The sequence below is a fragment of the Pyrgilauda ruficollis genome, unplaced genomic scaffold (assembly GCF_017590135.1).
Source record: "Pyrgilauda ruficollis isolate IOZ18807 unplaced genomic scaffold, ASM1759013v1 scaffold10, whole genome shotgun sequence".
NCBI lineage: Eukaryota > Metazoa > Chordata > Aves > Passeriformes > Passeridae > Pyrgilauda > Pyrgilauda ruficollis.
Genome location: NW_024508101.1, coordinates 11,584,289 through 11,654,592, shown reverse-complemented (window position 1 = coordinate 11,654,592; position 70,304 = coordinate 11,584,289). Strand labels below are relative to the sequence as shown.

Below are 70,304 nucleotides of genomic sequence, written 5' to 3'. Positions count from 1 at the left end.
CACACATAGGTATATATGCATCTACAGAGAGAGCTGTTCTCACAGACACACTTTTCCCTTTCTATAAATACACACACATATATGCATATATGCTGTATATGGAGGGCAGAGAGAGTGACCTGCTCATTCACCTCTCTCTGCATTTATTTGGATATGAGTAACTATATTCACCCAGATCGTTCACACTAACACACAATCCCTGTTGCTATATATCCACATACATATCAATACCTAATTCTGTATATTATTACATGTATAATTAGAGATATTCACACACACACTCTGTATCCTTAAAAACACACGCAATGCCCTTTCTCTCCCTGCATGCACATGCACATGTATGTGAAATTGTACATATACATACAGTGAAATTCTGGGTGCTCAGTCTTTCTCTTGCTACACACACACACCCCTAAGTGCCTGTGTACAAATGTGAAGCACACATGCACTATCCACACACAGAGAGCATTCCCCATGTCTCCAGCCACGCACACTTGATTTAAACTTGATTTACTTATATATGTAACAAATTCTTATACATGTAAATGATTGTGTGTGTGTCTATTTTCTACTGTTCTTCCCATTTTTTTCCTTTTTCCCCCAAGAAGGAGAGAAAGACTTACACAGAGCATGGTAAAAAATACCCCCATCACCTCCCTGCCCCTGTAAAGATGCATGTGTGCTATCTGTGTGTGTGTGTGTGAGGCTGTGGTGTCTCCCACCCTCTCTTCTGCCCCCATATGTAATATCTGGGATGCAAATACAGTGTGTGTGTGCATGTATTGATGTGGACATATATTCTCTGTCTGCATGCATGTGTGTATGTAAAACAAGCACAAGGGAGCCAGTCATTCCCTCTCCCAACTCACACACAAATGTTCCCATATCCACCTCTACATCCAATTTATTTAGATATTTATTTACGTGTCTGTATTTCCTTTCATTTTCTTTCTGTCTCGCTCCCCCTCCTCTCTTTCTCAAAGAAATATAAAAATAGCTAAACTAGACATACAGAGCTGCATGTGAATGACCCTTTTATATAAAGATCAGACAGTAATAAAGAAATAATATACAAGTATATAAAAATATTTATATATATCTATAAAATAGACAGAGAGAAGTATATAAATAGTAAGAAAAATCTCTGTGTGTAGACAAAGAGAAAGAAACCCACACCCATAAAATTACAAGCATATATGTATAAAAATTTAAAATGTGTCTGAATGTGTGTGATCATCTCTGTCTCTCCATGTATAGGGGCAGTAACTAATACACAGACATAGACACCTTTGTATATGTGCATATCCATGTAATTAATATTTTAATGTTCTTATATAAATATATAAATAAAGTATATATGGGTGTAGCCATATTTATGTGTGAGATATTTTTTTCCCTTTTCTGAGTATATGTATATGGATATGGATATGTATACATATATGTATATGAAGAAAAAAATGCTTTATGCTACATGTGTGTACATGGGTAAGGCTGCAACCACACGTGTCTCAGACAGGAACCTGTAATGACTCGTGCTGTCTCTGATTCTTGGGAGATCTGCCTGTGTAACACAGCAACTCACACAACTCCGTGTCCTTTGTGCTCTCCTGCTTCCCCTGCTGTTTTGCTCTCCAAGAGATGTGTCCTGGTAAATAAATACATACACACACACGTTCCTGCTGGTGTAAATGTGTTTGGGTGTGCAAACAGCAAACACCCCGTGTTTGCCTGAAAACCCTTGGTGTACCAATAGACACGATATACAAATATACAAAATACAAACCGAGCAGGTGTGTGTTTGTCTCTGTCCCTCCCCCGGGCCCGGCTGTGTCCCACCGGGGCTCCCGGCGCTCCCGGCGCTGGTGGCAGCGCTTCGGCTCCAGGTGCGCGGGGCTGGCAGCAGCGGAGCCCCTGCAGCGGCTGCAGCGCTGGGCTGGCAGCAGGGCTCAGGGCAGGCTGCATGCGGGGCTCAGGCTGCATGCGGGGCTCAGGGCAAGCTGCAGCCGGGGCTCAGGCTGCATGCGGGGCTCAGGCAGGCTGCAGCCCCGGGCAGCCCCAGCCCCACAGCCCGGGCGCCGCTGCCGAGGCAGGCGGGAGCGCTCCGCCCCAGGCCTCGCAGCTCGGCGCCTCCGTGCCGCCTTCCACGTGCCAGCGCCGGCGGCCGGCCCGGAATCCCTTTGACGCTGCTCCCCCCACGCAGCCCCTGCAGCACAGATGTGGTTGTGGGATTCCCCAGCTTTCATACTTGCACAACACAGCTGCCTTCCGAGCCGTTCCAGCTCTGCTGGAGCAGCCGCCGCCCCACGCCTGCCTGCTCTGCCCAGCTTCACCCGCTCCAGCCCCGAGCTGCCTGTAGCTTTCCCTCCCTCATCCAGCCACGCTCCTTCTTTGGGTCCCTTCCTCCTGCCCTGCCAGGACCTGGGCAAAGAGCAAAGCCACGCCTGAGCTCTGCTGCCTCCATGAACCAGCTGAACGCCTCAGCCTCCTCCAGGGCCAGGCTTCCCCTGGGATTCACCCAGCAACAAGTGACCCTTGCACCCACTGTCACTGCAGCAGCAAGAGGTCATCGCAAAAGTAAAAGCCATGAGACTCCAATGGTGCAGGGAGTGGTTTTAAGTGTGTGTGTGTTCCCTGCAGTGATAGTCCGGCCAGCTGGCTTCTCCAGACCACAGTGATTACAGTGATTCACGCAGAACAACAGTCCCCATCTGTGACACCACCACCCCTGAGGGCAACAGCAGGGCACCAATTCCCATGCTGCTTGCCTTCTCTACTGGTTTTTGTACACTTGTGTGTATTCCCACCTGTAAAAACATTGATATGTAGGTGGCAAATGGAATCCTCCCCTCCCCTTAAGCATCCATAACATCCTGTGGCAAGGAGCCCCACAGCTGTCCTACCTCATCTGGAGCACTCTCCCTCTGCCTTGGGCTATTGCCAGTTTATCTGACTGGAAAGACATTAAACACGGGGTTGTTTGAGGGCTCAGCCACAGCCCTTGCAGCCTCAGCTCCACCACCCAAGACCAGGCAGGGGGCTGCAAAGTTCAGACCACCTCCTTTCCCAAAGAACTTCAGGGTTATTGCTCCCCCCTCCCTCAGCTTGGCTTTCTCCACATTCCAGCTGTGTCCACAGAAAACAAATGCAGAGCAACACTTTAAGATGAGCAGAAGGTCCAAGTCTTTCAAAAAGCATGCAGACAGAAGAGTGGTCCCACCAGGACACATTGCAGTTATTTGAGATTCATGTGGACAGCAAAAGCCCAGTCAAGTGAGAAAAGTATGATAGGACAGCACTATAAAATAGGATATGGAGCACAAAAACTGTTAGAAAGCCCTTGAAATAGCTGCCCTCATTTCACTAAACTCTGTTTTCCATCTTCCTCTGGGTACAGTTGTCAGCTCAGCCTTGGTGAGTGCAAGCAGAGGGTCATAGCCAGCATCTAGAAATTAAAGGCTTAACTAAGACTAGGCTGGACCACAGAAAGGCCCTCAACTCACTCCAAGGAAGCCCAGGCCAGCCTTGCTGGTGAGCAGGAAGGGCTGAGCCTGCTCTGCTCACAAAACTCCTCCAAGAGGAAGGCAGCAAGAGAAGACTAGGCTGGACCACAGAAAGGCCCTCAACTCACTCCAAGGAAGCCTGTCCCTTTAACAGCCTGTCCCAAAACACAAAGGCTGTCCAGGACACACACCCAGAACAGGGCTGAAGGACTGTGCTCACTGAGGGATCTGATCCAGCATCATTCCTGCCCCTGCCAGCAGATTCCAGAGAAGCACAGGGGTAACTCTCTAGCAGTGCCCCAGCCACGCAAGCAGGGCTGGCTCACCCCACTCTCAAAAACCAAGCTGGAAGGCACATACTTTATAATAAGGAACAAGCACAAATGTCCTTCAGTTAGCAGGCATTGGCTTGCTGGAATGGTGACTAGACAGAGGAAAGAAAGCATGTTAGTGAAAGAAAAAAAGAGTCAGAAACAGGAGTAAACAAGAAGGTTTGTTCTTGTTAAGTTTATTGGCATCATGTTTGTTTCTTTACATAAGAGCTCAGCCTACGTACTAGAATGTAGACCTCTGGAAAACAGGTAGAAGGGCTCCATTTAAGCAAGCTACAAATGCAAGAACAAATACCAGGAAGAAAGGAAGAGAGGAAAGGGACTAGATTGCCAAGTTTTTCCATACCAAAAATCCAGATTAGCAGTCAGTAAGAAGAAAGGGAAGATTCGTAGTCCAGGTCATTCATCAAGAAACAGCTACCACACCCCAAGTGGGAGAGGAGCTCCTTCCACAGCACAAAGAGCCACACACGGGCTCCTCATGCTCGCTCCAGGATGTCAGGAGTTAAGCAGTAGGGAAGGTGAACAAATGAGGTCATTTCATAGCTGTATTTAATTTTAAATCCAATAATCCAGTGTGCATATCAATGCTGTTATGCAAATCTGAGAATTTAGATACAAGGAAGCCAGACAGATTTTTCCAGAAGATGAAGCCTTTTTGGCCTCAAAACAAGAAGGTTTACATAGTTCATCTCTACTGTACAGAATACTGCCTCTATCTGGACTCTGTGTTGCTAGCACGCCGCAGGTCACAAGTGTCCTCCTCACTTTCTACACAACCTGTGTTTCAGTACTTGAACATGTAATTCAGGAATTTTACACTAATTTATACATTTTTAATTGGTTGCATATATTAACATGTACTATAAGATTTTTCCTAAAGAAGCATTACATAATACATGGATACTGTAAAAAGATCTGATTAGTTAAAAGTAACAAGCATTAACAGAGATACATACAAAACTCAACCTAGTCTGACTGAGTGCTGAGCTTGCAATGAACTATGGGTAATCAGCCTTTCCAATTGCAGCCTTCACAGGGGAAAACACGAGACAGTTAAAAATGTATGTAACTTGTTACACAGATTACCTGTAAACAGTTTCTCTCCATTGGACACCTGGAATTAGATTCAGTTCCAAACATACATAACAGTTTCCATTTTAAACTAAGAGAAAGGTCTGTTACCATGAAGTGTGATGTGGATGGTGTGGGGACCTGAGCTCTGATGTGCAGGACTCAGATGCTCATGAGAGATGGGTGGATTTTGGCAGCTGGAGATGCAATTTTTTTTTTGTAATTTCATTTTAAACACAGAAGAGGGGCTGTGTGTTTGAAGGCCTAAGTGTGATATTTGTTTGTGAAGGACTGTGCTCAACCCCTCCCACTCCCCTCAGCAGCTGCAGCTCTCTGCAGAAGCCTTCGCTCGGTCAGTCTTGTCTAGTTTGATGGGTTCGGGGAATTCATTGTAAAGTTCCACTTCGGTTTCCTAGTGGGAGAGAAGGAGGAGTTAATGCCACGGCTCTGCAGGCAGCTCCCAGCATGCAAGGAGCTGGGGAAGGCTGGGGGTGAGCCCCATGCTGCCCACAGCACGGGGGCAGGGCTGCACACTGGCCCCCTCCCTACCTGTTTAAGTGCATTTCGTGCAATCGTCTGGAAAGCTTGTTCCACATTAATGGCCTCCTTGGCACTGGTTTCAAAGTAGGGGATGTTGTTTTTACTGTAGCACCAGGCTTGTGCCCGTTTTGTGGTGACCTGGGTGGAGAGCAAACAGCATCACTACCTTCTGCTATGCAGGGAGAGGTTTTATTTTCAGGGCAAGGCCAGAGATCCCTCATATCCAACCTGAGCAGCTCTGACCTCATCAAAGCTGCAGCCTTGAAACAGAACGCAGGAGACCACTTCCCATCACCTGACAGCCCCAGGGCAAGGAGAACCATGCCAAAGGGCAGTGAGACCACAGAGCACTGGCTTGCTCCCATAGGAGCTGCTCAGCACATCTGGGGAGGAGAAGCAGCTCCTCTCCTTGCACCTCCCTCCCCAGGAAGCTGCTGCAATCCTTCCACCAGTGGGCAGGAGCATGCTGTGCACAGGGGTCTGACCTCTGCAGGCAGGAGAAACCCTTCTCCGGTGGCAGACAACATCTGAGCCACTCTCAGGCACCTCCCACTCCTGTTTCTCAGGTAACCCTCCTGTGTTTCTACAACGTCTCCCACTCCAGCAGTTTCTTAAGAGGAGGTTAGTAAGTCCCAGTACTTACTTGTCTGTTTTCTAGGTCAATCTTGTTTCCCAGCACAACAAAAGGAAAATTCTCAGGATCCCTTGGACTGGCCTGAATGAGGAATTCATCCCTCCAGCTGTCTAGGGTTTTGAATGTGTTGGGAGCCGTGACATCAAATACGAGCACACAGCAATCTGCTCCCCTGTAGAAGGCAACTCCCAGAGACTGAAATCGTTCTTGGCCTGCTGTATCCCATATCTGGAGCAAAAGACAGGGCAGGTAAGCCAGTTCTACTCTGACACAGTCAGTCTGCAATTAGGGCATTCATTCCAAAACTCCCCACCAGGCATATATAGTCCCCAGCTAGGCAGATAGCAGCACCTGCAGGCTTGGGGATTTCTGTAGGCACTAAGCATCAAGAGCCAGAAACACCTTCTAAAGATAGTTGACCCTTTTTGTGTTCAGCCTCAGCCAGGGACATATCCTTGTCCTAGGCAAGCAGAACTTGGGTATTAGGGTCAGCAGGTGACCTGCCTGCAGTGCTTGGATGCAGCTGGATACCAGCAGAGTCCAAACACTCCTCTGATGGCTGCAGCTTTTGCTGCCTTGCAGTCAGTCTCACCATGGAGAGATAAAAGCTGCAGATACCAGAGACATAAGCAGGCTGGCAGGTTAACACTACATCCACAGGACTTGGGGTGACATGAATGGTTGACCTAGGGAGTCCTTTCAAGTTCTTGAATATTAGGAAAGTGAATCTTTCTAACAAGATCTAGTTTACTGACAGTACCAAATCCATTTTTTAAACAGGGCCTAGCAACACTGCTGTTAGCTAAACCCAGATTAATCTTTGCATTCCCTTGTTCAGCCCATGCTAAAATTTGTAGGGAAGCCCAGAAGCACTTATGTCTAACAGAAGTTCAGTGCAAACAAGACTCACACCCAGTACATTGACCCCTACACCAGTCTGGGCTACACCAGAGCAGATGCTTCCACACAAGTGGGGTGATGGCACCCCTAGCAGCAGGCAGCTCCTTACCTGCATTGTCACTAGCCTGTCATCCACCATCACCTCTTTTGTCAGGAAGTCTGCGCCTATCGTAGCCTTGTACTGGTTACTGAATTTCTTGTTCACATACTGGTTCATGAGCGATGTCTTTCCCACCCTGCACAGGAACACAAAAAAGAAAGACTTGGTAGGCTGTTTCTACAACAATCTTCGCGTTAACCACCCTGAAGAGAACATTCCTATGCCCTTCACTGCCCATAACCTCCTGGCTTTTTAACCAGGGAAAAAGCACCCACCTCTGCTAGTAGGGGCTTGCACACCAAGAGATGCTGAGGCACCAGCTGAGTAAAAGCATTAGCTACCCAAGGATACAAAGGATTACATCCCTGAGAAACCTCACTTCCCCATCACTAATCTGATCCTTGGTAAGGAACAGACATCACATTATGACCATGAAGGCAATTTTGGAAGATGAAGTGCTTCAGAGAAAACCACCACAAACAGTAATCTTCAGCCTCTGCAGGAGGAGGAGGAGGTGGAAAACCAGACAATCTCAGATGACAACAGCTCACAAACACATCTGCTAGGCACCCAGAGGTGGAGATCCTCCCCAGAGAGCAAGCTTAGAGGCTCACATGCCCTCTGTGTGGCTGAGAAACACTCCCTAAATAACAGCTCGCTGGGGACAGCGGTATAAATAAATCTTATGTCATGGGAATCAGGTTACAGCCTGCACAGCAAGTAACCTGTGACAGCAGAGCAGACTCCTTGCTGAGAGCACAGAGCAAAGCCTTTCACTCCAAGGGGCGTGCTCCAGCTAGCCCAGAGAGGCAAAGCAGATGGCTCAGTACAGACTATGTCTCTGACAGAGACAGTTTCAGGAAGTCACCTAAGAATGCTTACTAGTGGTTTTGGGTTTTTTTATTATTTTTTTTAAGTGAAACACTCATTCCAACAACACATGTCCTCCATGCAGAAGGCTATTCCACTCTGCTACTCCAGTGGCCTGCCCACCACATTTTCCCCATTTAATATTGTGGCAGGACCTCAAGCTACTAAACTGCAGGGACACATTCAAGACAGAGGGCAGGGAAGAGTTCTTAGACCTGTGAGCTAACACAGCTATCATGGGCTGTAAAATCTCTCCTCCCAGCACTGCTGATTTCTTACAGTAGGCTCCCACTAGTCAAGAGCACTGCTCTAGCCAGATACAGATTAGCATCTTAAAGGCTCTTCCACTTACCCAGAGTCTCCAAGGATGATGACTTTCAGTAACACTTTCTTCCTAGAAGTCATCTTTCACACTAGAAAGGAAGAACAATCCCATCACAAACCATTACTGTGTCATTCCTCAAGAAAGCAAGCAGCAAGTCTGGAGTCTGAGAAACCTGACTCCCAGCAAGGAGCCAGGGACAGGCAGGGCCCAGCTCTCCTGAAACCAGACTCCAATTCAAGGCTACACTCAGCGCTGACCAGGGTGTCTGCCCACTACCCAGGCTGGGCCATGTCAGACCAGCAGTGGCAATTTAATACCAAGAGGTAGGTGAGCTGAGCACTTGTCATTTACTGTACCAAGACCCTTCAGGATGCCATTTCCAGGCCATTTGGTAGATAACTAGCCTAGGCCATCTCCCTTGACTTGAGGCAGTGCAGTAAATCATACCAGCTCCCAACACAGACTAATAATTCTTACACATGCCACAAAATGAGGGGTAAGCAGGCATGTGTCTAATACCACACTCAAGCTTTTTTGTGCTCTTCAGTAGTTTTCCAGAAAAAATAAGAAAAAAGAAGCAGCATTTCCTCCATCATGAGCTTGGAGAAGTGGTAGCTTTCTCCAGCAGCTGTGCTTTGTGAAAGAACCAAATCCCAAGCTCATGCTGTGGTTGAAGCAGCTGCAACAGCCACACAGGGCAGCTGAATTACAAAGCAAACTGCCACCAGACTGTGGCTTCTCTGAGGGCACAGGAAGCTGACTACTGCCACCTCAGCTTTGGTGTAATAAGGTTACAGTGACAAACCTCAACATTCAGCCCACTGATGGTCATCTACTCCATTAGATGATTACTTGTTTGTTCAGTTGCATCCTGCAAAAACTTCATAGGCAGGAGGCTCTAAACTGGTCACAAATGGTCCATCCAATTAAAGAGAGAGCTGAGCTTCAGAGTTCCACACTCATCTGCTCCCAGGTCTCCTTCAGACCAGTGAGGCAGCTACAAGTTCATCAGCTGCAGCAGGCCTGAATACACTTCTAGATATTCTTTAGCATGGTGAGAGCAAGTACAGGGTGTGTCCAGTGGCTGAGCACACCCCTCCTACCCTGAGGCTCTTCTCCACACCTCTGGGGAGGGGGTGGGCCAGCCACTCTTATGTGCTGGAGCAGATCACAGACACTGTTTTGGACTGACCTGCTCCACAGCACAAGGACTTGGCTTTCCTGAAGGAGCCCTGCAGGTTCAGTACAGCAGGAGGACCCACAAGATGGCTATAGCTGTGCTACTTGACTTCAAAGATCCTTGACAACAGACCTTGGTATTAAGCCCTTATATATGGGCTTGCTTACCCTAAAATTCCCATCCTGCTATACCACATTCATTACAGCACACAACTCCTACTCTTCAGGAGCTATTCCTGATTTTCACAGCTAAGGAGGCCTTTGCTTCTACAACAGGGATTTATGTCTTCAAGCAGCTTGATCCTTATGTGCTTCCTGGGATACACAACAGTCTGAGGTGCTAGATAGCTACACCCATTTCACCTCACACTACTACAGGAGGCTTCAAGCTGTAAAAGCCTCTCACTAGGTGCAGTCCAGTTGCAAAAAGATCTTAATCATCTCAAGTTTTGAGGCTTAGAAGACATGAAGTGTTTTAGCCTTTGCTGTCAGTGAATGCTGCAGAAGCTGAAGGAGGACCCCTGCAACCTAGTAGTTGATGCACCTACAGCTACACTTTTTTTGGACTGCACCCACCTCACAGTCACAGGGTTGTTTAGGCTGGGAAAGGCTCTAGGATCATCCAGTGGGTCCAACCACTAGCCCAGCACTGCCAAGACACCACTAACTCATGTCCCTCAGTGCCACAGCTACATGGCTTTTAAAAACCTCCTGGGACGGTGACTCCACCACTGACCTAGGCAGCCCATTCCGGTGCTTGACAGTGCTTTTAGTGAAGAATTTTTCCTTAATAGCCAGCCCATTCCGGTGCTTGACAGTGCTTTTAGTGAAGAAATTTTCCTTAATATCTAATCTAAACCTCCCTGGCATAACCTGGGGCTGTTTCCTCATCTTGTCACTTGTTACCTGGGAGAAGAGCCCAACCTGGCTTCATCTTAGGTGCTGTAGATCCATGAGCACTGTGGGTGCCCTCCATCCCCTCACCCAGAGCACTGATAAAGATATTAAACAAGACTGGCCCTAGCACTGATCCCAGGGGAACAGCACTGGTGACCAGCTGCCAGCTGGATGTAACTCCATTCCCCACCACTCTCTGGGCTCAGTCATCCAGCCAGTTTTTTACCCAGCAAACAGTGCACTTGTCCAAGCCATGAGCAGCCTGCTTCTTCAGGAGAATGCTGTGGGAAGCAGTGCCAAAGGCTGTACTAAAATCCAGACAGAACACATCCACAACCTTTCACTGATACACTAAGCAGGGTTCTTTGTGATAGGAGACAAGGCTGGTCAAGCAGGACCTGCCTTTCCTAGACCCATGCTCAGTGGGTCTGATCCCTGGTGTCCTGTACATGTTGCATGGTGGCATTCAAGATATCTGCTCCATAACGTCCTCTGGCACCAAGGTCAGACTAACAGGCCTTCCACAGACTCTCCTTCTGACCCTTCTTGTAGATGGACATTTCATTTGCTAACTTCCAGTCCACTGGGACCTCCCCAGGGAGCCACGACTGCTGGATTGAAAGGGGCTCAGGGAGCACTTTCACCAGTTCCCTCAGTACCCATCCACAAAGCCACTGAGTCTTGAGTGTGTGTCTAAGTCATGTAGCAGGCCTTTTCCTCATTCTTCATCAGTACGTTTCCCTCCACAGCTGATAAAGGATGGGGATTCCTCTTAGCTCTCTTTTGTTGCTAATGTATAAAAATACTTTTTACATTTTTTATTGTCTTTTACAGCAGTAGTCAGATTAAGTTCTAGTTAGGCTTTGGCCCTTCTGGGGTTTTTTCCTGCATAACCTTATGAGATCCTTGAGATACACCTAAACAGGACTCAGTGTTGAGGAGACAGCAGCCAGGGGCTGTGGAGTGAGCAGCAGTGACAGGTCACCCACAGGGCTGATGCCACCCTAAGGTGGGTGTTAGCAGATGCCAGAGAGCATGTGGAACACCTCTCTTTTCAGTGGACTGCATTGTTCACTGATCCAGCTGACAGCCCAGCTATGCTCGCCAAGATAGAGCCAGCTGAAAGTTGTCAACAGCACCAACATTTAGCTCTGCTTCTGCTCTTGCCAAGATGCACAGACCCAGAGAGACAGAGACACCATACCTTGTCTCCCCTGTAGCCATGGGTAGAGACCACAGAAACCCCTTCAAGCTTGCACCTCCTGTGTTCACAAATCACATAACAAGCGATACTTTTGCCAGCCAAGCCAGAGACGTGTGCAGCACAAGATGGACTTGTGGAGCAAGAAGCAAGTGAACAGAGCTTTAAAACAGCTTAAAAGACAGCTGTGTACAATGAACTGTCATGAAAAACATCTGCATAGGTTCAGGTCCAGTGCAAGTCACCTGATTTCCTCAGGACAGAGGAAAACAACTCACCCAGAAGTGGCTGTGCCAGAACCCAGCATGCTTCTGGGAACTGCTTCTATTTTCCTCAGAGTGTTTCCAATATCACTTGCTGTAGCTCACTGCCTCCTGGTATATGAAGCAGCTTTGGACAAGCTGGCATTAGTTCTCATGCTTAGAGAGGATTTGCAGAGCCCTAAATTGCAACACTAAATCACAATGCATGCTTATCTCCAAAGTTCAACGTAGCCTGAAGTTCCACTGTGAGGGGAGGGAAAACTGCTCTGTCAAGATTCATTACCTTAGAAGTAACTCAGCTGAGCAGCCACCTGCAGACATAGGAAGTCAGGCTGAGTCAGAGCTGACACTGCCTTCTTGTCATAGCTGACAGGCTAGCCAGCAGTGTGAAGGGCTGTCACTGCCCCATCAACAGCAGGCAGGTGAGACACTCAGCTTCCATCCCAGGTGACGCAACGGATGTGAGCCACAGCACAGGAAGAGCTGCTGCAGCTTCGTATTTGGTGTAGGCCATGAGACAGTGAGGAACTGCAGCCCTGCCAGGGACCAGCAGTGGGCACTGCCCAGTCTCACACCCTTGTTCTGCCAGGCTTGACTGACACTGCCTTGAAGCCCAGCCAGCTGATGGGCCAAGCCCTCTTTAATAATCTTCTATTGCAGGTATAAACAGACCAATGCTTCAGAGTTATTCCTTGCCCAGTACAACAAGGAAACACATCCTCAGGTCCTGTAGAAAATGGTTGAGTTGAGATAGGCCGGGGTCCCACTGACTCAGCACTATTTTGCACTATATAATGCAGCTTGTCTTGCCTTATGGTATTTGACACAATTACTCCAGAGCAGCACCCTGCTGAGACACACACCCATCAGATGGCAGTGTGAGAGCTCATATGGGGCTTGTGTCCAGGGCCAGGAGCACTTCTGAACTAACACTTCCTTTTTCAGAGGTATCACAAAGAAAAACTTGTTTGTTAAGATTTGATTCAAGACTCAGCTCTGTTTCACACTGCATGCAATCTTTTTGAGCAAGGTCATCTGCATGACTGCTCAGAACACAGCCTACAGCAGCACACCCAGCCAGCCCTGCTCAGGAGCCACCAGACACTCCACATCAGCCAAAGGCTGATCATCAGAACCATTCCTCCTCCTGGCTTAACTGATGCCAAAGAAATGACACAGCTGTCTCTAATACAGGAGAGGAAACCTTCCACTCCACTTTTAATGCCTATCTTCTAAGCAAACAAGCCATTAATGATATGCTGACCCTCAAGAAATTAAGCTGGTACAGCACACTCTGTCCCACAACACTGTTATTTCTTTAATGCTCACCTGCAGGAGTAGCAAGGGGAAATTTGCTAACACTGCAAGTATCACTGGTTTAGCTAATCTGAAAGGCAGAGTCAAAACCCATCCTATGAAGCTTCATAGCACTACAGCTCAGATGCAAGAGCAAATAAAGCCTATGCCAAGTCTAATTAGGTTTCCCTTGCTGCTTCAGACTGCATTACAACTGTCCTTTCCCTTGCTATATTAAGACAGCTGCTTTAACTCAAAGCAGAAATGGAGGGTTACGAATTCCTTAGAGATGTTCACGTGTCAAGTCACAATGCAGCATTTTAATATTAATTGGGTTGGTACAAGCAAGGAACAGTAGTAGTTTGCATTGATGGCTCACCAGACCTCAGATCAGCTATGCTTTAACAGAAGCAGGCCTTGCAAAAGGAATATTCTAAGTTGCTCATGGACAGTTTTAGCCTGAAAGCATCCAGCCCTAGGGGACTCTCACCTCCTTGGAAGACAAGGCTCCCTAAGCAGCAGCATATCCATATCAGTTTTGAAGCTGCTGAGCATCTTTACTGTTTCAGCTTTGCTATTGAACAGATGGAATCACAATCCTAACATGTCTACAGAGGCTGGAATGTTTGACCAGGAGCTCCCTCTTACTACAGCTCGCAGCCTGTCACCTGCACCTTCCACTAGAAACCAGCTCAGCGCTCAAGTGAGGATGCTGGACAGCACATCTTGCCTTGTGTCCTCTGCCAGGAATATTTAACACCACACCAACCAGGCACAAAGTGGCAGGGCAGCAGGCACTGAGCGCAGCTAAACTCAGAGTTATGGATGCCTAGTTTTGCTCCCTGTCCCAGTAGGCAGCACAAGAGTAAGCGGGTATCCCACAAAAAGATGTATTTGAACCTGAAGCACTGCAGCTCTGTTCTGGGTCCATGGCTGATAAGCAGAGCTTCCACTTTCCTGCTATACCACAGGACCTTTAGCAAAAACACCCAACCATGAACAAGCTGATGTGGACAGATCAGGTCTCCATTAGGGGCTACCACACACAGCAGCATGCCCACCACAGTGACCAGACAAGAGCTACCCTTGTGCTCTGGAAGAACCTTCTGTCCTGAAATGTGGGAAAAGTGTCCCAAAATGCAGCCAACTGCACTTCTGACACAGAAACAGCACCTCTACTCACTGTTCTCTTGCATGGATGTCTCTGTACTACAGAAAGCTATTTTTATTCCCTCCCTCCTCCCTCACTGCATTCGGCATTTCTTCAAGGAAACTGAAGCTAGAAATATTATTCAGAACCAGCTCAGTCAGACTGAACCAGTTTCCTCTCAAAAGGAGCAAGTTCCCTAGCATGTTTGGCATCTCAAGGGCTTATGTCTGCTTATATCTTCAGCCACTGAAATGATGGTCACTGAGTGTTTATTCTGTTTTTAGAGGACCAAGCACACCAAACAGCCTGACACATTATCGCTTGCCCCATGGTCACACTGTACCTTGTCATGCTTTAGCTAAACCTTTGAGTAAATACATGAATTTGCTCCAATTTTTCAGCTACTCTGGAAAAGCAAGGCTTCATCCTGAGGAAAGCATAGCCTGTTATTGCCATTAGTAAACCAGAGTCACAGCTCCTGGCTGCAGAGTCTGAGCAGTCCAGACACCCCTTATACTGAAGCCTCAAACTCCCAACTGCAGCAGAGCCCTAGAAGGGACTGAACAAGCCTTACCAGTTACAATTTAACAACAGCTTGGCTCCCACTGGCTGGTCAGACAGACATTGCTAACAAGGTGTCAACCAATACAAAGCTACAAGTGACTGCCTGAAGAGTTCAACACAAATCTGAGACCAACAGGTACCAACATTTAACACACCACTTGCATTCTCCCAAAAGTGACACAAGTCCTGTCTTTTCAGCTAGGCAAAAGCACAGCAGTAGTCAGAAGACATTCAGCAGGGGCTATTAATTTCATATCAACATGGCTTAAGAGATGCCAAGCTGCCTTCAAGGAAGAAACTAGAAATATGGCTGCCTTTGATGTTTTTGACTGCTGCAGAGCCTGCATATTTTCCTTACCAAACCTGGGTGCTCTACAGGTGGAACATGTATCCAGCATCCTCACACTGAGCACTACTGCAGAGGCACAGGAGGTTGTAACAGCAGGTTGAGTCTTGCACTGACAAAGGCTGCACAGGCAGGACAGTATTCTTTTCCACTCCCATGACAGGACTATCAGAAGTTCAGCTCCCCCAGCTCACTGGAAAATACCATCTAGAAAAGCCTCACATTTAGTGGGGACACGTGCTGTGTCTAAAAAGGAATCAGGAACATCGTGTAATTTGGGCTGACAACCTGCAAGAACTGCTCCCTGTAAATAGGTTGTTTTTGAGGGCAATGGGCTCCTACAGTCCATACAGTCAGAGGTGCCTTCAGGCCTCACAGATGCACCACGGAGCAGCAGTCAGTGCAAGCAGAGCCCACACCAAAAGCACCTGGCAAGATATTCTTGTGACAGCTTCACTGAAGGGTACATTCTAGCTGCTGTTCTACAGTAGCATCTAAAAACTGATTTCCACCTCCTTCTTCCCAACACGTTTATGTTGCTGTTCTAACCAATATATTCCCTCCTGCTGGTACCCAGCCAGAATCTTAAGCACAGCTCCTCATTCCCTCCTCAAGAGGAGCAGCTCAGCAGGCAGCTGAGCTGCTCCACCAAGAGCAGGCTTCTGTCCAGTTGGTACCTTTCCCAGACAGCCCTGTGAGGCAGAAATTACCTCTGTTCATGGAGCTGAAAGCCTCAGCTACAACTTAATTTTTGATACCTTGTGTAAAACATTATATTGCAAGCTGTCAGGTGTAAATACACTGTCCAGTATATCCCACTCCCATCTGAGAGTGCTATGCCTTCTTGAAGAACAGCCTGGAGAACAGCCTGGAGCTTTAGGTGCCTGCTCACACACTGACATGGCTCAGATCAAAACTGAATCTTAGAACATGGTTCAGTACCCCACAGGAATTAGCTTTTTAGACTACATCTGCCTGCAGTAAGTTTCCACTTCTTTTTGAAGGCAGAGTTACAGCCTCCAGTGCTGGAGCAGCTGCTCTAGAACTGAGTGAAGCTTAGGAACCAGCAATAGCAGCTCAGCCACATGGATTCAAGTTCTGTCAATTGTCTGCTTCAACACAGGCACCAAACCAGTGTGACATGGTGCTAAAAGCCAACTGACATGGTTGAAGCAGCTCTCAGATGGAGCTGACACCAGGCCTACTCAAATATTCTGCTGTGCCCTGTTCATGGGTAACATGCTCTTAAGACAGTTCAGTGCTAAAGGAAGAGAATGATGGGGCAACATGCAGCTTGGAGAAACAGGCAGAAAACCCAGCTGAGAAACTGAAACTTTGGAACAGTTTTGAGCATAACAGATTCCTGGTGTGAACAAGGAAGCTCCAGAGCCAGTGCTGGGTTAGACACTCCTATCAGTGGTAGTAAGGTTTCAGCTTGCCTCAGACATCCCCTCAACCCTCAGCTGAAGGCTCTGTCACACATCCCTTAGGTGGGCAAGGACTCAGAGCTCACTGGAAGGAGACATGCCAACATCCAGCTTGCCAGAGTCCAGACAATGATGGGGCAGGCAGAAGCAATGCCACTGGTAGGAGCCATGTCTGCAGTGACATCACAGGACTTGCACAGAGAAGGGAGTCTGCCCTGCCTGAGGTCTCAGCTCAGCTGTGGCTCCCTTAGGGCTGAGATTTGGAGAGTGCTGCATTCATGACAGGCACTGATGCATATGATCAGTTAGGCTCAAAGCCCAAGTTCTCAAAGCCAAGCTCTTCAGTCCAAGCCTCACTGATTCACAGGCCTGTTACACCTCCTGGCATTTCTCCAGATGAGAGTTGTTCTATGTTACACAAAGATTAAATACTAGTCGTGGAACTGAACAAGTTTTTGACTGTAAAGCTGCCATAATTAATTGTGACTCTACCCTAGAAAAGTCCAAACTACACAGGACTAGACCCCACCCCTAATGCCAAAAACTGATCTCTGATTTCTACTTGTTTTGATATCACAACAGCCACGTTCTTGTGAGGAGGCATCATGCTGATCTGACTACATGGTTTGCAAGGGGGAGCAAAACAAGCATGAAAATGCATTTGCTTGCAGTACCACAGCATATGTTTCTCCATGTTCAAATAGACCAACAGTACGCTTAGGAGCAGCGGGAAAGGTCTGAAGGACATTTCTTGCTGTCTATGGGAACAGTACAACACCCAGACTGCTGCTAAGCCTAAGATCACAGGAGCACATGTAGGACCTTCCAGGTGATAATCACACTGAGGCAAAGCAATGGAAGGAAGGAGTGAAGAAAATGTCCCCAGGGATGCAGCCAGCTGTGCTGGGCAGCCACCTTGGGTGGATCACTCTGCTCCTCAACAACCTGAGGATGATTCCCATCATCTCCACAGCGGGCAGCAGGTATGGGAGACTGCAGCTGTGGCAGGAGAAGAGGCCACAAAGATCCTTTTGAAGGTAAAGGATCCTTCAGTATCCTAACAAAAGGTAATCCTTTTGTGAGCTACATGCTAACAAGACCAGGATTCCCAGAAAGCAAGCCAGGGCTGCTGAAGTAGAAGTCTTCTGCTTACAGGAAGCCATCTTAACAAGAAAGCCAAACCCAGAAGCTTCACTGAAAGCTGGATGTTTCCAGTCATGAAGTTTTAGTCCACTGATCCCTCCAGCAGCTAAATGGCCCTTACACCACAAAATATCCTCTCAGGATTGGGCACACATACCCTAACAAACAGACAGCAAGTGTCCCAAGATCATCTTCTGCCTTCTCTTGGAGGCTCAAACCATGTCAAGAGTGTCATGTCATTCAAGAATCAGTACTGCTGTACTCCTACCTTCCAGTAAGAGGCAGGTCCCCTGTTAAATCCTACAGGATTTCAGGTAGTTCCCAGCAGATTTCCCCCAAGGATAAAGCTGTTACAAGAAAAGGCATGCTTGCTTTAACACCCCTCCCCCTTTATCAGAGCTAGCTTAACTTCCCCTATTCTGCCCTGGGGGAGACAATCTCAGGATGTGGGAGGAGAGTTGAGCACATAGCTGGCTGCTGGGAGACACTAGGCAACAAGCCATGTGTCTTGACTAAGGGCCTTGCCTACGCACGGCACTGCAGCTACACCAGCACAGCTTCCATGGTGCCTCTACCACGACGGCCTCCATGGTGGACAGCTTCCCAATCAGTAAAATAAATCTTGGACTAACTGGAACACAGCTATAGCGCTCACACAGCCCAGTTTATACAGTGGCGTTTGCCGGCCTTTTGGCACACAGCACCCAGCTAGGGGAGCCACCCAACAGTTTTAGTAACCCTGACACAAATATCAAGAGCCCGGCACAGTTCTCATATCAGGCCATACCCTGAGTGACAACTCCCTTATTGCTTTCTACAAAACAAACACACTGTCAGAGGCAGTTGGGTTTTAATCTATGTGTCCAGAAGATAAGGCTGTCCAATTCAAAATATTCTAAGTCAGCCAGGCCACTGACAAACAGTTGAGTTGTTAGATTTTTACCATATCTGACAGTATTTTTAAGTGCTCAGATTAATTTCTAGTTTTGACTACAGTTTAAGTTTTCACAGATTCCTGTGATGCTTTCAGTTTCAGAAACACAGATAACTCTTGCAGTGGTAAGCAAAACACAGGTCTTAGACCTTGTGAGTGGTAAACAAGCCTTGTTTATCCACTCCTGTCTGCCAGAGTTCCTAGAGGCTGGGCAGGAAACAAGAGACTAAAGGGAGACTTTGACCAAGTCAAATGACAGCCCTTAGGAGGTCTGCCAGAGGATGCAACTTACACCTGATACTCAGATCTGAGAGTGAATATCGTGTTTCCTACAGTATAAGAAGCTTGATAGAGGAGAAAGAACAAATAGTGATGGGAGATCCTACTAGCAAACTAGCAGATGTAGGGAAGCACCAGATCAACACTAAAGGCAAAAGCATTACTCCTCCTTCCAGGAGGTCCTGTTCTCAGTAATGAGTCTTCTAAAGACAAAGCTTTCTCTAGGGACAGGTTGTAATCTAAGAACTACACCTTGATCTGCGAGCAGAACTCTTGATCCTACACACACTCAATACTATGCTAATGTGGTTTGCAGAGCAGGAAGGACAAGTATTTCAGTACCACGATGGGAGTGCAACAGGTAGCTTGCCATGACAGCTGAGTCAGTGACTAACAAGGAATTTGTACTGTGGATGCTCAGTTTCACACTCATTCTTCATACCCTCACACCTCTTGCATAGGCCCTGCATCAATACTTTACCGCTTCACCTATTCTCTTGATGAAGCTCCACAAAGGTCCAATAAAATCCTCACTTGCATGTGAGGTTAAGAGAACTCTGTGGGCAAATGGCATCTTGTTAGGCAGGGGAAAAGGTTCAGGTCCAGGCATGTCTCAGCTAAAACCCTCTCAACTGCTCATGCTCCAGACAATGTCACCACTGTGCCAGTTTGGGCTCCAGATATCATTATCCATGTCTGGGAGCTGAGTGACTCAGCCCACTTGAGGGAGACAAGCACCAGACAGGTTACTGTGAAGAGGATTCTGCTTCCAGCTGGAAAGAGTTCAAGGACTCAGCACAGATTAGTTAGATAAACTGGTAGCCCAGTCCAGGTACTCCAAGCAGGTTGGCTCTGAAGGCAGCTCCAGTTACTGGCCTCCACTTTTGTCCACCACTTCAACTAGTCCACCTTGTCTCTCAAATGACCAAAGTTACAGTATATAGGACAGACTCAAGAAAAATACTGGGTTTTTAAAATGACATTTAATTTAACAATTTCTGTTTGAAACTCATGCAAGTACAGTTAGACATGATTAGTCACCTTAAATTGTCATTTTAAGTGGTTATGCAGAGGAAAGAGCAAATCACTGTATCAAGTGCCTTTAAATCATACAGATAGAAATCTGTGCCACAGGTTTACACTTCAATCCCATCTCAAAGGCAGTGCACCCTGTCCTGAAGCTTCACTGCCCTATGAAGACAGCTGTGGCCTCAATAACAGGTTTCCTGGCAAGAGAAGTCAAGGCTACTGGAGATAAGCTGCAAATCAACACACTTCAGTGACCTTGATGAGCTTGCCTCCTTTCCCTGGGTCATTGACCATGAGGGAGCAACAGCAGTGTTGACAAAGCTTCCCCCACAGACAGAGCGCTGGTGGCTGGCAGCGGGGAGGAGGAGCAGGAGAGGAGGAGCAGGAGCAGCGCTCCCAGCAGCGATGACATCACCAGGGCACATCTCCGCCAGCACGAAATGCAGCAGCACGCTGGGCTCAGAGCTGCATCCCCACCAACAGGGAGCAAAAGCAACAAGCACCGGGAGCCAGAGGGGAACACAGTGACACAGGGGTATCCCTTCAGCGCCTGCTATTTCTGAGCAGCACGTGTGCAGCTCCTGACCTTGAACGCTCACTTGCGAGCTTTATTCAAGGTGCATTTAAAGAGAAATGGGACCTTCAATCGAGCCCCTCACTGCACAAATAAGCATGGTGTATCAACTATTGTCATTCAATTAATTGCCCATACATAATTCAGTCTTGAGATGCTCATGTTTGGATTGATGCTGCAGAGACACTTTTATCATCACAATCTCTGGTCACAGCTATATCTGAAGGCAGACTGTTACACAGCAACTACAAAAGATCATTTTAGGAAGCTGCAGAGGGAAGCCAACTCAAATGTAACTCATCAGGCAATTAAATTGCAATTATCAAGACAATGCTGTGCAAGAATGAAGTACTTCAGCATGTGAAGGATGCAAGATTGCTGCCAGACAAGCAGGATGCAAGACTGCTGCGCAACCAAGTTCAGCATTTAGGTAAGGTCTTAGCTGGACTCTCTTCTGTGGAGGCAACAATCTTTAAATTACTTTACAGCTCTGCAAGGGAATCTTAGGTTGATCTGGGCCCAGCAACAGGGACTTCACAGCAGGTCAGGTCACAGCCAAGGAGAAGCCCAGAAGACATAAGGAAACACTGGCAACGTGCAAGGTGAGGGTCCTGTACTCATTTCACAAAGGTTCCATTTACTTCAGTTACTAACAAAATCATTGTATTCTGAAGGCAGGGACATGCAGCAATAAGTACCTGTGAGCCCACATCATCCACCAGTTTCAGAGAATGCAAACATCCAAGTACCCTATTGCACAGCCTTATTTTTGAGCCAGGTACCTGCAAACCACCTCTCACAATGCAGCATTTAAAAGCACACCCTAACCAAGCACAGCCAATTTTGTTTACAGCCAAATGTTAAGTTCTGCATAAAGTAGTCTCATTTTCACACAGAAGTCAGACCAAAATTCCATACATGTTAGAGACAGAGCTATTTATATTTTTGCACAGATGGTTTGATGGTAATTGTCATGTTTCCTCAAGGACAAGTTTCGCCAGAGATTTGCTCCAACAGGTAATACTCACAACCTTCCAACTCAAGTATCTTAAAACACTAGCTTTAAGAAGGTGCTGCAGAAAATAAATCTGGTAACCCTCCTGCTTACAAGCTTTCATTTTGTTTAGCAAACTAAGCAACGTCATATCTTTCCCAGGTCACTTCAGAGCAGAGCTTGTACATTTTACACTTTCAGTTGAGGGTTTATCGATGTTGTAACATGTCTGTGCTACTCAAAGAGTTTGATTCCCTGGCTTCAACAGGAGGGCCAGGATGCCAATAGTGCAGACTGTGCAACACAGTTACTTAAATTCTTACTTTGTCACCCTGAAGGTACAACTCAGGGTGTCCTGTTCTCCATGTTTTCACTCCGGTGACCAGTGACAGGATCAAGAAACAGCGTGAAGCTTTGTCAAAGCAGGTTTAGGCTGGATATAGGGGAAAAGCTCTTCACTCAAAGGGTGGCTGGGCACTGGAACAAGCTCCCCAGGGAAGTGGCCAGGGCCCCAAGCCTGCCAGAGCTCAAGAGCCCTTGAACACTCCCAGGCACATGTGGGGGTGTCCTGTACAGGGCCAGGAATTTAGCTTGTATGATCCTGTGTGTCCTTTCCAACTCGGAATATTCTGTGATTTCATGCTGAACTATTATCAGGGTATCTGAGTTTGAGGGCAGGGAGCACTGCATGACACCATAGGGAAGAAGAACATTTAACACAGCTACTCCCATCTTATCAGTTACACTTCACACTACAGGCTGGGAGAGCAAGAAACTGCTATGAGATTTCAGAAGTCTTCCTTATTGAGAGGTCAGATTAGCCCCATAACAGCTTTTCTACATCAGACATAGGGTACTAACATAACAGCACGAAGAGTAAAGAAAAAAAATCCAAAACAAACACACACCACCCCAAACGAACACGGCAGTGCTTGAAAGTTAACAGTATTAGAGCTGCTTTAATTCTGAGGACTCAGGCCAGGCAGGCATGGTGGGTCCACTCATTAGTGCATGGAGGGCAAGTCATGTGTTCAGTCAGCTGTTGGGAGTCACAAGGGAGAGGGGGAAAGAAAAGTATACTTGTTCTTCCTGAGTAAGTACAGCAACGAAGCCTTGATTATTTAACAAGGAATATTCAAATTACTCCACCCACTTTAACCTCAAATTCAGCTCCTGAGAGAGCAGGGTACACTGACTCCAGCAGCCTGGTTCTACTGGAACCATGGCCAGGCTGCAGCTGCTATTCACACACCACTGGTACCACCACAGCCTTCGAGCCACAGCCAGCCAAACACTGTGGCACAGCTGCTTATAAACCATTCCCCTAAAAAGACAATCTTCACTTCCCCAAACCCAAGACCCACATGGATACACAGACTGTTAGGCGCGGAGCAGAGCTGGCCAGCCAGTGACAAGTATTGAAAGCTTTGAGGGCTCCATGCTGGCAAGTGCCAAACAAAGAACAGCTTGCTTACAGCTGGGGGGGACTTCATTCTGTCATGTGTTCTCAGTTTACATATAAAAACCTCATATAGACCACAAGAGCTCTGCTTACCAGCAAACATTTGGAGTTTTCCAGGAGATAATGCTGAAATTGCCAGCTTTGAGAACAAAAGGCCTAGTACTAGGTGAGACACACATTCTGATGCTGAGGTTACCTATCCTACTTCACATTAAAACAACCATTTTTGCTACTAAAATAAGCCCTCTATTTACAGGGAGTGCAATTGTCTCAAGTACAACCATCAGGCATTTCCATATTTATTAGTCTCTATATATATGGAAACTAATAATGCATCTATCACTTAATTTACCTTATTACACACTCACAGACAAAAGCACTCCTAACATCCACTCTAATAGTTCTTAGAACTGACTCAGGCTTTACACACACCGACAGCTACTTTCGCAATAACTGCCCGTCTCCTCGGCCGCCTCTTCGGTCGGTTTAATCGCCCTCCCGGGGCTGCCGGCTCACGTTAAAAGCGCTGCCCACCGACCCCCGAGCAGCGTTCCACCGGCCCGACCCAGCGCCCGCCCCAGCCCCGGCCCTCCTTCGGCCGCCGGCTACCCCGAAGCCTCCTCGGGCTTCGCGAGGAGCTCCAGCAGCTCCACAGGCCACAGACAATGCGCTCCCTCCCCTCAGGCAGCGCTCGGGCCGCCCCGAGCCGCTCCGCGGAGGAGGCTCCACAAAGGCCTGGCGGAACGCGCGGCCTGGGAAAGGCCCTCGGGGAGGAGCCCGTCCTGGAGACCCCCCTGTATTGTCCCGAGGCCAGCGCCGGGCCCGGCTCCAGGGAGCTCGGCAGCGGCAGCGCGGCCGCCCGGGCCCGCCTCGGGGCGGGCAAACGAGCCGGGCCCCGGTGCAAAGCCGGCCGGGAGCACCCTATTCACACAGCCTCCGCCGCCGCCTCCGCCGCCGCCTTCCCACCGCGGCCCCCCGGTGCCGGGGAGGGGCCGCGAGCGGCTCCCCCCCGCCCGGGGCGAGGCCGCCCCCCCATCCCCGCGGGCGGCGCGCGGTGCCGCCGGGCTCACCTGGTGGTGCTGCCGCCGCGGCCCGAGCCCGATCGCTGCGCCCCCCGCCCGCCTCGTCGGCTTTAATGGGCCCCGCCGCCTCCCGCGCTCGCTTCCGCCTCCCCGACAACTTCCGCTCACGGGGCCCCGGCGTCACCGCGCGCCGCCCACGTGACCGCGGGGCCTGCCCGCCATGTTAGGGCGCCGAGGCCGGCCCGTGTGCGGGCCCAGCTCTCTTTGTGGGAAATAAATGTTTGTGAGAAGTAAATGTCTGTGGGAAATAAATGTCTGTGGTACCACCGCACAGAGGGGAGGGGTGGGACCTGCCTGCCCCGCGAGTTCCCATCACAGCAGCGCAGTGAACACCGCGCCCTGGGCTGAGGGGAGGCGGAAAGGGCCAAAGAAACCTTCGTGCTTTCAGAAATAAACGGTGGGGACATGCAGGCACAAATCTGTTCTTTGGTCTTCTAAATAGCACGGAGTTCTCTACGGTTAAATTTCTATGTGAAAAAATTCCCTCAGGTATTGCTATTAGAAATATAGAGGCAACATTTTAGATTATATGTGTTTAATATTTATACATTTTTACTCGCAGCTGTAATGTAAAGTGGGGCAGTAGCACCAGCACTTGTCAGGAAAGAAGATAAAAGATGCCAGTTGAATGTACATTCAGATTGATTAACCAGGCAATTGTCAGCACCAAGATCAATAATGTAGGCAAGAAAAACGGGACCCTCTGGACCTTAATCCACGGGGTGACAACTGTCCTGGTGCTACAAGAGAAATCCGTATTTCCTACTCTGCGTTGGCAGCAAGTTCATTTTATTACTCAGCAATTACTTGAATATTATTATTCATCCAAGTCATGTGACTGCTGTGGGTTTTGTCAGCTTATGAACTCGGGAAAGCCACCACGGGGAAAAAAGTATTTTTAAAGCTAATGAAAGATAGTAAAGGACCGAGGCAATATTCCAGCAATATTAAAAAGAAAATCACACAATGGCAGACTGGTTGGGGTTGGAAGGGACCTCTGGAGACCATCCAGCCCAGTCCTGCCGAGGCAGGGTCACCCAGAGCAGGTGACACAGGAACACATCCAGCTGGGATCTGAATGTCTCCTGAGACTCCACGCCCTCCCTGGGCAGCTGTCCCAGGGCTCTGCCACCCTCAGCCTAAAGAAATTCTTTCTCATGTTGAGGTGGAATTTCTTGTGTTTTGGTTTATGGCCTTTGCCCCTTGTCCTGTCGCTGGGCACCACCAAAAAGAGTCTGGCACCATCCTCTTGGCAGCTATCTTTGGGATATTTGTATGGATTACAGATCCCCTCCCAGTCTTCTCCAGACTACCCAGGCCCAGCTGCCACAGTCTCTCCTCATAAGAGTGATGCTCCAGACTCCAGAGAAGGAAAATTTTAGCAACAGTTGATCAGTACTTTTAGGGTGCTCCATTAGATGCAAAGAGCTGCAGAAAAACCTGGTATCAGCTAAAATGCAGACTGGACTAAAGAGGAAAAGCCTTCAGCACATCAGCAGCTGGTGGAGCAGAGCACTGGCTTGTCCCAGTCCATTGCCTTTAGCAGGAAACCCACGTGCTGGGCTGTTATGGGCAGACATTAATGGCAAATTAGTGGGTGTTCCTCAGCTCTCTTTTCCTACAAGTTTCCTTTTTTTTTTTTTTTTTTTTTTTTTTTTACACAATATGAAAAGCAAACAAAAACTGTGAGTGAAATTTCTTCCTGTACTGCAGAGCAGTGCTGGCAGCACCTATTACAGACCTTTGTAATGCAGAACTTCACAAAAAGTTCCTGTGCCACTTGCTCTTGACAAGACCAACAGATGCTTTCCACTCCTTGGTGGGAGCACAGCATTTTCTTAAGCTGATGAGGCAAGATCCTGCTTTCCTCCAAAAGCATACAGATCCTGGCACTGGGGAGGACCAGTGGCAGCAGACAGATCCCTGCTATCCAGGATGTGAGCTACATTCACAGTGGCAGAGTGAAAGTAGGAGGATGGAGTGGCAAATGGAAGCACTGAGCTATGGCTCTCCACATGCCCCCCTCCCCATCAAAATAAACACGTGCCCTGGGGACACCAGAGTGTGCTGCAGCGAGCAGCCCAGCACACTGAGGTTTAGCAGCCTGTGAAGGAATAATAAAATGTCAAACCCCAATGAAAACCCATAAAAACAGATCGGTTTGAAACCAAATGCCAATCGTTCCCAGTCACTAACACTGCCCTGAAGAAATCCATTCTCTGTCCTTGAGGGGCATTCACACAGCTGAGTGGATCTCTGGGGTTACAGTAACAGGTCTTTAGATATTTACTAGTGCAGAAACCTCAACCTATTTCATGCACTCATTCCTCTAAACCAGGAAGTGAGAATGTCTCCTGCTTTGATTTTCTTCCTTTTGTGTCACCTAATCTCTATTTGCTAATCTTCCTGATCCAATTAGAGACAATCAAACATTATATGTCTTACACATACCTCTTACCTCTTTGCTTTTGTCCTTGGTTCAAAGAGCCCCTCCTTTTCCCTTCTCATTTCTGAGATGATGTAGTGAACACTGGTACAAAAACACCTGCAGAGAGGCCCAGGGAGTTCATCACCTCAGCTGTGGCACCTACAGATCCCTGACATGAGCTGAGAGCATCTGAGATTCCCCACAATGTATTCACCCTCTTCCGTGGACACACAGCTACACCACCCCCGGCCATCTGTGACATTAAAAGCTTGGGGAGAGTCCCCTTATTCCCCTGATATTTGTTCAGCATATTTTAGCTCTTCAGAGTCCTGCAGCCCCTCCTCCTCATCGCTGGGAACAGCCTTTCTTTGCCTCTGTGCCCTGAAAGATGTAGCACCAGCCTATGGTGGCTGTGCCTCACCCAGAGCTTTCTGTGCATAGCTGTCCCCTGTCAGCTGGCTGTGCAATGCTTTCCCTTGTCGCTTTTGGCCTTCCAGACCAGCTTCCTCAAATTATCATTACAATGATCAAACATACGAAAATTAAAAAAGGGAACTAAAATGCAGTAAATACACAAAATGTTTCTTTGATACTCCAAGCTTTGTCACACTTTGATTTATCTTGTCTAAAGCAGATTCCCCCTGCTTCTGCTGGCATTTTGTTCATTAGAAATCTGCTATTGTGTGACCACCAATGCATTTCCACTGGCAAGTCTTTTGCCTGCCCTGTCCCCTAATCCCTGCCAGTACAAATACTGTTCTGGTAATCTACTAATGCTTTCACCTTTGCAATCCTCTGATAGTTTCCAAGTCATAGAGCAGCATCACATGAAAACAAAAAGGTAGCTCTGGACAGGACTTGATCACCAGATACCAACTACAGGAAGCAACTGCAGTCACTATCTCATGGCACATCTCCAGTGCAGAGGACACTGAACACAGTGCAGGGATTATGTCTGTGCTCACTCAGAAAATGCATCTGCTGGAGGATGAACATCTTTAAGCACTGGTAGAGGGTCTCAATGCAGCCATTGAAACCTGAGCCCCACAGGGAAAGTGGGGCTGACCTGCAGTGATGCAAACCCCGATTGTGCCCAAGTCCCCTCATACCGGACACAAGAGACACATAAAAGAAATGGCTCTGGACTCTTTTGACTCTTTCCCCCTGTCCAATAGCAACAGCCCCAAAACCACTGCAGAGTTGTCATCTCTTTGGTACTGAGAGGTGGCAATGCTAGCACACTCCCTTAGATGCCAGCTCACTCCCTGGGATGAGAAGGTCCAAACACCTGCTCTGCCTTTGAGTCAGCCTCCTGCAGAGGCTGTGGACAACACAGTGAGCACAGGGGATATCCTTAGACAAGTCTCTGTGTTGGCCCTGGCAAGACAGGCAGGGAGAAACAAGCCCGTGGTGCTGGTCATGATGTAAGGTGGGCACCACATGGCTTTGTGCTTACTGTGGTTATCTGGGCCTAGACTGGTGGAAACCAAAGCCTATGGAAAAATCACAGGGGAAGGGATGTTTCTATGACCCAGACTTGGTGCTTGGGGCCAGAGAGGCATCCACATACTGTTTATAACCATAAACCCACGAGGCTGTCACACAAAGAGTGACAATCACCCGAGCCTCCTGCAGGTCTCCCAGCTGCCCTGCCTCCCCATCTACAGAGGTCCTTCGGCACCACCACCATCTTCCTTCCCACTTTTACAGCCAGTCCTAAATACCAGATAATTATTTTTTTACAGCTGCATTGGGAGGTATGCCAGGTAATTTCATATGATTGTTCTCGTACTCAATTGGAGAAGATGATCCAGAGAGTGAAGTAACTTCCCTGAGGCCAGAGTGAGTCAGTTACTTTGTCAGATCCGTGTCCCTCTAAACACAGACATTTCTGAAAGGCTTTTCAAACCATAGGAATGGTATAAAAATAGGTACAGAGAGAGGTGAACAGCCAGCACAGAACTGCACAGGCTTTTGCAGAACTGGCCTTGGGTCAGCGATCAAGGTTTTGTACAAGGAGTGTTACCAAAGCAGCAGGTTCTATGAACTGTCACTTACCAAGCACTGAAGCCTTCACAGTGAAGATGTGGTGAGCCTGAGAGCTCTCAGCTCATGCCATTAGTGGCTTTTAAGCCATGAGGGCTGGCAGGGCCTGGAACACTTTGCAGGTACCACTGCTCTTCTCTGCATGGGGTGCACCACCCACGTGAGCTCTGCATCCAGGCATTTTGTGACAAAGGTGGCCATGTCATGCTCTTGTTGCACCCAGAATGAGTCATGGGACAGGAGCCTGGAGCCACATGACCTCTGTGAGTGGGACACTTTGTGGGACAGGTGACTTGCATGTTGCTTCTTCCTTAACAGTGAGTCAGTGACATAAGATGTCCCAAAGACAGCTCTCTGTGGGTAGGAACCAAACTGGCTGCAATGCTCACACTCTCTGGCTCTGCAGGTCCATCCTGGATCCCAGGAGACAGGGGTTGTCTGCAGAGGCCTAGGAAGTTCCTCTGAGACCCTCCATGGGAAGGACACAGACACGCCCCACAGCAGGATTCCCACCTCGAACACCAGGCAAGGCACAGCATGCTGCATATTAGCTTCAGATCTATCTGCTTCAACTCTTTTCAAGTGACAGATTTTCGCAATGCCCTCTTGTCTGCTCTAAAAGGAGAAGCAAATCCTGTATCAATGGTAACCACAAGAAGCTGGAATAATTTTGAGTACATGTTTTCAAAGACTGTGACAAAGATACTCAGCCTTGAAGGATAAGGGTGTGTGGGCAGTGAGGTTTGCTTTGCTTTTATCTTGGACAACACTTTTCAATGCCTGCTATCTCAGCAGCTGCATTTCTGACCCCAGGGAGTTATGACTCACTGTTTGCAAATCTCTGAGCCACCAAATTGAAGGTATGCCTCGCAAAGCACGATCCTAAACTGAAATGCTTCTAAGTGGGTGTTACAGCTCTCCAGTTATTCTGTTCCAGCACTCAGGGCTGGTTCCATATCAATGCCTAAATTTCTGGCAAATAGAAATCAGCACCTCTTACTTTGTTTAGATAAACAGGATCTCTCTGGGTTTGTCTCCTTCAGTGAAGTTCTCATCCAGCCTGTGAGCAATGAGGCTACAGAAGATGCATTATCCCACCTATCCCAGCACAATGTCTGCCTGAGGAACATCTATTCTGCCCAGTTGCTTCAGACACCAATTACATCAGAGCTGAGGCTGGCCTTCTGGGGGCTAAGCTGGCTTTTAGCTGCTTTCTGGGTGACCTGTGTGGCTGCCATCCTTTCTGTTGGAGTGGATCAGTTCGCTGACTCAGGGACAAACAACACACGTCTTATCAAACATTTCTTAGCAGGCAGGCAGGAGAGCTTTGTGTGGGTAGCCCAAGGCCTTCAGAGAAATAAATAAGAAGAAATTATCAAAAGATCCTCACATTTCTTTTTTCCTTGATCATTAATGTTTTTCTTCTCAGGAAAGTGACTGCATACACTGCTGCAGACCAATGCTGTTCACCAGGGGTTAATGCTCCCTCTCTTTGGGAGACCTGTGATGGGAAGGAATCACCACCATCCATCTGGCAGGACATGATGAGGCTGTCTCTTGGGAAGGGGCCACTGCTGACCACCACATCCACACATGCCAGGGTCCATGAACAGCTGGGCTTGGGTCAGAGGTTTTGGTCCAGCCAGGCAGGGGCTCAGAGGTGCCTTTGCTGGAGAAATGGAAATCCCAGCTGACACTTCACAGAACAGGATCCAGGAAGGTCCCTGCCAGCAGAGTCAAAAATTTAGTAACCTGGTGAGAAATTTGCATCATCTCTCTGCTTGAACTCAGGGCTCTTGGAGGGAGCAAAAGAGCTGCCAATCTGTAAATGACCCCCTCTTGTTTGCTGTCAGCAGGACCCTCAACTTCCTGCTGTGTGTGGCAGATCCTGCAAAACTGAAGCTTTAAAATCCAGGTTTAAACTCTACGTGAACAACAGGCTGCTAGGTAGATACACCAGCATGTGCTTCCCTTTCCAAAAACGAGCTGAGGAAGAGGAGTTGCTCCATGTGGAGACAGCAACTCCCTTATTGTGCAGAGTGGCCAGTGACAATTCCTTGCCAGACTTCATTGCCACTGAGGATGGATGGACCATAGAACTGTACTGTTCTCAGCTGGGACCTGGCACCACATTTGCCGGTCCTTAAAGGGTCAGAAGGAAAAATGCACCAGCACTTATCAGAGAGATGGGCACTAAATCCCACGGCGGTCCCGTGACACCCGGGCACTGCATCACTGCACAGCCTTTCCCTCACCTTCCGTCCTTCACCCCGGGGACAAACCAGCTCCTGCAGTGACCCCAGCAGAGGCACCGCACGCCCCACAGCCTGGCAGGCAGGGGAAACGCACGATGAAACCCGCAGATCCCTGCAGCGCGAGGTGCCCGCTGCCCCGCAGGTCCGAGCGGCTCTTGCCCATCACGAACAGCCTCACCGGGGGCTGCTGCCGGGATCCTGCGGGAGGGAGCAGGGTCCTGCCCGGCATTGTTTGCTCTGGTTGCCACGGTGAGGCCGCAGCGACCGGGGCGGGGCCGAGGCCGAGGGGGCGGGGCCGAGGTTGAGGGGCGGGGCCTCCCTGCCGCGCCCCGCCGGCACCGCCCCTCTGGCGCGCCACGGGCGTCCCCTGGCGGCGACGCGCGGACATGGCGGGGGTGTGGCCGAGGGGACACGGCCGAGGGGACGTGGACATGGCCAGGGCGCAGGGGAGGCTTTTTGTCACCCCTGTCAGCTGGGATCCGGCTCCATCGCCCAGTCTGGACGGGGCAGAAGTGTCACCGCTGCCTGTAGAGCGCAGCACGCCAGCCCAGGCCAGGGATCTCAGCACCCGCCTCTCAGGCGCGCCTCCCTTGACTCTGCTGCAGGCTCTTTCAATGTATTTATCTCTGTGATTTCAGCAAAACGCGGCTGCTGTTGCCTCCATCTGGCCCTGGGAGGTTGCAGCCCTGGGGAAAACAAGCAGATGGAGAGGTGCAAGGATTTGTTGTGTGCAGCACAAGGGTGAGATTAAGCTGCTGCCCCGGGAGCCAGCAGGTCTCCCCTCTGCCCATGGCCAGGACTCCCAGCCTGCCCCTCTGGAGCCTGGAAGGACAGCAGGTTCCCTGCCTCCTTGCTTCTCAGCACCTGTCTTTTCCGAGATAGGCACTTTGCCCTCCTCTCTCCTCGACTGGCTTTGCAGATGCCAGTCCAGCAAAGGCATTTTCAAGCTGTGGGTGTAGCCAGGTCCTGTGTGAACTGTGAAGTACTTGAGTGGCAGCCCTGATCACACTCTCATTTTTTAAATACAGTTAAAACAGCACTGTTCCCTCTATCCAAAACCTGCTCTGATCCTGTGACAAAATCCAGAGCCACCCAGCCCAAGGCAGCTTTCCTTGTGTGGATCATATACCTTGCTAAGGTTTTGCATTTTAACTGTACACATGTGACAGATTTTTTTCATTCACAGCATGCCGGTGCCTGCCTATGGCTATTTCAGTTACATTTTTAGTAAGCTTTAAGAAGGGTTAAAAGTACTTTTAAAAGTGATGAAGCATCCCCTTTTCCACACTTTTTTTCTTATTTCAACAACACTCATCACACAATAGTCTCACCCCCTGCAGGACTCACAGATGCTCTCCCACATGCTTCCAGGAGGTTTTCCCCGTGTGTTTCCCAATGCTTCGTACAGGCAGGTTTTTTCATTATTTTTTCCTGAGTCTTGTGGTCTGACAAGGAGAGAAGAACAGATTTTTTTTTTTTTTTAACCAGGAAAAAAAATTATTTTAAAGAAAGGTGAAGACTATAAGGAGTGGGGAGGAAGGGGCTACTGCAGATAACTAACTTGAAAAAATCCAGAGGAGCAGCCCCTGGACTGACAGTGCCCCATCACCACTTTCTCTGTGAAGGCATAATGTGTTTCCAGAGTAGCTAAACAAAGAGTAGGAACCAAGCTCCAACCAGCCCCCTAAGACCACCATTCCATGGAAATCACAGGCAAACCCCAAATAAGAATAATGGTGTGTTTTGCTTGGCAGAGGCTCAGTGTGAATTGTGCTGACAAGCTGAAAAATGAGGTTGTGAAAATAATGAAACTGGAAGAATGTTGTTCTTCTTTTTCTCCAGCTGCTTTTTGAGGGCCTTAGCAAGGCTAAGCAAACTCTGCCATCACTCAGCAACCTCATACCTGTGCTCTCATGGCTGGCAACTGCCAACACCTTGCTCAGGACTGAATAAGGAGAAAGAAATGCCCTCTGCCTCCTACTGGCAGCCAAAAGGCTGATTTTACATACACAGGGTTAAATGATGAAACACCAATAAAATCTGAAGCAGGAAGGTTTTTTTCAGGATCACTGATAGATTTGTATTAAAATTTTCAAGGCGTTGCCAGGATGACTTCTGCTACACATACCCAACCCTGTTTACTCTCTTCTGTCCCTGACCTGGGCTCCTCAGAGAGCAACACTTTGTATCCTGGTCCCTGCATATTCCTGGTGCAAGCTCCCCACCTGCACGAGGATCACAGCAGAGTAAATCCTGTTCCCTGCTGCTACAGCCTTCAGTGTGCTTCTGTGGTCACAGCCAACAGCTCCTTCTAGAAAACAACTTCTCCTTCCCTCCTTGAGAACAAATTGCTCTGACAGATGACACAGCTCTGAGTTTGGCATCAGCCCTGTACAAACACAGGAGCACAGGGCCTTTCCTGGGGTGTGGTGCTGTTCGTGGCCGATCCTGCCAGAGGCATTTATGACAGCACGATGTCCCTCAGCCCTGGCAGATGGCTCCATCCTCCCACTGCTCCGAGCCCTGGGGCTGGCACACCCTCTCCACAGCACACGGGGAGCTGGGGCACTGTGCCAGTGCCTGGATGGCAGCACGGCTGGTCACCTCTCTCATGCTGCTTCCTGACCTGCAGCTCTCTGGGATGTTACTGCTGGAAGGGGACATTCCTTGCAATGAGAGAACAAAAAAACATAGAGAGAGAAAAAGCAGTTCTGAACTCTCGTCTCTCTCTGTTACTTGGCACCAGGCCTGGGTAGCCAGATACGCACGCAGGCACTGCACCCTGTCCCTGCTGAACAACAGCCTGCAAGCTGTCCCCAAGCTGTCCCCAGAGCTATCCCTGGAGCTGTCCCAGCCACCATCACAGCCAGCCAGGGGCCACGAGCAGCTGTGACTGACCCCGTGCATGAAGACCTGCCGGGCACTGCTCACAGGGCAGTGGCAGGAAGGGCCTGCAGAGCCAAACTCAGCCTTGAACAAGCCCAAAGGCAGCACCTTTTCAACCCAAAGACAAATTCAGTCTATGTGGTAGAGTGAAGTCTTGAAACAGATGATGCACAGGCTCAGCATGACTCAATTATCACAATCAGAAATGGATCCAAACGCAGGGTTAGTGTACAACACTGCTTCAGAGCTCACCAGGGTCTGGGATGGGTCACATATTGAAACTGGCATTCGCCAGCAAGGTCAAATCCAGCCTCTGGGATGAACCCATTGGAGAGAAGAATTTGGCCTGGGACAACTGAAGCCCAATTATTTCCAGACATAAGGGACATATGCATTTATTTCTTTCCCTCCCTTTACCAGGAGAAATTGCCCTAAGGGAGAGAGGGAAATGAGAGCTGCATGTGTTATTAAAGAGGCCGAATGGAGTTCATTTATTCCGTGTGACACATGGAAGGTCAGTGACGGCCATTCCTAGCAGAGAAACTTGCACACCCAACCAGGGCAACTGGAGGGAGTCCCCAGATGCAGCACTGCTGGCCAGCCTTTAATTGGAGGTGGCTGTTCTGCTCAGCCTCTCATGTTTCACGGTTGCTTCCCCCTGAACATGCCTACCCAGCTCCAGGCCCCAAAGCCCAGCTCTTTGGAGAAGGCCAAGATAAACAGGCTTTTCCTGGAGAGCAGAGGGACTTGGAATATTTCCCTGGCTGGAAACATGAGGCTGAGGAGGTGGAACCCACCCCTGCAGGCATCTCCTGCTGTGCTGCTGGAAGAGAACACCACTATCACCAAGACACGGTGACAAAACTACCTGCTTGTGCTAGGATATGCTTACAGGGCGAGTTGCCAAATGCACAGGCATTTCTGTATTTACCTACATAAATCAAAGGGAAATTGAAGTAATTTGCCAAGAAAATTTCCATGACAGGAATTTGGGGGTGGGGGGGTGGTAAGGGAAGAAAAGGAAGGTTAGCTGAGAAATTATGCTGTTTTGAACATAGCACACCAGGAGACATCCCATTCTATTTAGCCTTTGCCAAGGGACTATTTGACTCCATATCCAAACACGTAATTTAGGAAATCCTCTTCCGATACTTGGCAATCTCAGGCCAAATCAAAGAATTATCTCTGTGACTTGTATTAGGATCTTAAAGTAAGATTGAGTCCTGGATCACATTATGCAAACATGAAAGGTCTGTTGTCCCACAGGGCTCAGAGGTAAAAGCCCTGCTCTGGCAATCACAGCAGACAACATCCGTTCCTTGCTTTTATCTGCCTTAGATGTTTGAGAATAAAGTGTCAATCACCTCTTCCCCAGTCATGTGTTAAACCACTAACATTTTCCTTTCCCCAGCTGCCTTAAGCCAGTGTAGGGCTAGTTACCATGCCTTGGCAACCTGCAGCACTTCTACTCTGGCATCACCCAGCTGTCAATTATCTGTGGTTTTTTAAGCAGAAAATTTGGGTTCATCTTAACTCTATTTGTGTTAAACCTCACCTTCCAGAGCAACAATGTGTGCCAGGCCAGCGAGATGAACTGTCCCAATCTGAGGCTCATTAATTCAACAGCATAATCAAAACCACCAAAGTCCATCCCTCTGCAGTGCCTGGTGCTACATCCCAGTGCCATCCACACCGGCAGCTCCTCCGGGCCATCCTATGCCCAACACTTCCCACTGCCTCCCATCCCTATGCCCAACACAGGACGGACACCTCTGGCCCCTGGAAGCCCTGCCAGGAACCGGCCACTGCTAAAAACATGGAGAAACAGAGCCGCTCTGTGCCGTGGAAGGAGAGGAGGTTGAGAAGCACCTGAAAGCCCTGAGCATCGCGTAGTATTTGTTATAGTTCTTTTCCCGTTCTTTTTCGGGCAGAAAAAGAAGTGGGAAACCCCAGCAGGGCCAAACAAGCAGCGCTTGACCGGCCCAGAGGCCTGCCCAGGCCTGGGAGCTCAGCAAGGCCAGGGGCCCAGCGCCCCGCGGGCACACCCAAGCTCGCCGATACAGCGGGGCGGCGGGAAGCACCGGAACTGCGCGAAGCCGAAACCACCCCCGGGACTCTGGAAGAGCCCGCCCAGCTTCTCTCCTCGGGCACCGCGGAAGGCGGGGAGGAGGGGGCCGGGCCTCCAGCGCCGGTGGGCGCCGCCATCGCGCGCCTCCTCCCCCATGGGCGCCGCCATCTTGTGCCGTGCCCGTACAGCGCGGGCGCCGCCATCTTGTGCCCTCCCCGCGCGGTGTGCCGGCCATGGCGGGGCTGCTGTGCCGCCTGCTGCTGCTCTGCCTGGCGGCCGCCGGGGCCAGCGCCGATCTAGTGCTGGAGGAGGTGCGGCGCTCGCTGGACCTCAGCACGCACCTGGCCAAGATCTCGGCCGAGCTCAGCCTCGCCAATGCGCCGGGCGGCGCGGCCGCCTCCACCTTCCTGCTGGCGCTGGAGCCCGGGCTGGAGCCCCGGCTGGCCCACCTGGGCGTGCAGGTGAGCGCGGGGAGCGGGCACGGAGCGCCGCCCGGGGAGCCCGCGGGCGCTCCCGGCCCTGCGCCCGAAGGGACACGTCGGCACTGCCGGGCCCTCAGCGCCCTCCCGGATCCCGCGCCCGCCGGCAATGGGGGGTGTGTGTGGCGGCGTGAGGGCGGAGGTGGCAGGCCTGGGAGGCGATCGCGGGCGATTCACACCGTCACGGCTGGGCAGGGGTCGCCGCCGGCGGACCAGGAGCAGGGCTGGCAGCCCCAGGCAGCGCGGGGACGGGGGGCCCGGCCCTTACGCACAGGAGGGTCGGAGGAGATATAGGACAATACTTCTGGCCTAGCCCTAGAGGTACTGTCACTTTAGATAAACTCTACATACCGCAGAGAGAGGTACATACAGTGCTCTATAGTATGGCTGTATACAGAGTTCTCTAGTGTACCTTGGCAGGTGAAGCCATATTCCCCATGGCCTCACTCCCCAGTCACTAGGGAAATCACAAAAGCATTTGATCAATATTCTCATTTGTGCTACTAATGGTGACTGTGCCGGCTTGGGAACCAGGCTGGGGGAACGTGGCAACACACAGCACACTGATCCCCTATGTTGCTTGGGAACAGGTGAAAGGTGAGGAAGAGGAGGAGAATGCCTTGGAAGTGAAAGAGACCAAAGTTAAGGGAAAAAGGTGAGTATCACCCTCTAAGGTGAATACCTAGAGTTGTGCTTGGGGGGTTCATAATTGTCCTCACAGTGAAGCAGAGATGCTCTCCCAGTTCCACATACCTAGCGATCACGACCACTTGTCCTCCTCAGCTGTGCTCAGTCTCATGTTCTCAGTGCCTTGAGTAATGCCCTGGCCCCCTGGGACACCAGGTCAGAGAAGCATTTGGTCATGCTCTTACCTGTTCCTCCATTCTGAGCTCTCAGAGGACTGGTGGTGGTGACTACAGAGAGTTTAGTGCCCTGTGGCAGTGTGTAGAGCACCACAGAGTGCTGGGTACCATGGCCCCCAGTGCAGGCTCTTCCTGCTGCCAGGAGAGAGGATGCTGCTGTTTGCATCAGGCTCTGTGCTGCCAAGCTTGGAATATTATGTAGGTGCTGCAGGCAGGTGTTTTCTGAGCCATGAGAGCTGAGAGGTGAGCAGTGCCTGTGAAGTGACTCAAAAGCACAGTGCAGCTGGGTTTGGAGAGTACAGTGGCTGTGGAGTTAAGATGCCAGGGTAGACCTTGGCTTCTGGCATGGCTGGATGTCTCATGTGATCCTGCCCTTGGGCCACCAGGCGTGACATGAACTATGTTTGCTTCTGGCATCACCTTGGTCTGTCCAGTCCAAATCTTTACAGATTCGGTGGAGTCTCAATTCATTCTGTAGAACCTCAGTCCAAAACCTTGCTCCCATTCTGGCCATTCCTTAATTTCAGATTGTGTGGGCAAAAATCTGAGAATGAACAGACTTTGTGGGAACAAGTATGTAAGATGTTTGTGATTTGTCTTCCGGACTTGTGGCCATGCTTCCTTTGATGCAGATCATTCCTGTCATCTGGAGAAGAGTGCAAAAACACTCTTGCTGAAGCTTTATAAATGCAGGATTAGGGAGGGGTATGTCACCATTCCTCTTCCCAAAAGGGAGCTAGGTGTTTTTTTGTGAAGCAAAGACTGTAACTGTGCCTGGACACAGTTCAGCCTGTGCTTCTTCCCCAGCACAGTAATCACACCTGCTGGGACAAGACATCTCTGTGCCTTGGAGGAGCAAGTGAAATACCTGCCCAAATCACACATTACACACATGATAGATGGTCGCCTGTCTGCAGGGGATGTTGCAGTGGGTGGATCTGAATGCTCTCTCCAGGGAGATCCCACCTGCCTTACCTGTTCTTCTCCCTTGCAGTGGGAAATTCTTCTCGGTGAAGCTGCCCTCTCCTTTGGCCCCAGGAGCCAAGGTCCGTGTCTCTGTTGAAATGGTTTTCACACACGTCTTGCAGCCCTATCCCACCCACATCACCCAAAGTGAGAAGCAGTTTGTGGTTTTTGAAGGAAATCACTATTTTTACTCACCATACGTCACCAAGACCCAAACAACCCGTGTCAAACTGGCCTCCAGGAACGTGGAGAGTTACACCAAGCTGGGCAACCCTTCCCGCACTGAGGACATGATTGAATATGGCCCCTTCAAGGACATCCCTGCATACAGCCAGGTAAATTTCTGTGCAAAGGGATTGTGGCTCTGCTGAGAGCATCTTCCAGACATAGAGGATGTGTCTCAGAGGCTGGAGAGTGGGAAGCAGAGTCTTTCATGTAGAAATCACAGGCCAGCTGTGAGTTAAACTGTGTGCCAGGAACACGTGCATCTGCCAAGGAGGGTTCTCTGTGGCACATGGAGTGAGTCATTGTGAGGGAAGCTTGCTACTTACTTTAGATCTGACAGTTATCTTTTTTCCCTTGTTAGGACACTCTGAAGGTGCACTATGAAAATAACAGTCCCTTCCTGACCATCACCAGCATGACACGAGTCATTGAGGTGTCTCACTGGGGGAACATTGCTGTTGAAGAGACGGTTGATTTAAAGCACACAGGAGCAGTGCTGAAAGGGCCTTTCTCCAGATACGACTACCAGAGACAGCCAGACAGTGGGATCTCTTCTGTCAAGTCTTTTAAGGTTGACATTTTGCACGTGTATTTTTATATCTGTGGCTTCCCCTTTTCTTAGGTCCCCAGAGGAAAAGAAAAATTGCAGTTGTCCTTTGCCTTTTGTTTGGTAACATACCCCAGTAATAAGGGAATATTAAAACTCTGGTCTATTTTCAGAGAAAGCTTGTGCTGGATGGGAATAGCTTTTGGATGCAGCATTAGGAGGTTATACACTTTATTGCATTTGCTGGTCCAACAGGCTGCACGTAACAGGGCATGTAGTGTTTTTCCACACTTCAACCCCTCCAATCTCAGGGACCCTCTAAATCCCTTACTCCTGTATTGAGATATCTGCTTTGGGTTTTCCACTGTGCAAGGACCATTCATTCTGTCCCCACCCCCTTATTTTCAGAGTTGCTTCTCTGTCATTTCCTCCTCATGTTGAACAGTATTAGTTGGAAACTCACCCATTCATTCCTTGCTCACAAAGCACTCAACAAGAATTAAAGCTGTGGCTCTGCTAGCCAGATGTAAAAAGTATTATGTGTTCTCATCTGAACCAAAACCTTTCTCACTGCTTGTAGCCTTCAGGATTGATTGTTGTAATTCTCTAGGGTGGTGCAGCCAAACAGAAATCTCATTTTGCTGAGTATAAAGCTAGCAAGCCCAGTCAGCTAGGGCAGCAAGCTGGAGTGAAAAGGGAATTGCTGTCCTGGTGGGCATGATGATCCCTTGCTGTCTGGGGAGTTTGAAACTCAGCTGGAGAAAGCACATTCATTTGGACACCAAGTGATTTTAGTGCTGGCAGCCACTTGTGGGATTGCTTATAATGGCACAATTTTACCACTCAGTGCAACTGAATGGCCATTTTGTCACGTCTCATGTGGGAGCACAGTTTCTCAGTGCTTACCAGCCTTTATTGGTTTTGCCAATTTCACTGGAAGTAACTCCCTCACTGCTGCTTCTCTCCATACAGACCATTCTCCCAGCTGCTGCTCAGGATGTCTATTACAGAGATGAAATTGGGAACATCTCCACCAGCCACCTTCTTGTCCTGGATGACTCTGTGGAGATGGAGATCCGTCCCCGATTCCCGCTTTTTGGGGGCTGGAAAACCCATTACATCATTGGCTACAACCTGCCAAGCTACGAATACCTCTACAATCTTGGTGGGTGGCTGAGGGGGAAGGGAATAAAAAACATCCTCCTTTGTGTTGCTGTACAGAAAAGAATTGAAAAAAAAAAAAGAAAAAAGAATTGAAAAGAAAAGAATTGAAAGCTGTGGTACAGAGGACCTTAGCAACAACAGTTGCCAGCTATTTTTTCTAGAATATGCAAATCCACCTTTTTTGTGCTTCCTTCAGGTTTTTGTAGACATCTGGTTAAAATATATCTGAGTGAGCTAGTGCCCCCTGCTGCACAATTATCCATACAAATTCTGCTCCTGCCCTGGGTGGGAGCTAAGTTTCAAGGCTGTCCCTTGTTCTCTGAGGAACTGTAACCACTCTCTGCTCTGCACTTTTAGGTGATCAGTATGCCCTGAAGATGAGGTTTGTTGACCATGTGTTTGATGAGCAAGTTACAGACTCTTTGACTGTCAAGATTGTCCTGCCAGAAGGAGCCAAGTAAGTGTGATTCCTCCTGGCTTGTTACTGCAGACAGTGCTGTGTTGGTGGCACTTCTCCAGTCTGCTCTAATGGCCTGGGGACAGTGAATCAAAACCATGACTGTGCATATGGAGGAGATCTTGGAACACAGCTTTGCTTCCTTGTAGAGCATTGTTTAAACTGCGTAATTTTCCTTGTGCTAGAGGCTACAACTGCCCAGACGAGTCTTGGGTTACATCATCTCAAACACCACAGAGTCATGTGGGACTGTTTGGTTTTACCCACAGGAATATCCATGTGGACAGCCCCTATGAAATCAATCGTGCCTCGGACGAGCTTCACTACACATATTTGGACACTTTTGGACGTCCTGTTATTGTGGCACACAAGAGCAACCTGGTGGAGCAGCACATCCAGGACATCGTGGTGAGTGTGGCCTCTGAGCAGTTGTGCCTCCTCTGAATTCAGCAGCTCAGTCAAAACACCTAAGAAATAAACACTGACTGGACTGATTGGGTGGTTCTGCTGCTGCTGCCTGAGGAGCGGTGTAAACCCTGCAGTAACACGGGGCACTGCTCAGTGTTTGGACTTCTCTTATAGGTTCATTACACCTTCAACAAAATCCTGATGCTGCAAGAGCCTCTCTTGGTAGTTGGAGCCTTTTACATCTTGTTCTTCACTGTGATTGTATATGTCAGGCTGGATTTCTCCATCACCAAGGTCTGTATGATGAAGAGCCCTGTGGGAATATAAGCAGATTTCTCAGCTGTTGGATGGTGATTTTTCATACCAGTAATTCTCGCTGAATGTTCCCACCATTCCAAAGTTTTACTGGTTGTTTGAAGTCCTGTTTTTGTTCACCTTGAGCCCTGGTACTCCTGTAGGGCTGATCTGGTGTCATAAAGCTAACTAGAGTTTTGCTTGCTATGTAAAAAGGAATCCCCCTGAGAAGAAGGGATGTCTGCAGTTCTCCCTCTGCAGTGTTTTCACTGTTAAAACTATTTGTTGGGCTGGACTGAGTGCTGAAAGGTGTTTCCCCTAATCAGCACTTGCACCATTCACCTAATTACTCTCAGTTGACTTAATTGGAGAGGGAACAGTTTTTGTAACAGTCCTGTGGCAGATTGCAGGCATGGCTTGATGCAGGTCAGAGATATGACTGCTTTGATCTTCCCTCCTGTCCTCTTGCAGGATCCAGCTGCTGAAGCCAGGATGAAGGTTGCCTGCATCACAGAGCAGGTGCTTACTCTGGTGAACAAGAGGCTTGGGCTGTACCGTCACTTTGATGAAGCAGTGAATAAATACAAGCAGTCACGGGACATCTCCACCCTCAACAGTGGCAAAAAGTCTTTGGAGATGGAGCACAAGGCCCTGACAAGTGAAATAGCCTCTCTGCAGTCTAAACTGAAGACAGAAGGCTCTGACTTATGTGATAAAGTAAGAAATTAAAATTTATTTTATAAGCTCTCCTGTTCTTGGCTCTGTCAAGTATTCTGCAGGAGTTTTATTTGGGGGTTTCTGCAGCCAGTCTGTGTTGGGTTTTTTAAATCTGAAAATGGCTTGATCTCTGCAAGGGTGTGTGAAAAATGTTATTTTTGCAGTAATCTCAGTTATGCAGCCATGTAAGTGTTGCTGGTAAACAGCTGCTTGTGCTGTTTCTTAAGCAGCCCTTGAACCAGCTGCATTTGTACAGGTTAATGCTTTTGTAACACAATCCTGATGCTTCTCATCGAGCTCATGGCAGTGACACTTAAGCAAAAAATGGAAACTATCAACACATTAACAGTTCTGACTCTACTACTCACACCAGTCAACTCAAAATCTTCTCTCTCATCTCTTCTTTTCTTGCACATTTACATTTGGTGCTGACAGAATTTTGGTAACATGATAGTCCTCTGGGGGTGTTTTGCTCTACCATGTTGAAAGCCATGGCACAATGAGCACACACCCACTGTCCTTCCCTTCAGTGTGTTTTAACACTTACCTGAAAACAGCCACTTAACCCCAAGTGAGAGACACTTTAGTCTCTAAGATCCATTTAGCTAATAGCCACCTTGGTTAATCTGTTATTTAATTCAAAGAGTAGCTCTGTCATTGCGACCTACCACTCACACGCCCTGAACATTAACTGTAGGGACACAGCTTCCAGCTGTCAGAGCTGTGATTTAGCTTGAAGCCTTTAAAATCCATCATTAAATACTCTTTAACAGTCTCTTGCCACTATGGCTCCTGGGTCCTTGGAGGCCCTTTTATCTGCACTCCTTAGTTACCCCTTCATGGAATATTCCTCCTAATGTGATGGTTCAGGAAGCAACATTCAGGGATTGGAGATGTTTCTACTTAGCAAAAGATGAAGTCAGTGCTATGATCTGCCATCTCTTCTATTCCAGCTTCACTGTAGGGATTGTTTTGTTCTGTTTTGTCTGCTCTAATACTCCCTTGGTTTGTCACCCTGTCAGGTAAGTGAGATTCAGAAGCTGGATGGCCAAGTGAAGGAGCTGGTCCTGAAGTCGTCGGTGGAGGCGGAGCGGCTGGTGGCAGGCAAGCTCAAGAAGGACACGTACATCGAGAACGAGAAGATGCATTCCAACAAGCGCCAGGACCTGGTCTCCAAAATCGACAACATCCTTGATGCCCTCTAACTCTGCTTTAGCAACTGCAGAGGTGTGAAGGGAGATGGGAGTGGTACACTTGGAGCCAAAATGCATTCCCAGCAAAATTAGGGGAAAAGTTGATGTGGAATGTCTGAAAGTGCATTTTGTTTTTAGATTTTTCTATAGAGCCTGTCTGCTCGGCAGCACGTGCTGTGCAAGGAACCAAGCCATCTGTTTGGCTGGGATTTCTTTACCAGAGGTGAGACTCAGCCAAGTTAAGAAACATCTCCTGCTTTTGGTTTGCCCTGTATAGATGTGCTCTGAGTAAATGCACACAAGGAGCCAGTCTGAGCACAGACATGCTATGGCCAAGCTGAATGTCTCAGCTCTGGAAAGAATAAAAGATACCTTTGTTCTACTTTGAAATAAAACAGTCACTGCCTTCTGTCTGTGTGTTGTGCTGGGCTGGGGGAGGTGGAGGGGCTGGGTGATCCCATCCTGCCCACGGCCAGGAGTGCAGCTCCCTGTGGAACAGAGTTCAGCCCTGACCACTCCTGCCTCCTGTGTGCCCTGAATCAGAGCTCTGCCACCCCACACAGCCCCGACCCAGACAGGGGAGAAGGCCAAGGCCTTGTTCCCCAGGGACGTGCATACACCTGCACCCTTACAGGGAGAAAACAGCAGAGCCTGCCCTGCCATCCTGTTACTGTGTGCTGCATGTGACAGAAGTCCCTGCATCACTTGTGATCTGCCCATGTAGGTCCTCACTCAGATACCTTTGGAGGTGTATGCAATCCCCTGCTAATACCAGTCTCCTAAGATGTTTTCCTGTGCACCTTTGCCTCAGTTAATTGTCGAATACTTCAGAGGTGGCTGCTGGGACAGCAACATGGTTCTCCCCTACTGCCTTTGCCTGGCGTAGTTGTTTAGATCAAAGTGGTTAGAGATCCTCATACAGAAGAAAACAGAAGGGCAGAAGGGGCTGTGTGTCCCTCTGTTTGTCCTGAACTGCAGGTGGTGGCAACTGCCCCTGGCTGGCTGTGTGTGCAGGGCAGGGGTGGTAGGTGGTGTGTAGCCTGCTCCACTGGGCACCTGCAGTTCCTGTGGGAAGCAGACTGCAGGGAGTCTGGAGGTTGCCTGCAGCACAGGCAAAGCACAAAGCCCCACAGAGCAGTGGCTCGTGAGGAGATGAGTGCCAAACGTGGCTGTGCTGGGCAGTGAAGGTTTGTCACAGCACTGCACTGGCCCCCTGTGGCACACTGGCTTGAGGCAAAGATAGACCCTCTGTCTCTGCTGCCTGCAAGCCCTGTGCTTGGATACGCACAAGCAGCAGGACACTTTGCAGCCCTTTGCCAGGCTGCCTGCACTGCTGTCCCTCTGTCCTGGACCTACATAGCCCAGGTCCGTCACAGACACAATCTCTGCTCCATACTAGCCCCTTTTATCTCAGATAAAGCCCTCTGCCCCAGGCCACACAGCTTCCAAAATGGTTTTAGTCAGAAGTGTTTTGCAGCAGGCCTGAGCCCAGGCACCCATCACACTGTCACCAAGTGCCAGCTCTGTCCCATGCCCACAAACCTCACCTGGCAGCAGAGTGAGCAAGCCTAAATCCCTGCCTGTCTGCTCCCTGTGCAGGTGCTATGGGACACCCTGAGACAGTGAGTCCTGCCTGACCAGCTGCAAATAGATAAAATCAAATAAATTGTCATTAATCCATTGAGCCAGAGCACACTCCATACTCAGGGAGTACCAGGGGCATCCAAAGCCAGACAAAGGCTGCCTGTTGCACCCAGCCAAAGCTGGCAGGTCCAGAGGATGAGAAGAGGGATCAAACTGGTGATCCCAAAGATATCCTTAACTCTCCATTCCCCCAGCAGAGAAACAGCAGTGCTACCCTTCAGAAGATATCACTTCTGCCTGGCTGGAAGCTCAGACCCCTGAGGGAACAGTGGAGCTTGTGGTGCCTGTTACAAGGCCCTGTGGGGTTGACAGTGCCTGTGTCTTTCTACCCCAAGGGGATCTGATCAAGCATGCACCTCAGCCCACAAAGCTACTGGGCAGCTTCAGATACTGCTTGTTAATGGAAACCACATCTGCAAAGACAGCAGCTATAAATAGGATGGATGCAGGCAGCCCCAGCTAGAAAGGAGAGCTGGAAAGGTCCCCAGGGAGAGCTGCCCCAGTTCCTGAGGCTGAGAATAAAACAGCCAGTGCTGAAGTGATGCCTCACTGCTCTCCACACAGCTCCTTTCTGCCACCCTCCCTGGGTGGACATCCCTCCCACACTGCTCCCTTGAGCCCCTTCTGCCCCAGTGCTGCTCCTGCAGCAGCACATACATCAGGGAACCTTTTAACAAACACACAGCAGCAGAGCGACCGAGAAACCTGAGCCATTTCTGGATTCCTCCAAATTTACTACTGTGAATAAATGAGAAAAAAAAAAAAAAGGAAAAACCACAGCACCTACCAGGAGTTTAGGATCTGCAGGAGCCAGGGCAGAGGCAGAGCAGCAACACCTGATGCAGCAAATGCACCAATTAGGGCTGCAGCCGTTTATCTCTGCCAAATTTAAAGGGAGCAGCTTCCAGTTCATGGGGTGGGGATTATTGGGTCAGGAAGGTGGATTTGGGTATTTGCTGTCTTCCCCATCAGCTCTGACGGCTCTAGGGGATCTGGCTTCAAAATGTCTCTCTCTCATGGTTGAGTTTTACAAACTGTAAATACATCCAAGGAGATGTTCAAATGATCTCCCTGCTCAGACTCTATGACATGCCCAGGTAATGCTCTGTGCCAAATGTGTGACCCAAGGTGCCCACTGAGGACAGGAAGGAGCTACTGCAGGGCAGCCCAAATGGAGCTGTCACAGAGTTCAGTCTCTTATCCTTGTTGCTCAGGTGGGGCTTGCTTTATTCCTCCAGCCACTGTCACCATGCTGGCTTCTGCCACCTGGGCCACTCCAACACGTCCCTGGCCAGGGCTGGCCTTGCTGGCACCATTTTTGGCTGGCTTTGGGATCTCCCTGAACCCCAGCTGCTGCTTTGCAAGGATATCCTTTATTTCTTCCAGGCTTGGCAGGTCATCAAGTGTGAGGAACTGGCACCAGCAGGTTCCCAAAGCATCACGGCCAACATTTTACAGGGATGTAGGCACTGCCACCAGGAAATCCAGGCATAAGGGCTCCTCTTCCTCTCACCCACACTCATGGCCATCAAATTTGAGACCTGTGGGCAGGGAGAATCCCAAGCTGGTGGAGAGGACCATCTCAATTTTCCTGCTGCCTTCAAAAACAGCCAGGCCTTCAAGAGAGAGGTGGGGGCTGCTGAAGGACTCTCTGCTGTTCTTCACAGAAGCTTTTCTGAGCTAGAAAGTTCACAAATGATCTTGCTCAGAGAAAATAGCCTGGGGAGGTTGTTAGGAGTTGGGAGGCATCTGCCAGGGGAATTGCAGAACAGCAGAAGGAAAGGCTCAAATATAGGAGCACTTGAGACCCTCCAGCAGATTAACATCTCACATGTAGTTAAAGCTGAGCCCTTCTGGGAGTTCATGTTCATGTTTTATTCCTGTGCAGAGTTTAGAGCCAAAAGGTTGGAAGGGCTGAAACTTGCCTCTGCAGCAAAAGAAACAAAATGAAGAGAGAAGAAAAAAAAGTGTACGGAGCAGAAGGAAGAGGAAACCACACAAATGCAAGATTTGCTGGCGAAAGCGAGCAGCCATGATTTCAGATCCCAGCACAGCCACCTGCCTTGCACAGACATCTCGCTGCTCCCTCCCCACACCTCCCCTGCTCACCAGGGTGATACCCACAGCTTCTCCTGTGGTTCTGGGCAGCCAGAGAACAGCTTCTCCCTCTTTGACTTCTTGTTCATAGTCTTCCAAGGGAAAATCTAGACCTGAAGACCAGCCCAGGAGGTCCAACCCATCCTCCAGTGAATGCTCAAACACAAGGGCTGGAAAAAAAATCAGGTTTTATATACGTGCCTGGTAACTCCCACCCACAGTTTGTGGCCCTAGCCAGCCCCTCATCCATCCTCTGTGGGTGGAGATAGCCCAGTACTATTTCCATACCCAGGGCCCTTTCTCCCCTCCCCATGCTGACACCTTCCCTCTGCTCTGCAAGGACCAACCACATTTCATTTATTTTTCATCCAACAAAAGAAAATCACTGGGCTTAACTCAGAGCAAATCCTGCAGGTCTGTGGTTGGCTCTGGGGCTGCCACGTCCCTGCACACCTTGGGGGAGCACGTACAAAAGCACACCTGTTTTATCTCTTCCAGCCAACCTGACCCTGCCACTTGAGCAGGAAGCAGAGCTGGAGCATGTGCCAAGTGCCATGCAAGCAGTCATGCTTTAATGCTGCCTGCTGCATTACAGCCTCAGGGAGCACACCCTCATCATACCTGTGCGCATCCTACACCAGCACAGGGAGTTTTGGCAAGTCCCCAGGGTCACCAGCATCCATGGTCTGTCCCCTTCATCTGTCCATGGACCATTCCTGCAGTGGGCCCACAACCTTGGGCACCCCATCCCCATGGCAGACCTGGTGAGCATTCCCTGCCAGGCTCCACAAATGGAAGACAGACTTCCCATCTCCATTTCCCTCCCTCCGTCCCCAGTAATGCTGCCTGGTTCCCAGTCTACCCAGTCTGTCAGCTGCTCAGCACCATCTGGTGGCTTTGGACCAGAGGCCCAGAGACTGGTTTGGCAGTTTGAGCTGCTTCTGGCCAACGGGTAAGGGATACCCTCTTTCCCAGCAGCCGCTCCCTCAGCAGTGCCAGGTGGGCTGTGTCCCAGAGGGGGACCATGTCCTACCAGGCAGCAGCACTGGGATGAGGACCATGTCCCAGTGGGCAGCAGTGCACGGAGGGATGGGAGAGGATCCCCGTGGTGCTGGTGGGGCCCACGAGGCCCAGGGTGCTGCCACGGCACCTCAGTGCCTCCACTGCCCCTAGAGGCCGACAGCGCCAGGCCAGTGGCACTGCCATACTGGATACCACACCTGCCCTGTCCCCGGCCACTGCTGGCCACACCGCTTGGGGGACCCATTGCCATGCTGGCACGTGGGCCAGCTCTGGCCTAGGATGGCAGCGAGCATCATTCTTTCTTTCTTTTTTTTCTTTTTTTTTTTTTTGGCCTAAATTTATTATTTTTTTCTTTCCCCCCTTCTTGCTCCTCCTTGTCCAATTTGTCTTCGAAGCTGACATGAGAGAAAACCCCAAATGACAGCGCCTGCCCGGCACAGTTTTACCACAGTATCCTGAAAAAGGCATCTGGTGAGCTGATAATGCAGGGGGGCTCCGGGCGGGAGCCCCTGCCGGAAGCAGAGGACTGGTGGCGGTTGAAGGGCCGATGCTTCAGCACGGGCAGCAAACAGGAAACGTCCTCAGGGCACAGGGAGCTCCTCTGGGGTTGCTCCAGGGTCTTGAGGCACAGCCAAGGCAGTCCACCCCACTGGGGCCATGGTGGGCTCATTGGGACCCCCATGCTCCCTGCCCAGCCCCACTGGCATCTTGTGCAGGGCTCCAAGTTGCACTGTTGAGCTTCCTCCTCCTCCCAAGGGCAGCAGCCATGCACACTGAAGCTGGAGGAGCACCACAGGGTCAGAGTGGGCCTTGCCTGCCATGGCAGACCCAGCTTTGATGGCTCTGGTGTCTGCGGATGTCCTCCAAGTGTGTCACTTGTGTGGCTCTCTGTATGCCCAGCCTGAAGCCTCTGCTGTGCCAGGGGCTCCAAAGATGATGGGGAGCACGCTTCTCCCACGGGGACACGAGGGCTGAGCATGGCAGCGGCTCACGAGGCTCAGCCGTGAGGTGCAGAGCATCGCTTGGCCAGCAGGGAGGCAGCTGCCTCAGCCCGGCAGCACAGGCTGGAGAAAGCCGACCCCGGTACAGTGACCCCAGAGTATCCCCCAGAGTCTCTGAGGCCAGCAGTCATGGGACACCTCTCAAAAGAGAGGTGGAGAGCAGAGAAGCTGTGAGCTCACAGCTGAAGCAGGAGCCACACTGCACATTGTGTTGGGTCCCTCCCCAGCGAGGGGAGATGTTGGCTCAGGCATGAAGGCTCTGCCTCCATGTCACTGTGCCTCTCACCATCACACCCTGCCACATCCAGCTGCTGGAGACACAACCTGGTGCTCTCCCCCTGTCCTTCACAGCTCCTGACTGTACAAGGCTACTGGGTGGCTGTGCGAGGCTCTGCCTGGAGCTTGTCATTAGGACAACATTTTGCTCTCAGCAAATGAGAGAAAAAACACAGGCAAAAAGATCATGGGTACTTCTTGCACTCTGACTCTTGAACTGATCCTGACTGGAGTGGTCCAGGGCTTGCTGGGCTTGGACCAAAGTCTGGAGATGCTGGCTTACCAAATACCCTCCCATGGTGAAATTTTCATGCTCATTGCCCACAGAGCAGCATCACAGTGGCAGTGGTTCCAAAGAGGCATGAGGAAGGTGAGGGTGATGCCTGGCATCTCTTTGGTAAACCTGCTGTGCAAAGAGAAACAGGGACTGGTGAAGGAAATGACAGTGAGGAGCTCAGGGCCAGCCCCCAAGGCTGCTGCCACTCAAAGGCAGGATGGTGTCCTCAGCCAGATCCAGCTGCTCAGGGTCCCAGCAGCCAAAGCACACTTCCATGCTGCTCAATGTGCACACAACACAGTCCTTGTGTGGTGTCTCGTGTGCCTCTTTGGCACACAGGGAGATTATACAAGCTCAAGGCATTCAGAGAGGGATGATGGGGAGGACTTAGAGAAGCTGAGGGTAAAAGAGCACATCCACATGATGTGGGACAAGGTGTGAGCTGAGGAATGGAGGATCAAGTGAGTACCAGCTCTGGGCAGGTTAATTTTTGAGGTGCTAAGGCTAAAAAGAAGTAATACAACCAGAGCATCAGAGTGAGAATCCTAGCTGAGTGTCCTTAATAGATTGGTCCTTCATATCAGAGGGTGCTATTTGGCATGCATAACACCTGGCTTGTTTGAAAAGGAGCTCGTGGGACAAAACTACAGGGTTGAAGGATTCCTCATCATCCTGATAAATGAATGACACTCACTTCTGAATGAGGCTGCAGCTCTCCAGCAGGTGGGTGGATCCAGAAACCTCGTGGCTTTATCCCATCCAACAGTCTGAGAGTACCCTGTGAACAGCACCAGCTCTGTGAGTGATGGGTGCAGAGCATGGGCAGCAGGAGCCAGGAACACAGGAGGGGGAGCAGCTGCAGGAGCCAGGAACACAGGAGGATGCCCATCCAGGGACAGTGAGCTGGGCTTGCACCCTGCCTGCCCTCCCTTGTCACCCCAGCCCTGCTGGCTCCTGTGCCAGCAATGCCCCTGCCTTTGCTTGCATGGCCCATGCGGGGTCCCAGGTCAGCTCTGCCCACAAGACTGGGGGTAACTCCGCCTTGGGACATTCTCATTCCAGAGAATTAGAACCGGCAGCAGCTTTTGCCACCTTTGTGACACCAGTTATTGTGCCACAGGGCGCCTTCACATGGCAGCTTCATGAACTGGCAGCAATTCTACTGGAGGACAGTGCCAAAATTTGTTATCCTTGCACTTCACTGATGACTTGCAAGTGGACTTCAATTTTTATCGTGTGCATTCAGCATCCCTGGATACCCAATGCAGGTAGTGAAGGAACAGACAGCCCAGACAGGCACTGCACACCTTGTTCCCACATGATTTACCCTTATGTGGTCACAGAAGAAGATTTTGTCACCCACCCCTGCTGTCTGTGCCCAGGACTGTCAGCTCCCACTCTGGCACTGCTCACCTCCAGCCCCACAGCCGGGAGCACGCATCACCTCTGCAATAGCTCGGCTGGCACAGGAGCATGTGCCTGCAGCCAGCCCCTCCACCCACTCCCCTGCAGACCTGCAAGGAGGGAAGAAGGAAACCCGACTAGAAGGGGACTGAGATGGAAAATGCCTCTCCCTGACTCTTCATCCAGTCCAGAGCAGAAAAAAGTCTTTGGTTCCCCTTGCCCTTCCTCCGGCAGAAGAGCAGGAGCTGCGGCTGCTCGGGGGATGCTGTAGGTAGGAGCCCCCTCCTTGCTCTGAGAGTCCAGCGCTGCTGCTCCCGGGATGCAGGCGCTCTCCATCCCCGCTCCCGGGATGCAGGCGCTCTCCATCTCCGATCCCGGGATGCAGGCGCTCTCCATCCCCGATCCCGGGATGCAGGCGCTCTCCATCCCCGATCCCGGGATGCAGGTGCTCTCCATCCCCGATCCCGGGATGCAGGGCTGCCCCGCGGGTCCCCCGGCCCCCGGCTGCCACCAGGGGTCCCTCCAGGCCCGCGCTTCGCCCGCCGCGGGGACAAAGGGACAGCCTGCTTCCCCTGCCTCGGCCCACCCAACCCTGGGCTGGCGTTTCGAGGGGTTTTGCTGGCTCAGCCGGGCACGGAGCTGAACGCCAGACTCGGCATGCAGAGAGGGATGCAGGCAGAAATAGGAAGGATGAGGGAGGGAGATGGGCAAAGCTGTGAGCAGGGTGGACATAGCCCCACTGAACCCCAGCTCCTGTAACTACTTATTTAAGTCTTGCTTTGGGGCTGTTTAAGTCTGATTTATCCCAGTGACGCTTTTGTTTGGTGTGATGCCACAGGCAGGTGTTAAGGGGCTTGGATAATTTTTGGGAGATACATACAAAGTGCCCAGAGCACAGATGGGAACTGGGAGGAAAGGTGAGGACATGACTCACCTCAGTGAGGACTGGAGGCTAGGAAAGGACATGGAGTGCCTCATTCAAGTGGGAAAGAGCATGTCACCAGACAGAGTAGCACGGAGGGCACAGGGAAAACCAGTGCACCAAAGGTGATGGAGCAAAGGAGGCCTCTGGGAGGCTGTTGCAGCTGCACGGGTGAAAGCTGTGGGGTCCTGAAGAAGCTGTGGTGATACCGGGACCAGGCAGTGGGGGAGACAGTGAACAACCAGTCTTTCTCTGGGCAAAGCTGGAGCAGCTGATACCAGTGACGAGGGGAGCTTTGCTCCTCACACAGCCACGGAGAAGCACCTTCCTGCAGCAGGGAGTGCTCCCATCACACTCAAAGCTCGGCTGATAGGCAGCAGAGCAAACCCGGATGTACATCAAGGTCTCAGGCAGCAAGCAGTGCTGATGTTCCTGTTCAGGCTGGTACAGAGGGGCAGGTACCATGCCTGCAGAGGTGGAAGGATTTGCAGGACAGGGCTGACAAGGGTGGTAGACACACTTCAGGTAAACCTTTTGTCCCTTCCTCTCTCCTCAAAGGCTGTAGGGGGGATGCAGATCTGCAGATGTAGCAATGCTGAGAAGAGCAGCATCTACCCCCTTTGCCCCCCCAAAATGTGCTCCAGTATCTGTTTGAGCGCTGTCTGCCTCAGTTTCCTCCCCTCTGACAATCTGACATTAATCTCCCCTGCACTGCTGTCCTGGTCACATTCATTTTTATCACAGTTCCGTTAGTGCCTGGCTGAGCTTTCCGGGCGCCGGCGGGGCCCTGCGTGTGCTCCTCATGCCGGTGCTGCCAAGCTCCTGCAGCCCCACTGCCACCAGTCACCCCAGTGGGGCTGCCCCCACCCTCACCAGTCGGAGCTGCTCACCACATCAGGATACAGAGCAGCGCACCAATTCCGGACGGGCTTATTTCAGCGCTCTGGTCAACCGCAAGCGTGGCAGGTTTCACAAACACGGCATGTCAGCCCCACGCAGCCTAACGGATGCTCCGGCTGCTCCATGAGACCAGGCTGACAGCAAGATCCCCTGCAGCCACCCCAAAGAGAGCCAAGCCCGAGTCTGGTGTCTCTGCTCCAGGCCAGACGTGCTGAGGCTAGGTAGATAGAAGCCTGAGGTGTGTTGAGCTTCTTTGGTTCTCAGCCTGGTTTGCAGTGCCCCAGCACGTGGCAGGCTGTGAGCGTGGCAGAGGCTCGGTGGTGGCAGCTTGGGTGCACCCGTGGCAGCTGCTGCAGCGGCACAGGCTGCTGCAGAGCAGGATGGTGCCAGGCCCATGTGTGACCAATGCTGGCAGAGCTGGGCCAGGCAGGTGATGGCACACGCTCAAGTTCCCTGCCACTTAACGAGTTATCACAGCTAATAAGTTATCACAGACAAACAAAAGCTGGTGCTGCCAAGCTGTGGTTTCAGCAAGGAGCCCAGGCAATCACTGCAGCTGACTGAGAGAGCAGCTCCTTGTGCTGCAGTAAATGCCCCTGGAACTGCTTTGCTGACCTCTGCAGCTCTGTTCAGGTACATGTTTCTACTCAGTTTAGATTTCTGGTGACTGAGACATCAGCAAAAATCCCATAAGAAGGAACATCATGGGGCCTGCACAGAGCAGGGAACAGAGGCTCCCCTCTGCCCAGTGCCTGCTCAGGATGTCACCAGTCACCCCAGAGAAACAACACCCTGCACGTAATACCCTCCCTACAACCCTGCTCCTGGAGCTGCATCCAGTCTGCCTGACCCCTGCCCCCAGCCCCCTGAGGAGACCTCGCCCCCTACCCCTGCCCACAGAGGACCTATTTGCAGGCAGAAGGTGCTACCTCAGTGCTGGCTGCCTGCATAGGCTGCCAATCCCCTTGTGACCACGCTTTCCACAGCTGCACCAAGCACAGAGCAGCGCTTGCACTGCTGATGTGGGTCTCTGGGCAGGAAAGCCCTGGGGAGCAGCAGCTCAGGAATACAGAGGGTTTGTGGCTCTCCAGATTTTATTTCTAATTGCTCCTGATTGTAAATAATTTAAAAAAAAAAAAAAAAAAAAGAAAGACCCCCTATGCACACATTAGCTGTTTACCTGCATGTCCCCCCTCTTCCCAGGCTCTCCTGTTGTCTCTACACATTTTCCACCATCCCAGGGGTCTCCAGAGCTCCTAGATGGCAGTGATGGCCTTGTGTTGCACAGAAGCTCTGGGAAAAAGCTGGTTGCCACGGTGGGCTCCCCCTGCTCCAAGGTTTTGTCAGAGTCCAACAGGGAATTTTGTTCCTCTTGAGCCAAATACAATTTATAAAACCAAGAAATGGAAAAGCAAACATCTGGCCCACAATACAGGCAGCTTCATCCTCTGTGAACAGACATTGCCAGGGCAAAGGGCTCACCCCATCTGCAGTGAGTGGTGGGCAGCAGAGACCTCCAGGGGCTTGCAGGGGTGACCTGGACTGTCAGCAGCAGAGGGATGCTCAGACCACCACCCCCTCACCTGTCCTCTCTCCCCTGCAGAGAGGTTTGTGCCCTGTTTGCCTGCCCACAGCATCAGTGCTGCTGGGGGGTCCTGGGGCACACGGGAAGGGTGTCCTGGCAGAGACAGAGCCACAAAGCAGCAGCACCTGCTCTGGGCACATCCTGCCTGCGTCAGGAGGCAGAGGCTGCTGAGAGATGCTCCTCTGTCTGTCATCAGTGCAGCTTCTTCTCTTCAAGGTCCTATTGTGCCCCTTTGAGCACATTGGGAAGCTTTGCCAGACTAATCCTGCCTGGTATCCACCCCCACTGAAACGGGGAAAACAATGCCAGCCCTTAACTTTGTAATCCCAGCAGGCTAGGGAACATGCACGCTTTGCTTTGAAGGCAGCCCTGCCTCAGCCCATCTGTGGGGCAGGGCTGGGAGCCTCCGTGCTCTGTTGTCATCCTGTGACAGCTCCAATAGACATCTGTCACCGCTGGCCTGGTGTGAGCATATGGCCGAGCCAGCAAAGCCTGCTGGAGGGGGCTCTGGGCACCCATCACCCCCCACCCCTGTCCTCTGCTGCAGCAAATCCAGCTGGAGGGGAAAGGTGCCCCCAAGCCACCACTGGGACAGGGTTATGCCTAGGGTTAGGGTTCTGAAAACCACAAAGCCCAGAGCTCCAGACACACTGCAGCTGCAAAGGGCATCCCAAGGGGAACACAGAACTGCCAAAACATGGCTTCCACCACAGCTTTTTCCTTGGAACCAGCCTTAGCCCAAGTCTTTTCCCCCTCTGCCTAGGGTCGGGGATATGCCATGGGGTGTGCCTTCCACAGGAACCTAAGGGCCATTTGCTCAGAAAGCCTTGCAATGGGCTCTGGGGCTGCTCAGCCTCAGAATGGGCTAATTTGCCCAGCCCAAATATTTCTCCATTCCTTCTGTAGGAGGTCTGGGGAATGGCACTGGTGCAGCAGGAGGGGAGCTGCCCTCCCCACCCACCCTGTGAGGGACAGGCTGCTGGGGAACAGTGGGGTGTAACCCAAACAGGAAAACTGTCAGGGACCCAGCCCTTTCCAGCTGGGACAGGAAAGAGACACTCTGGGTCCACTCAGGGCCCAAGCTGGGTGTGCTAGCAGCCACAATGGGGACACCCCAACACCAAACAGAACCCACACTGGGGGTGTCCGTCCCACCAAGCTGTTCTCAGGGTCACCCCATCCCTTTACAGCCCCTTCCCTGCCCACCCAGGGCCAAATCATTCCCGGATTTCCTGAACCTAAAGACCGGGGTCTGTTAGCACCCCTTGAGTGGGAGCCGGCCAGGCTCGGGGTGCTGGGGGCGATTCAGACCTGCAGGGACCCCAGGGCTCCTCTCCAGGGAGGGGTCTGGCCCCGCAGCACAGGAGCAGTTTGATGCTCGCACAGCACCTCCCCGGGCCGAGGGACAGGGAGTGGAGCTCAGCAGCGGGGAGCCAGGGAAAAGCAGAGACCAGAGGAGGGAAAGCATCCCTACAGGCTAAAAGAACAGAAGGGACATCTCAATTCGCTGGCCCAGAGCCTGGGGGGTCCCCAGGGCTGCGCTCCGGGCTGGCGGCGAGCCCGGCCCCGGGGCCGCCGGAGGGCACCATCCGCCCGCTGTTCCCGGCTGGGATCAGCCCCGGCCCGCCTGGCCCCAGAGCAGCCGGGACGCCAAGCTGCTCAAAGGCACACGAAGGATGGTCACATTTACAGCCTGCGCTCCAACGCGAGGACCCGCCTTCTCCAGCACCCCCAATCCCTGCTCACCCCCACCCACGGGGGAAGGTGTGAGCAGTGATCACAGGTGTCCCCACACCGGTGACAGCGGGAGCAGGACTCAAGAGATGTGACCCCAGTGAGAGGATGCAATCCCACAGCAGCAGACCCCCAGTTCCTGGGGAGCAAGACACAGTGCTGGGCCACATTGGTATTTTGGGGTTAGCAGTGGTGGGGTTTGGTGCATGCTGCAAGGAAAGGGCTGGTAGCTGGGGCTTATCTCCCTCTGGTGATGGGTACCACAACTCCATACTGGAACTCACCCATGTGTGGTGGGGACAAAGCCTTGCTGAGCACCCACCTGAACCTTGCACACTGCTTCTCAGAGACCCCAGCCCCACCTGCACTCCTGGGTGTAAATGGCACAGAAAGCCGAGGGCACAGCACGGCTGTGGATTCACATCAAATCACTGTCCAGGCTTGAGCAGGCAGACACAGAGCAGGAGAGACAACTGCCCGACCTCCACCCGTGCCTGTCCCTGCCCGTGCCCACAGCAGCTGCCTCCCCCTCTGCAGTCAAGCCCCTGTCTCCTGTCACCGCGCCGCTTGCCTTTACTGAAGCACCTCACCGCTGCCTGCCAGCGAGGAGCCCCTGTCAGTGGTGTCATTGTCCCTGTCAGCGCCCTGCCGCCCCGCAGGTGTGAAGACAGGACAGCCCTTTGTGTGTGAGCCTTCCTCAGCTGCCCCCGCGCCAGGGCTGGGCTCCCTCCAGCCTCTGCGCCTCTCCCCCCGGCTTTTCATCGCCTCCCCCCTTGCTCTTGACAAAGGGCAGCCCTGTCCTGCGTGAAATGGGAGCTGTGATGGGTGGCGTGTGCTGCACATCACCCAGAGATGGGTCTCCCTGGGACTGGGTGTCCCATGGAGTGAGGGAAATGGGGAGACAGGTGAGTCTCCTGGGCAAGCCACCATGGGGGAGGGACACAGCCCTGAAAGGTGCGCTCTGAGGGACTCCTGCTGACCTCTACACATCCCACATGTGGCCACGCAGCCAGGAGAGGAATGATTTAGGGTGTGCACAGCCCTATCACCCCTCACAGGGAGCAGCCCTGGATACAGCCCACCATGGTGCTTCTCAGGGTGGGGAGAAATCTGCTTCTGTGTGGTTTGCTCTTTACTGAGCTTTGATGGCCAAGGCTTCTTACCACCATGAAGGAGCAAGTCTGACCTCCTCCACGTCACAGTTTCCAACTCATTCCACTGAGGAATTTCCCCTGAGAGAACAGTGAGGCAGCTGCCATTATGCCCAGCAGGCTGTTTGCCTGCAGGCAACTGGAGTTGGTTTGCAAAACACAGAGAGAAAACAGGTTATGTTTGAAATATTTGCAGCTCTTCCTGTAACAACAAAAACGCTGCCCGCAGCTTCTGACCTGGCACAGATCACAGCCCGTGTTTGTTTGGTGGCCTTGAGATTTACACCTGGCCAGTGGGGACAGGCAGGGAGACCTTCAGTTCCAGAAAAGAGCAGAAAGTGTGTTGCCCTGGCTGCCTGCCCTACTCGAGGCCAGGGATTTCTGTGGGCTCGGGATATCCTGCTCCTTCTGCCCCAGGATAGCAGGAGCTGCCCAACCTCAGCTAACCCCTCCCTCCTGCCTGCAGGCACAGCTCTGGCACAAGTGGCTCTGCATGTCCCCCCCAGCTGGGACAAGAGACGATGGGAAGTGTCAGATCCTCTGAGCAGTGGGCTCGTGGCCTTGGGTGCCTTGCAAAGCAGTATTTTCCTTCCCCTACTCCAAATCTGCAGTGCTTTGGGCACCATTAAATCACAGTGGTTTGAAAGTTTGTTTTGCAGTTCATTGATCCCACACTGAGCTGGCACACACTGGCCAAGTGGCAGCAGGATAAGGGCTACAGGGCTAGGCTGGGAAAGGATTTCTCCATCATGCCTTCCCCCTTTCTGAAAACAAACTGGGCAGCTCACTGTGCTCAGTTCCCTGCTGCACTCTCCACTTTCCAAAGCCTTTGCCAGACATCCCCCTGTGACTCCCCTCTGCAGAGCCCATGCTGCAATTGCTGCCCCTTCCTGTTCTCTGTCCCACAGATCATTAACTAGCTCTGCTCTCTCTCTTTTTATTTTTTTCTTCTTCCCTTTTGAACGTATCAGCCTCATGGAATCAAAGAGGCATTTCAGTGACTCAGGCGTTTCCCATTGCCCTATTCCAGCATCCTCTACTCTTAACGCTGAGAGCTTTTCACGTCCTATTTGGAACTGATAGGAAGCCCTTTCATTGTTTCACTACATGGATATTAACACTGATGAAGGAAATGCTCCATCTGATAACAGAACCGTTGAAAAGAGCACCATTTCCAAACGAGCAGACTCGGAGACAGTGCATTCCTGCAGCTCTCACCAGCTCAGCACACTGGCCTCAGGCAGCCCCAGCATGCAGCACCAGCTCCCCACGACTCACCCCTGCAGGCTGGGATCTCCCTTCAGCACCTCCAGGAAACACGCTCTTCCCTTGTCACAGCACAGGACAGTGCCCAGGTTTATTCTTGAGATCAGCTTGGCATCTTCCAGGCTGCAAGGAAAAGCTACATTTGAGATGCTCTGGCTTGAGGAGCCCAATGGCCAACTGTGAGGTCAGCCTCTGACTGGAGGGAATCGATGTGTCACAAGGAATAAAGCAAAAAAAAGCATCCTGCCTGGGGGACACCAACTAGCATTTAAGGCATTCTCTGAGCTGGTGTCCATTCTGTTTTTAATCAGCATTTAATTAATTAATCCTGAGAGCCCCTCCTGGGGATGAAGTTTCTTAAATGGAGCTCAGAAGAGATAATAAGTATTTTGAGGGATGGCTACAGGGAGAGCCAAAAGCTCCATCTCATGCCCCAGCACTGAGTACAGCCACCAGCATCTCCAGGGGCTTCCCAGACTGACAGCCCTGCCATACCCCAGGGTCCCCAAAAACAGCACAGGCAGGTGGGCAACTTCTCTCCAGGCCATATCCCAAGTCAAGCACCATGGCAGGGAAATGCCTCTTTCCAAAGTGTTTTGACTGTTTCAGGACTTTCTGCTCTCCCTGAGACCTCTCCAAAGCTGGCTGGACAGTGTGGTTTTCTGTCTCTCCTGGAAGTAATTTCCTCCTGCTGTGGCTGCCCTAATCAATTAGTGACCTCTAAACAGCCTCCCTGATTGCACAGTGACATCCGGAGCACATCATCAGCGCCAGTTTCCTCCTCCACCTGGAGAGCAGGCTTTTTCCAGGGCATGGAGGGTGGGTGGGGAGCACCCCTCTGCCCAGCCCTCTTTGATGCTTCCCACCACTGGGTGACTTTCCACTCTCTGCCCATCTCCTCCCACTCCCATGCAACAAGAAATTAAGTTTTCAGCCTTTGATGTTCTGGTAACACACAGACCAGCACAGAAAGGTCCCTAAGCTCTGCCTGAGCAGCCTTTGGAGTGGCAGTCACTCCTACACAATTCCACTGAAAGTCCATTTATCCCATTTACTCCTGAACATTAGGGTCAGTGCAACCATCTCAGAGGATGCTCCAGCTTCCAGAAATGATGATCAACACAATCTCTGTTATCAGCAAACCTCCCAATTCACTGGACAGGTCAAAAAGAGAACCAGGAAACTTTGGAGGGTCACCCGGCACAGGGACCACAGGGGAGTCTACAGCTGAGATCCAGCCTGACAGCACCTACCTGGGACAAGCTTCTTCCCACCTGGTAACACTCAATGTCTCGGGCAGGATGGCAATGTGTGGTCACCACTCCATGCTTACTGCTGCAGGACAGCCACCCCTATCTATCTCTTTCTTCTGCTGACCACGCAAAGATAATTAAACCATAAAGTCAGACAATATCCCGAGCTGGAAGTTACCCACAAGAATCATCAAGTCCAAGAGTCTGCACAGGACAACCCCAAGAATTCCACCATGTGCCTGAGAGCACTGTCCTATGTTAAAAAGCAAAGCATTGATTCAAATAGAGGGAATGGGGTTATCATGGCTGGCTATCACTTTTCTGCCATTTTCCTTTCCCAGCTGATGTGCAAACCCCAAATCTGATGGGCCCACTGGACTTTTGCTCTGCACTTATTTAGCAGATGAACAATTGAAGGCTTTCACTTCTGAGTTACTACAGCAGCTAAGCTGGTTCACAAGCCTGAAATACAGGAATTCACAGTTTATTAAATGTGTGTGTGTAGAAGAGAAATCAGGTCATCTATCAGAATATACATATCTCATTTATATTTTTTTGAAACTTCCCTCACTGGGGTCTTGCCTGGGCCATGCAGCAGGGCTGTCCCACAGAAGCTGCTATTCTGAGGAGCCAAGACATTCAGTAGTTAAAAAATTTCTTATTTTCTTGTATCTCGCCTCCAAAGGGCTGCCTCTGGCACCACTGGAGGAAGTCACCCAGTGTTTTGTTCTCGTAAACTGCCCCTTTGATCAGCTGTGATTTGAGCGGATCAAACAGCTCTGAGGACGTAACCACAAATCCCAGGACATGCTATGACGGGCAGGGAAGTGGTGTCTCCAGCATGAGCTGGCACAGCCTTGGCATCACAGCCGGGAAACAGCCCCTACCCTGACCCAGCCCCAAACCCCCAGTGGGCATCTCCAAGCTGCCACAATGGCCACAGCCGACGGCCTGGCTGGAGCAAACCTCCTGGGATGTGGCTCAGCAGGGAAACCCTCCTGCCCTTCCAGCATGCTGGCACTGGGCTGCCGAGCCCCTGGCACGTGGAGGGTTTTCTCACCATCCCAGTCAGTGCTGACTGCTCCACGGCCGCTTCCTTTCGCCCAGCTCCTTCCCAGTGTTTGGGAGCTCACACAACCCTCACACCTGCTGTGTGGGGCAATCCCCATCCCCGAGCAGCAGAGCCAGCTTGGAGGTGTCTGCCCCTGATGTGGATGAAAGCCAGCCACAAGGCTCAGGTAAGTGTCCATGCTCATCCTCCTGAGCACACAGAGCAGGGCTCGGATGGAAAATGAGATTCTCAAAGATCAGGCTGTACCACGACATTGCATGTTTGACATCTTTTTTCCATGGACAATAAGCAAGGGACAGGAGCTCTGCAAACAGTTCCTCAGGAGGGACCTGAGTGGTCTCTACATCTGGTCTCTCAATAAAATACTTGGATATACACAAACCACCGTGTTTTTTATGTCTTAGAAGTGTGTTGGTCTGGGAGCAGCTGCCTTATAAAGCAATGTCCAACTATTTGGTGCCACAAAGCCACAGCCCCATGCAGAGTCTCTGCTGACTAATAAAGGGTTCTGCTCTTTCCCTCTCTGGTAGCACTAACAAGCCCTTTTCTCTATCAGTTCAGGTCTTTGCACACACATTCTCAAGGGCCTTGAAAAGCCCAGAAAAACAGGGAGACAGGCACATTGATATTACATAACTGATGTGCACAAAAAAGTGCATGTAAGATAGCCACGGCTTTTGTGCTCCAAAAAAAAGGGAGCAGAGGGTCTGCTGGTGGCCTGGATGAGACCAGCCATCATGGGGGACAGAACACAGTGTCCCTCCAGTCAGCCACCCTCCCCTCCATCAAAGGGACTGCAGCCTCCACAAATTGCTTGCACCACAAGTCCTCTCTCAGCTAGCTTTTGCCAGCTCCCATGGCTGCCAGCTCATGGCTAGGAGCTCATTTGGCTGAGCCAAATGTAAAACCCCCCCTCTCTCTCTCCAAAACCCAGCAGGCAGATAAAAACAATATCCAAAATGTTCGTTTTAGTCAGATTTCTTGATTCTGGTCATTCACACCCACAACACGGAACAGAGAGATGTTGAACTCACACTGGCAGATGGTTGGGTCCAGCAGGGAAACAGGCCAAGAAAGGTAAAACCCTACACAAGATAAAGGCACACAAAGTATGAGACAAGGATGGTGCTGGACCAGGCTGGGCAGGAGATGGAGGATGAAATTCCTCCATCAGAGGCTGTGCCATGCAGAAGAGTGGCAGCAGATGCCAGGCAGGGAGGTGGCACGCCCAGGGCTGCCAAGGGCCAGGGACCAGCCCTAGCAGGCACTTTGCATGGGCCAGCCTTAAACATATTTCCACAGAGCTGGAGGGAAACCCCAGCTGCAGTCCTGAAAAATAACAAATAATAAAAGCGGCTGTGAGCAGCAGCAGGGCTGGCAGGAAACATTCCCAGTAGCAGCTGCTTCCTGAGTGCGACATTTATTTGATCCCCTGGCACCATCTGGGCCATGCCCTACTCTTTGTTTTCATTAAGAGTTTAGAAAAACAATTCAGCTTTGACTAATTGCTCTTTAAGGTCCCAGGCTCACCCTTTCTCCTCCCCCCACATTTCCTCTCCCAGCCCCTCACCCTCCATCCATGCCCTCCATCCCCTGCAGTCAGCTCTCCCCTTCATCCACGCCACGTAACTCCCCTTGGCCCTGTGTTCCCAGACATACCTGGTGTCCCCTAGTGCCAGGCAGGTCACATCTTCACGTGTTGTCCCCCACGAGCATCCTCCTTTGCCTGCACAGGCCACACTGGCACAGCACAGCAACACATGCCACAGTGTGCCAGGCAAACATGAAATGTCCTGCTCTGCTGGCCTGCAGGTGTGACCCCCTTGGCAGGGAAGATGGAGCAGGTCAGCAGCACCATCCAGGACAGCCGTGCTGTGAGTGGACACCTCCCAAATCCTGTGGGCTGGGAGCTGCTGGTGCCCTGTCCAGACCCCTCACAGTCCTCGTTCCATCTTCAACACGAGTGTGGTGTCCTGGGGGAAGCAGCCCTAGGACCCAGCCCGGACAGGGAGCCTGTTTTGTTGAATATGTATTTTCCACCCTGAAATAATGAGAGAGTAAAAAGTCAAGCCTTGATCTGAAATCCTTGCCACGCTGGGAGGGGGCTGTTGTTATTGCACAGGACTTGCACGTTCCCCCCTCACCCGGTGTCCTCACCTGATGGCTTTAGCAGGATTCGCAGGGAGGACAAGGAACCAGAGGAATTCCGGCCCCCTAATTACACTTGCTGGGAGGAATTTGCTTTTGCAATATCCCTGCTGAGTTAACCTAACAAGCATGGAGACGAGCCTTTCTCATTTAATTAGCAGCTCCACCATGAAGTCCCCTTCACAGCACGCACACGCTGGCTGCCCCCTCTCCGAGAGCCCTGCCGGTGTTTGTTCCCTCTCCCCTCACCCTTTGCCCTTTGCAATCCCCTGCGAAAGCTCAAAGCACTTTCATGCCTTCCTTCTCCCACTTTCCGGTCCTAAAAGGTGCGCTTGGGTCGAGGCAGCGGCTGCGTTTCCTTGCTCCTTCCTAACAAGTGCTTCCTGCTCCTCGCTGCCTGTGATTATGCGGGGCTCACGAAGCGCTGGGATTTCCTCCCCGGGCAGCCCCGCCGGCCCCGCGGCGCTGTGAGCTCGGCTGGGCTGGGGAACTCATTTCTGCAGCCCTGCAATCTCGGCTGCGAGCGCAGCCGCCTGCGAAACCGCAGCCGCCAGCCGCGCTCCCGCTTCCCACAGCCGCAGGATGGCAGAGGGCGATCCCTCTGCAGGGGGAAATTGGCCAAGGAGCGGGGAACGGGGGTGCTCTGGGGAGTTTTCTTATCCGGGGGTCGCTGCTGGGTGGAGCCGGCAGGGACAGGTGGAGCACGTTCATTGTGGATGGCTGCGGGTCGCTCCAGAGCCGTCAGAGCCTCTGGGTCGCTCTCAGGGGATTGGTGAAGGTCACAGGTGGAGCTTGGCTTTCAAACAGGGATCAGTCCGGTTCCAGGTGTGCCAGGCTGTGAAAGGCAGCCAAGGCAGCAGAGATCACTGGTGGGCCAAGTTTATGCTGCCAGAGCAAGGACTGCCAAGGAAAACTCTGGGGGTTTGCAGGCTAAAGCACTGACCCTGTCCAAGGCTGGCAAAACTCTGCAGTGAAGAAACTTGTCTTATACTCCAGGCTAGCTAAAGTTATATTGTAATGAGAAAAACCAGAAAAATAGGCTTTCTGAACCTTGAGAATCATGGTGCTGGCCTCAACTGTGGTGGCTGGGAATATTTTATTTTTCCCTGCCGTGGATTGTGGGGTTTCAGTAGCTCCAGTTTGTATCCTTAAGCCATGTGGGCATGTGTCAGCTTCAAACAGGTACACCACAACCCTCTACCCGAAAAGTTGCCCAGTGAGACTTTCCTTTCCACCCATGCCCATCTGCTTTCCCACTTTGATATTGTCAGTCCAGCTCCGAAGCAGAGGCTCCTGCAGCCATCCCAGTGCTCCCAGTGCCACAGACAGCACTCAGCTCCACCCAGAATGGAGACCAACACCCAGACAGAGCTCTCACCTGCATGCTGAGAGGAGGGAAGGGCAACAGAGGAGCAACGCTGCCAGCAGGTGCAGCGTGGCTCTGCATGACTGCGGGATGCCAGGAGAAATGGACCAGGACGTGGCCACTGCATGGACCTTCTGGAGCAAGAGTAAACTCAGATATTAGCCTCTTGGTGAGGATTGAACTTACCCAGTGGGCTGGCAGAGCAGAACAAAGCTGGTAGCCCTCTTAGAGGTGTGCTGTTGTGCCAGCACAGAGCCCAAATTTGTTTAAGTGGTGGATGGATTAATGGAATTGTCCGTGAACACAAACAAGGGGGAATCACGGGGGTCTATGAGGAAAGCAAAAGGAATCATAATAATTATTGATCAGTTGAAGTCTTTCTGGCTAAAACACATGCACCTTAACACAGGAAATAACCCAAAGCATAAGTGTGGAAGAGCTTTTGGAAGAAAAGCCCAGTCTCATCCTCCTGACTGGATTTCAGGCAGCAGGACAGACAGGAGGAAATGGGGAAAGCTGGAAAGCTAGGTAATAAACCCCACTCTTGGCCGTGGCCTAGCTGCAGGCCACATGCGAGTGGAAGAAAGGAAACAGCAGCGTCCCTTAGGGATGGGTCTGCTCCAACTGCCAACACAGCAGCTTGGGTTTCTCCAGGGCCGAAGCCCAGGAGATGCAGAGCAGAGGTGCACACGGATGTGGGCAGTGTGGATGGATGGCGTGCAGGAGACGTGCTGTGAGAGTCTGAGGAAGGCCAGGAGCAGCAGGCACTGCTCGTTTCCACAGCGAAACCACCTGAAACACGCGTGTGCGGTCTCCCGTGGCACCCAGCCCGGCGGCCGGCGCTGCCTGGGGCGGAGGCTGTCCCGGCAGGCCGCAGGAAGCGTGACTCGGGTTTCCAGCGCGAAGGAATGCCGGGCAGCGCAGCCAGCTTCCTGCTGCACGTTTCCTGCCCCTGTCCCTGCCCCCCGCCACGGCCACAGCCTTACTGGAAACTCTGAGTGCCCCCAGTGCTCCCAGCCCAGCCGCCCGCACGGCCCGGGCGGCCGCGGGCTGCTCTGAGCGTGGCCTTGCTCTTCGTGCTGCTGCTGGAGCCAAGTGCTTGTGTTCTTTCCACAGGGGATGGAAGAGAACGGGACAGGAAAGCAGAGGGGAGGAATGGCACAAACCCTGGCTGTGGGAGATGACCTTGGCACTGTGGGGAGTTTCAGCCACTGTGACCTGCCTGGGCTCATGGGCAGCCACTCTCCATGGAGAGCATCCAGCAGGCTCTCCCAGTTTGCGGCTGTGTTAGCCAGGCAGAGGGTTCATGCCTGCAGGGTTTGGGCTCACAGAGCTGTGCTGCCTGAGAGGAACAGAGCTCCTCATTCTTTGCCTTCCAGCCCTCACTGTCTCCCATCACCAAAGACCCACACCCAGGCTCTCCTCCAAGGAACTGGCTTCATCTCCTCCGTGTCCATTGTACATCTCTCCCAGCCTGCAACAGCAGTTTCTTGCTCTTCAAATCCATCTCCTCTTGTGCAGATTCCTCTGCCAGCCGTGGTCACTGTCACTGGAGCATGCTGCAACCTTCCTGGGACCCACCTTAGCCCCAAAGCTGCTTAGCAACACCATAGCTCAAATCTCCCCACTTCCAGCCCAGCCCTCCTCACACCATTTGGTCTCACCTTGACCTTGTTTCTCCAGCACAGACCTCTCACTGTCAGGTTTTTGTGGGGTTCTCTCTGCACAGCTCAAGCCTTATCCCCTTTATCACTTTTCTTCCCACAGGGCAGCCCTGAGCCTTCTTGCCCTTTTCTCCTTTCACAACATTCTGAGGATGGATAAACTCATCCCACCTGCCTTCTGGGTATCCCCAGCCCTTCCTTCACATCATGAACAGGAGTTAACTCTGTGCTTACACCCCACTGTGGGCATCACCTGACAGGTAAAGACCCTCCCCAGGCCAGACAGCAGGCACCTGGAGCATCCATGGAACACCAGGGATGCTGCTCCCCAGGCACACATCAAATCAGTGTCATCTAAAATGCACCTCAGCTGGCTGGGCAGGAGGATCTCACTCTGCACTAGGTAACCACCTAATCTCCCCAGAGACAGTGTCCAAGGCTGTTCCTGTTCAGGCACTGATAAAAATCTGACCAAGATGTTTTCAACAGTAAGCTGGGAGTGATTACAAAGCAACCGACCCCTACCCTCTAGCTGGGAAAGCTCACTTTGGGGTTTTCTTTAGAAACATGTGGAATTTTTTTAAATAATTTTTAAAAAAATTTAGTCTCTGGTCCCAGCACAACTTGTTGTTGAGGTGGTGCCAAATGTGGCTTCCTGGGGTTGGGGAAGGGAGAGGGATAGACGAGAGGTGAGAGAGCTCTGCTCTCCTCCCACCAGCCAAGCACCGTGGTGGCCCCTGGGTAGCAGTGTGAGGGGAACAGGGGCTGGACCTGGGCACCTCCAGCAAACCCAGGCAACACCTTGGCTCTTGGGACGGTGACAGAGCTCTGCCCACACTAATGTCCAGGGAGCAGGGTGAAGAAAAACAGGATGGCAGAGTAAAATGAAGCAATGGCTCCTGCAGAGGGTTTCACCTCCTGCTCCCTTTGGGAGTGTGCACAGCACAGCTCCACCTGCACTCACATCTCAGGCAATAAGTGAATCCATGACAGATCCATGGACAGGGCACCCAGCAGTGCCTGTGCCCTGTAGGGGCCAGTGACTGCATCTGCCATGGCCCATCTTCCTGACACCAGTGATGTTTGCCACTGCCCCATGCCCTGTGCAGAACAGGGCTCTAGTCTCTACCTGCTCCTTCTTGCAGCTGGCAGGGCAAGAGTGTGGCTGTGGGCTGCTCCCCAGAGGGGAGAGCATCCTTGGAGGTCTGCAGGCCTTGAGTGAGCAAAGCCAGAGCTGAGCTGATCTAGGATCAGCAACAGTCCTGCACTCTCAGGCTGGAGCCCTCCAGGAGTGGCTTCCAGCCAACCTCTCCAAGGCAGATCCCCCTCTCCTGTGGCCAAACCAGCTGGAGCTGCCTGCCCTGGAGCAGCAGACAGAGCAGCTTACCTGATGGATCCCAGACTCACATCAGTGAAACCCTCTGGGCTTGCCACAGACTTGCACTGCCATAAAATGAGTTACACCACCCCAGGTGGCCTTGACCCCTTTGACTGGGTAAGTACAACACAAACCCAGCAGAGCAGAGATGGGCACTGCCATCAAGGCAGGCAGCACCCAGCAGCAGCCACGGGTCTGTGCTGGACACCACATGCTCTGGGCCAGGGCTGCACACGCCCATGCACACCCACAGTCTCAACAACCAGCACCCAGCATTTCTTTGCAGCTCATGGGATTTATATATGCAGTTATCCATTAATTTTAAAAAGCCACAAAAATACTATCACAGATAAAGCACTTGGCATGAAGGTGAAGGAGATGGCAGTTTTGGCTGGAGGACTTAAACACCCTCACTTTATACTGCTGCCAACCCACAGCACAAATGTGTCAGTGCATGAAAACCATTCTGTGAAATTCAACAGCCTCGTTAGTCAAAGGCATTAAGGGTGAAAATTGACCAAAACACTCTGGAAAGTAAATCATGTCAGGGAAAAAAAAAAAAAAAAAAAAGAGAAAAACCCAAAAGTCCTGGATAAACATGAGAGTGTCAGCAAGATCCCAAGAAGAACAAGAACAGAACTAGCCAAGCACTGGAACACAAAGTCCTCCCCAGCAGCTCTGTCACTGCCACTTGTGGGTCTGGCTCAGCCCTGGGCTGGACTCAGTGCACGCCACATCTGTATTTGGGCTAAACAAAGTATTTAATTAGCGCTCCAACTAGCAAAGAAAGTATCACTACCTGATCTTGGGGAGCAACAAGTATTTTTAAGAACAACCTATTTTAATCTTTGGAGCCATAGGGAAATTACAAACCAGTCACCTGATGATCAGACGAAAATTAAAAGTCCAACTTCAGTGACAACAAAAATAACACAAAGTCATGAAGTGCGATAAACAGCATGGGGACCAGAAGGCTCTTTAAACAGGTTTTTTAATCTCCTTTCCCCTCTGCTCATAATATTGTCTTTATTATTTTCTGATGTGGAACCTGATTCTCACAAGAACGGTGGATGCTGACAGCAGGGTAATGGAGCCGCAGCAATTTCTCCTGGGCAGACCCTGGTGATTTAATATGCCTGCAGAGAGAGAGAGAAGGGCAGGAGGCAGCTCAGGAGGAGGGAGTGAGCTGGCCAGGAGGTGCCAGCAATAAACCACGGTGATTTAGAGCTGGCCGTGCTGAGCAGGGCTCAGCAGTGAAGGGTAAGCGATGGCCACTCACAGCAGCACCGTGTCCTTTCCCAGGGCTCTGCCATCCCTGCCACAGCCCTTGGCATTGCTGAGGGAGGTGTCCCAAGGACAGGGATGGCTAAAGGCAGTGAGAACTCTGTGCTGCAGCCCATTGCCCAAGTCTGCCCTGAGCTGAATGTTGCCAGTCCAGGCTCATGTTCCTGGCAATCCAGGAGAGCCAGGTTGTTGCACAAGTGCCCCTCAGCCAAGGCCTCACTTATTTGAGAGGGCATTTAGCAAGAGCCCCAGAGAAATAGGATGGATCACTGGGAGGAAGGTGGCCTATTGCCTGCCCAGCACACCATACTGACTGCCACAGGGGACAGCTGGGCCTCGGAGCCAGTGGGAAGGTCTCTGCTGGGTTAGGAAGAAGAAAACTTGGGATCTGAACAGCAGCTTTCCTGTTGCATCCCACATCTGGCCTCTCAGGGCTGCTATAACCATCATCTCTGCCATGTTTCACTGTTGAGCTTTCCATGGCCATTCACAACCACCCAGATTCTGACTACTGGTGTGAAACCAGCAGCAGTGACAGACACTGAAGGAGAATATCTAATGGTGGGATTCTGGTGGCAGCACAACAGGGAAGGTCTGAGAAGCGAAGGGTCCCAGAAGAGAGCTGATATCCCACCCAGCCCTGCAGAGAGCACCCCTGAGAGGGAAAGCTGTCCTGGTGCTGGCTGTCCCCGTGCTGCCTGTGCCCTCCTGGCTGACAGTGGACACGTGACTGCGGCTGGAGTGATGGATGGGCTGGAGTCCCTCTCTAATAGCATCTCACAGTGGTTTCCGTAAGTTGATGGAGATTGCACAACACTGCCAACTGCCATGCCGGATATATTTTGCAACCAAGGCTTCTATGCCACATCTGTAGGATGATATGCCAGGGTCTTCTGAGGAGGTCTGGGGAAGTTTGAGCACAGGAAGAAAAAAAAAAAAGAAAAATAAAAGTAAAAGAAAAAAGTCAACAAACCTCTTTCCATAGCAGCTATTTTGGTGAGGCACCCTGGGGTGAGAGAGGCCAGCACAGCCAGCTTTGGAGGCACAAGAGCCCAGCAGGCTTGCTCAGAGCTCTGCCCTCTCCCAGCTGGGAGAAGGTCCCTTTCCCATGGGCGGGTGGCAGTGCATCATGAAACACCCCAACAGGAACTGCACAGTCTGCTCACCGGGAGTATGAGGTGGCAGCAGCCAAAAAAAAAAAAAAAGCACTGCTGGAGAAGCAGCACTGCTGGAGCACAGGGGTGGTGTTGGACAGCTGCTGAGGGTGCTGTGGGCTGTCCCAGCTGATGGCCCTGGGAAGAGCCATCTTTGTCATACTGGTTCAGCAGCTCATGCCAGAGAGTCAAAGCTCCTATAACTTGAGCTCATTCCATCTCCAATCTTCTTGGCCTCTTTCCAGAAGAGGAGAAAGGACTTCAGGATACAGAACTGGACTAGAGGATGTTGGAGAAGATGTTCAAAGTGCCTAACCTAGCTGGTACCACACGTCTTGGACAGCAGCAGCTCTCTGGCAGAAGTCCCCAGCAGTGACCCAAAGTAACATTGACTCTCAACATCAACCGAACTCAGTGGTAGATCTGCCAAGGCTCCCCAAGCCTTTAACATCTCATCTGTTTTCCACAGCTCTGCCAACAGACACCCTCAGTCCTGCCTTGGAATAACCATGGCCTGACTGTAATCAAAGAGAGGAGAGTTTATTAAGCAGAGGTGTCTCACTGCTCTAGGATGGGGAAAGTCTCATGAATTACCTCTTAAATCAGATGCAATG

General features: G+C 51.1%; 2 protein-coding genes across 3 annotated transcripts; one reads left to right on the top strand and one right to left on the bottom strand.

Annotated features, from left to right (window-relative positions):
- Positions 1-3,992: 3,992 nt before the first annotated feature.
- RAB7A (RAB7A, member RAS oncogene family) lies at positions 3,993-24,201 on the bottom strand. Its single transcript, XM_041460318.1, has 6 exons — positions 24,084-24,201; positions 8,303-8,363; positions 7,090-7,216; positions 6,090-6,308; positions 5,456-5,584; positions 3,993-5,318 (listed from the first exon to the last, which is right to left on the bottom strand). Exons 2-6 carry the CDS (start codon positions 8,353-8,355, stop codon positions 5,223-5,225), a joined length of 624 nt encoding a protein of 207 aa, XP_041316252.1. The 5' UTR covers positions 8,356-8,363; positions 24,084-24,201; the 3' UTR covers positions 3,993-5,222.
- Positions 24,202-35,909: 11,708 nt separating this feature from the next.
- On the top strand, positions 35,910-43,500 carry RPN1 (ribophorin I). Of its 2 annotated transcripts, XM_041463678.1 has the most exons (11): positions 35,910-36,239; positions 36,848-36,912; positions 38,115-38,421; positions 38,673-38,882; positions 39,831-40,023; positions 40,380-40,479; positions 40,749-40,887; positions 41,062-41,181; positions 41,653-41,898; positions 42,921-43,125; positions 43,230-43,500. In XM_041463678.1, exons 1-10 carry the CDS (start codon positions 36,012-36,014, stop codon positions 43,101-43,103), a joined length of 1,791 nt encoding a protein of 596 aa, XP_041319612.1. In that variant the 5' UTR covers positions 35,910-36,011; the 3' UTR covers positions 43,104-43,125; positions 43,230-43,500. The 2 variants fall into 2 exon arrangements, with proteins under 2 accessions (XP_041319612.1, XP_041319620.1); XM_041463686.1 differs by having other exon boundaries at positions 42,921-43,500.
- The last annotated feature ends 26,804 nt before the right edge of the window (positions 43,501-70,304 follow it).

Excerpts from the sequence above, each read along its gene's own strand:
- RAB7A (XM_041460318.1), bottom strand. The coding sequence starts at position 8,355 with ATGACTTCTAGGAAGAAAGTGTTACTGAAAGTCATCATCCTTGGAGAC. Across the intron at positions 6,309-7,089 it reads ACAGGCTAGTGACAATGCAG|ATATGGGATACAGCAGGCCA; the intron begins GTAAGGAGCTGC and ends CTTTTGCTCCAG. Across the intron at positions 5,319-5,455 it reads CACGAAATGCACTTAAACAG|GAAACCGAAGTGGAACTTTA; the intron begins GTAGGGAGGGGG and ends CTCTCCCACTAG.
- RPN1 (XM_041463678.1), top strand. The coding sequence starts at position 36,012 with ATGGCGGGGCTGCTGTGCCGCCTGCTGCTGCTCTGCCTGGCGGCCGCC. Across the intron at positions 36,240-36,847 it reads TGGCCCACCTGGGCGTGCAG|GTGAAAGGTGAGGAAGAGGA; the intron begins GTGAGCGCGGGG and ends GCTTGGGAACAG. Across the intron at positions 36,913-38,114 it reads ACCAAAGTTAAGGGAAAAAG|TGGGAAATTCTTCTCGGTGA; the intron begins GTGAGTATCACC and ends TCTCCCTTGCAG.